General features: G+C 43.5%; 1 protein-coding gene across 1 annotated transcript; it reads right to left on the reverse strand.

Moving 5' to 3' along the window:
• Positions 1–17,269: 17,269 nt before the first annotated feature.
• Positions 17,270–27,141, reverse strand: LOC127301111 (villin-5). The gene is made up of 23 exons (XM_051331328.2): positions 26,980–27,141; positions 25,880–25,992; positions 25,185–25,284; positions 24,451–24,519; positions 24,140–24,382; positions 23,878–24,055; positions 23,656–23,788; positions 23,393–23,555; positions 21,997–22,147; positions 21,805–21,905; positions 21,246–21,401; positions 20,866–20,934; positions 20,712–20,780; positions 20,486–20,623; positions 20,253–20,381; positions 19,794–19,941; positions 19,658–19,668; positions 19,414–19,554; positions 19,199–19,324; positions 18,984–19,049; positions 18,240–18,546; positions 17,908–18,143; positions 17,270–17,815 (listed from the first exon to the last, which is right to left on the reverse strand). Exons 2-23 carry the CDS (start codon positions 25,933–25,935, stop codon positions 17,702–17,704), a joined length of 2,904 nt encoding a protein of 967 aa, XP_051187288.1. The 5' UTR covers positions 25,936–25,992; positions 26,980–27,141; the 3' UTR covers positions 17,270–17,701.
• Positions 27,142–72,089: the final 44,948 nt, after the last annotated feature.

A 72,089-nucleotide genomic window follows, 5' to 3' on the forward strand; every position in this document is an offset into this window, starting at 1 on the left:
CGAAATCGAGCTCGATGTGAGGACCACATGTTTATGGAGTGAAGAGTCGATAAATAAAATACGGACAAGAAGCATCATACTCATTCACACAAGACATTATAGTAAACAACTTCCTCATATAACTCAACTTGAAACAAGTATAAGGTAATCACAAATAAAGGTGCATAAGAAATCATAGTTGGTGATGGCAAACTTCGTTCTTGGTCAGAGAACAATTAACATATTATATTTATCTCATTGAGCAGCGCTCTCATGTTAAAGTTTATATGGCACAACTTGCATACTCAATCTTAATGGTTTCCTCATGATCATTGGTAACTTGCAAAGCTATATTCATTCAGATAAAACTTGTACTAAACAAGGAAGAATAAAAGACATGATAAAGCAAATCACAATATAATGGTTTGATCACAACTACTCAAATGCTTGCTTGAGATGGAGGGAAATAGGTTCTTGACTCAACATAAAGTAAAAGACAGGCCCTTCGCGAGAGGGAAGCGGGGATTAAATCATGTGCTAGAGCTTTTTTAGTTTTGAAATCATATAGAGATAATAAAGGTAACATTTTGAGAGGTGTCTGTTGTTGTCAACGACCGGTAGCGGGTACTCTAACCCCTTACCGGACAACCTTCAAAGAGCGGCTCCCATATTATTTTCATTTTATGTGGCACTCCTTCCAACCTTTCTTTCACAAACCATGGCTAACCGAATCCTCGGGTGCACCAACAATCTCATACCATGAAGGAGTGCCTTTTTATTTTAGTTTTATTATGATGATGACACTCCCCCCAACCTTTGCTTACACAAGCCATGGCTAACCGAATCCTTCGGGTGCCGTCCATCAATCACATACCATGGAGGAGTGTCTATTTAGTTTAATTAATTTGGGACTGGGAATCTCATTGCCAGCTCTTTTTGCAAAATTATTGGATAAGCGGATGAAGCCACTAGTCCATTGGTGAAAGTCGCCCAACAAGATTGAAAGATAAAACACCACATACTTCCTCATGAGCTATAAAACATTGACACAAATAAGAGATACTAAGTTTTGAATTGTTTAAAGGTAGCACATGAAGTATTTACTTGGAATGGCAGAAAATACCATATAGTAGGTAGGTATGGTGGACACAAATGGCATAGGTTTGGGTTAAGGTTTGGATGCACGAGAAGTATTCCCTCTCAGTACAGGTCGTTGGCTAGCAAGGTTAATTAGCAAGCATAAGAGTCGAGGGAAACAAACAAATATACATGTGATAGAAACAATCATGCATCTTCCTTGTAAGCACAAACAATTTTAACTTCAGAATAATAAGCTATGAGCTAACAAGAAAGAAAGACAATGAAACAACTACATGTATTTCTCTTTTCTACTTAAACCTCAAAGTGTTGTTGCTATTGACCAATGCTAAGTTTGCCAAAACCAAATAGATTTATTCAATGCTCCCAAAGTGATAGCAATACTAATAACAAGGTAAATCATATAATAGAGATTGCAAACTAAAATAAGATGTGCAATATGTAAATGATAAGACTTATCATTAATATTCCATAACGATAACTCACACCAAGGGATACATAGATAACCAACTAAAGGAGAGATACTTCCAAACTGCAACCCATCTTATATGATAACTTCCCTACTCATGATATGACACTACTTGACAATAAAAGTAAAAGGTAGTGATGATGTGATACCGCGGCAGTCCCGCAAGCTTGGAACAAACCAAGGGGATGCCAATACCGATGATGAATTACTCCTTTGGCGATGGTGGTGATGAATTCCTGACAAGCTTCTCGATAAGCTCCTGAAGCTCATCAATCTTGTATGTGAGATTGCGAATCATCTCCGAATTGTGCTCGACGCGGTTAAGAAGTCTGTCCGACGGCGAGTCCCAACTCTTGGAGTTATTCCCCCACTCTTCACCCTCAGGCTTCTTCCCTCCTGCAGTGTTAGAGCGATCTATATCCCATTGGCTAGGCAATGCTGCCTTTGGAGTCCCTTCAATTTGATTATTGAAAATTAGATTGTGGAAGGGATGGTGAATGCCTGATAGAGATGTTTTCGGAGCTAGGTAATGACGTGGAACCGCTCCTCCAGTGCGAATTCTTGCGCTCTTGTTTGCACTAAAAGGGTTGTCCACCACCTTGATGCTTGCGATGGTAGCACGCGGGTGTGCGCGCGAATCTTCCTCCACCTCTTCTTCATCCTCTTCCTTGACGTCCTTGTCTTTCTCTTTCCACCCAAGATCTCGATTATCTTCATCCGGAAACTCCTTGCCCTTGTTCTTGGAGACCATGGTGCTTCTAAACTGAAAACAGATCCTGGCAGAAACAGCTCGAAACAAAACACGTCGAGAAAACGATATACGGACCTCCAGGGGTCCGGGGGATTATATAGCAAAAAATTTCACGACTAAAGGAAAGTACCAGATCGAACCAGAGTCGGAAAGGGGCGACGAGGCGGCCAGACCATAGGTCGGCGCGGGCCCAGGTCAGGCCACGCCAGCCTATGGTGGCACGCCCTCGTGCGTCTTTTCCACTCCGTTTCGAACTCGTAATTTTTCATATTTTTCAAAAACAGCAAAAAATATTGTTCGGAAAGTAAATTGCGTACTTTTCATTACCAGTACTGTTACCTATTCAAAGTCGAGTTCTGGCGGACTGTCAATTTGCCCTTTGATGAAAGCCTCCGGTGTTTCCACTTGAATAATATCAACATCAACATTATAAGAATCACCCGAGATATAATGCTTGAGTCTTTGTCCATTCACCACTTGCGTAGCATTGCCTTGGAGAGAGCTAATTTTAATTGCTCCTGAATGATACACCTCCTCAACAACATATGGTCCTTCCCATTTCGAGAGTAATTTCCCTGCAAAGAATCTGAGACGAGACCGATACAATAGGACTTTATCCCCAATATTAAATTCTCTTTTGATAATCCTTCTATCATGCCATTTTTTAACTTTCTCTTTAAAGAGTTTAGCATTTTCATAAGCTTCACTTCTCCATTCATCTAGAGAACTCAATTGCAACAACCTCTTATTACCGGCAAGTTTAGGATCTTTATTTAATTCTCTAACAGCCCAATAAGCTTTGTGCTCTAGTTCTAAAGGTAAATGACAAGCTTTCCCATAAACCATTTTATAAGGTGACATTCCCATGGGATTTTTATAAGCAGTTCTATAAGCCCATAGTGCATCCTTCAATTTACTAGCCCAATTCTTTCTAGTTTTATTAACAGTCTTTTGCAAGATAGATTTAATCTCTCTATTTGATAATTCTACTTGCCCACTAGTTTGAGGATGATAAGCGGAAGCAATTCTATGATTAATACCATACCTAGCAAGAGTTTTTCTAAAACCTCCATGAATAAAATGAGAACCTCCATCAGTCATAATATATCTAGGCACTCCAAATCTAGGAAAAATAATATCTAAAAGCATTCTTAAAGAGGTCTCACCATCAGCACTTTTTGTAGGTATTGCTTCCACCCATTTAGTAACATAATCAACAGCAACAAGTATATGAGTGTTACCTTCTGAAGAGGGAAAAGGTCCCATGAAGTCAAATCCCCAACAATCAAATGGTTCAATAACAAGAGTATAATTCATAGGCATTTCATTACGTCTGGAGATATTACCAACCCTTTGGCATTCATCACAAGATAAAATAAACTTTCTCGCATCCTTGAAGAGAGTTGGCCAATAAAAACCTGATTGTAGAACCTTTTGCGCGGTTCTTTCTCCGGCGTGATGTCCTCCATAAGCACTACCATGACATTTACTCAATATCTCCTGTTGTTCATATTCGGGAACACATCTTCGCATAATACCATCCACTCCTTCTTTATATAAGTGTGGGTCATCCCAGAAATAGTGCCTCAAGTCATAAAAGAATTTCCTCCTTTGTTGAGCTGAAAACGTTGGAGGCAAGTACTTGGAAACAATAAAGTTAGCATAATCAGCATACCAAGGACTGTCTCGCGAGCTCACCTTTATTACAGCCAATTGTTCATTTGGAAAACTATCATTAACAGGAACAGGATCATAAGCAATATTTTCCAATCTAGACAAATTATCAGCAACAGGATTATCAGCACCTTTCCTATCTACAATATGTAAATCAAATTCTTGCAAAAGAAGTACCCATCTAATAAGCCTCGGCTTAGCATCTTTCTTTGTCATAAGGTATCTAATTGCAGCATGACCAGTATGAATCGTAACTTTTGAATCAACAATATAAGATCTAAACTTATCGCAAGCAAAGACTACAGCTAATAATTCCTTTTCAGTTGTAGCATAATTTCTTTGAGCAGCATCAAGAGTTTTACTAGCATAATGAATAACATTCAGTTTTTTATCTACTCGCTGTCCAAGAACAGCGCCTACAGCAAAATCACTAGCATCACACATAATTTCAAAGGGTAAGTTCCAATCAGGAGGTTCAACTATAGGAGCAGTTGTTAAGGCTTTCTTAAGAGTTTCAAAAGCTTCCTTACAATCGTCATCAAAAACAAAAGGTACGTCTTTTTGAAGAAGATTAGTAAGAGGCTTTGAAATCTTGGAGAAATCTTTAATAAATCTCCTATAAAACCCAGCATGACCAAGAACACTACGAATACCTTTAACATCCCTCGGATAGGGCATCTTCTCAATTGCTTCAACTTTAGCTCTATCAACTTCAATACCTCTCTCGGAAATTTTATGTCCCAATACAATTCCTTCATTAACCATAAAGTGGCATTTCTCCCAATTAAGAACAAGGTTAGTTTCTTCACATCTCTGCAAAACTTTATCAAGGTTTCGCAAGCAACTATCAAAAGAATTCCCATAGACGGAAAAATCATCCATGAATACCTCTACAATACTCTCGCAAAAACCATGAAAAATAGCAGACATGCATCTTTGAAAAGTAGCAGGAGCATTACATAAACCAAAAGGCATGCGTCTATAAGCATAAGTTCCATAGGGACATGTAAAAGTGGTTTTCTCTTGATCTTTAGTTTTAACAGCAATTTGTGAAAACCCAGAATAACCATCAAGAAAGCAAAAATGAGTATTTTTAGACAATCTCTCTAGCATTTGATCAATAAATGGTAAAGGGTAATGATCTTTCTTAGTAATTTTATTAACTTTTCGAAAATCAATGCACATTCTATACCCTACAACTACTCTTTGAGGGATGAGCTCATCATTATCATTAGGCACAACAGTCATTCCTCCTTTCTTGGGAACGCAATGCACAGGACTAACCCATCTACTATCAGCAATAGGATATATAATACCAGCTTCAAGAAGTCTTAATACCTCATTCCTTACCACTTCCTTCATCTTCGGAATTAGGCAGCTGATGTTCAACAACAGGCTTTGCATCATCTTCCATATTAATAGCATGTTGGCAAATAGAAGGAGAAATCCCCTTCAAATCATCAAGAGTGTAGCCAATAGCTCCTCGGTGTTTCTTCAATATTTCCAATAACCTTTCTTCCTCAATCTCTGAAAGCTTAGAACTAATAATAACAGGATATATTTTCTTATCATAAATATGAGCATATTTAAGATTATCAGGTAAAGGCTTTAAATCAAAAACAGGATCTTCCTTTGGTGGCGGTGTTGTACCCAAATCTTCCACCGGTAAATCATGCTTGAGAATAGGTTGGCGAAGAAAAATTTCCTCAAGCTCATCTCTTTCTTTCCTAAAAACTTCACTCTCGCTATCCTCCAAATGTTGCTGCAAAGGATTATTAGGAACAAGAACAATAGATGCACACTGCTCCATTTTAAAATCATCACTAGGCAAATCAGCTTTATAAGGAGTTTTGGTAAATTTAGAGAAGTTAAACTCATAAGATTCACCAGCAAATTTAGTCAAAATTTTCTCTTTCTTGCAATCTATAATAGCTCCACAAGTATTTAGAAAAGGTCTACCAAAAATGATAGGACAGTAATCACTAGCAGCAGAACCAAGTACCAAAAAGTCAGCAGGATATTTAATCTTACCACATAGAAATTCTACATCTCGAACAATACCAATTGGAGAAATAGTTTCTCTATTAGCCAGCTGAATAACCACATCAATATCTTCAAGTTCACAAGAATCAATTTAGGTGCATAATCTCCGTGTAAAGCTCATAAGGAATAGCACTAACGCTTGCACCAATATCACATAAACCATAATAGCAATGATCACCAATTCTAACGAGATAGCATAGGAACACTAACTTGTTTGGGTTTATTAGGATGTGAAACAATATTAGAAGCATCTTCACGAGAAAATAATATGACCATCCTCCACATTTTCAGTCACAAGATCTTTAACTATTGCAACAAGAGTTCAACTTTTATTTGTTCTTCGGGTTCTACAGGTTTCTTTTCACTTTTATGAACCGCACTATTTATAACAGAGTACTCCTTCATTTTAGCGAGGAAAGGAGTTTTTTCAATATAAGCTTCAGAATAACATGATCAGCAGTTTCAACTACAACGCATTTATTAATAGATGAATCAATTTTATCTTTATACGGTTCATGATACTTATCAAAATTCTTCTTAGGCAATTCATAATGAGAGGCAAAAGCTTTATAAAGATTTGCAGCAACTTGAGAATCAAGACCATATGTAGCACTCATATTACGAAATTTATCAGTATCCATAAAAGCTTCAATGCATTTATAATCATAAATTATACCTGATTCTCTATCCTTGTCGTTCTCCCAACCTTCAGTATTCTCTTGGATCCGATCAAGAAGGTCCCTTTTAAACTCTTCTTTGTTGCGTGTAAATGATCCAGAACAAGAAGTATCCAGCAAGGTCTTGTCTTGAAAAGAAAGTCTTGCATAGAAATTATCAATAATAACATTACCAGGAAGCTCATGAATGGGGCATTTGAGCATTAAAGACTTCAATCTCCCCAAGCTTGGGCAATACTCTCTCCATCATGAGGCCAAAAATTATATATGCGATTCCGATCCTTGTGAATTTCACTTGGAGGATAGAACTTAGAATAAAACCGGGGCACAATATCATTCCATTCAAGAGAATCCCCATTATCCCGATGCGCCGCCTTACCAGACAGCGATAAAGAGAATAGTTTCTTCCTCACTTCATCCATAGCAATACCTGCACACTTGAATAGACCGCATAACTCATGTAAGAACAATAAATGATCTCCAGGATGGACTGTTCCATCCCCTTCATAGCGGTTATCCATAACACGTTCAATAATTTTCATAGGTATTTTATATGGTATCACTTCCTCACCTGGCGCCTCATCCACTACCGTTGCAGTAGTACTAGATTTCCCAAATAAAAATTGAAGAGAAGATCTCTCCATAATGACTTATAGCAGCGGCGAGAAATAAAATCAGCACAAACAGTAAAGGTTTTCCTTACCAATTCCACTTACCAATAGCGCTTCACTCCCCGGCAACGGCGCCAGAAAATAGTCTTGATGACCCACAAGTATAGGGGGTGTATCGTAGTATTTTCGATAAGTAAGAATGTCGATCCCAACGAGGAGCAGAAGGTGTTGACAAGCAGTTTCGATGAAGGATTCACTGTAAATGCTCACAGACAAGTATTCGGGGGTTTTGATGTAACGGTTGAATAAAGTACGAGTAAGTAAAGTGCGAGAGTAACAATTGCAGCGAGTGGCCCAATCCTTTTTAGCACAAAGGACAAGCCGGTTTGTTTACTTATAATGACCAAACGTTCTCGAGGACACACGGGATTTTAGTCTAGTGCTTTCGCTACATACGGCTAAATAATCTTCATTGTTATGATAAGTGTTGTGTGGGTGAACCTATGCTAATGTACCGCCCTTCCTAGGACTAATACATACTTGTGATTATACCCCTTGCAAGCATCCGCAACTACAAGAAAGTAATTAAGAATAAATCTAACCACAGCCTTAAACTCTGAGATCCTGCTATCCCTCCTGCATCGATATACCAACGGGGGTTTAGGTTTCTGTCACTCCGGCAACCCCCATGGCAGCAACGAGTACAAGATGCATTCCCCTAGGCCCATAAAGGTGAAGTGTCATGTAGTCGACGTTCACATGACACCACTAGAAGAATAACACCACAACTTAAATATCATACCATTGAATATTACTCAACCATAGTTCACTACTAACATTTAGACTTCACCCATGTCCTCAAGAACTAAACGAACTACTCACGAGACATCATATGGAACATGATCAGAGGTGATATGATGATGAATAGCAATCTGAACATAAACTTGGTTCAATGGTTTCACTCAATAGCATCAACAACAAGTAGAGATCGATACCGGGAGAGTTTCCCCTATCAAACAATCAAGATCAAACCCAAATTGCTACGGCGGTGACGGTGTCCAGCGGTGGAGACGGCGGTGATGATGGTGGAGATGATGATGATGGTGATGGAGATGATGTCCAGCTCGATGACGGTGACGATGGCGTCGATTTCCCCCTCCGGGAGGGAATTTCCCCGGCGGATTCCTGCCCGCCGGAGAGCTCTTTTCTCTCTGGTGTTCTCCGCCCCGCAGAGGCGGCTGTAACTCTTTGCGAGGTACCCTCTGTGGCTTAGGTTTTCGGGACGAAGGGTTTCGCGAAGAAAAGGAGGCGAAAGGGGCTGTGGGGCCCCCACACCACATGGTGGCGCGGCCAGGCCATGGGCCGCGCCGCCCTATGGTTTGGGCCCACCTTGGGTCCAGCTGGCTCCTCCTTCTGGCTTCCTTCGTCATCTTGAAAAATAGGATTTTTGGTATAATTTCCTTCCACAGTTGATCTTCCGAAATATTGCGTTCTGACGGTGCTTTTTCCAGCAGAATCCTGGCTCCGGTGCTTGATCCTCCAATAATGATGAAACATGCAAAATAGATGAAATAACATAAGTATTGTGTCCCAATATGAAATATATCAATGAATAACAGCAAATTATGATACAAAATAGTGATGCAAATTGGACGTATCACTCTCACATGTGCAATATAGATGAAAGTGCAAATTTAGCTACTTCTTTTGGTTTCCTCGTTTGTGATACTTGTTGCCTTTCTCAAATGCATCCCAACTATCTTCTATCCCTTGTTGATATTTGTGATGTATTTTAGTTGTTTGTGGTTGAAGTTCATGAATGTACAATAAGATAAAATTGAGCCTTTGGCCATGCTATTAAGCAAAAACTCTTATTGGTATATTGCAGGACTTCGTCTTGGATATCATACTATATTTCTTGCGTATCTATTTTGTGTGTGCATGTTTCTTTGTGGATAAATATCTTTGTGATATTGCCCACTTAGAGAAACTTATACACATAAGAGATGATACATCTCCTTTTGATATCTTATTTATTTATTGTGTGTTGATTGGTCATGCTAAGCAATATAATTCATTGAAGACTATGATGATGTTTTTTTCTCATCCTTGTAATAGTCTTATAATATGCTTTATCATTCCTTTCACATATCCTCTTGGTTGAGCCTTTTTATTATGGTGCCTCTTACTTGTTGCTCAACTATTTGTTTGTTGCAAGTTTTAAGCGTATTTTTCTATCTAGGATCTATTGCAAATGTTTGTGTTTTAAATGGTAATGAGGGAGTGAGGATTCCATGTTATGCACATTGTATTCAAATGCAACATTTTAATTTATGCATGTACCTTGGGGAGCTTCCTCATTTGATTTAGAGCACTATCTTTTGGTGATCATTAGAGTTTGATTCACTTGGTATCTTTTGTTTTTTTTGACTGATATTATGGGAGTGATGATTCCATGTTTGTGCACTTTATACTCCAATGCAAATTGTCTAGTTTTGTGCACAAACCTTGGGGAGCTTCCTCATATTATTTAGAGTAATCTTCTTGATCTTATCATAATATCTATGTTTCTTTTGGTATCTTCTTTGTGGTTCATTTGGTTGCTTGCTTCATTTGTTGAAGCTTCTAGACTTTGTTATCTTTTTGCAATCTTTGATCCTATCTATAATGTGATTCCTTCCGAATATTCGTCATTGGATACGTGCATTTGATTCCACTCAAATTATGAGAAATGCACACGCTATGGAGGAACTCTCACTATATTGGCCTTCTAAATTTTTCACCCATTTCGGCAATTGGTGCCAATGGGGGAGAAGTTTGGAGGGTTTAAGGGAATTTGGTTATGTCTTTGCTTTGTGCTTAAGCATGTGCCTTTATTGCATTGCATCTTGTTGCTTTGCATAGTTGAATAGTTAGAGGAAACTCCACTAGGCTTTGAATGCCAATATATGCAATGAAAGTCAAGATCATTCACACACGCATATATTATGGGGAGTTTGCTCTATATATTCAACTTGTTTGCTACTTCAATTCCTTATATAAACCCTCTCAAAGAGATTGTCATCAATTACCAAAATGGGGGAGATTGAAAGTGCATGGAGCCCCCATGTGTGGTTTTGGTAATTAATGACAATCCCTATGGACTAATGTTTGCATTGAGTTATATTTGTAGGAGTTGTCCATAGGTAATTCTTGAACCATTTGTTGGCTTCAAGGTTGCAATAAGAAGAAATTGATGAAGGATATCAAGTGTCAAGTATGTCTTGAAGATGAAGATGAAGTGAGCCCTCAAGTTACTTCAAGACATCAATATGATGAAGAATGAAGAATGAAGTGCAAGTTCAAGATGAGCCAACTCGAAGAGTTCATAAGCTTGAAGCTTGCCATGGAGAAATGAAGTGCAAGTTCAAGATGAGCCATCTCGAAGAGATCCTTTGCTTGAGTCTTGCCATCCATATGGTGATCATGGATATGTGAAGATGTGCTGAAGAAGAAGCTCTCCCATGGTGGATTATGGGGGAGCAATCCACATGGTGGTCATGGTTATGTGAAGATGCGCCGAAGAAGAAGCTCTCCCATGGTGGATTATGGGGGAGTAATCCACAAGACTTCGTCAAGCAAGCACAAGCAAGAAAGGCGTTCCATCTTGTTGAGGTCAAGATCGTCGTCATCGAGCTCAAGTGAAATGCTCAAGTATAAGGTTTGCTCTTGATAGGGTTTCTTTCTCACCGGTCTCATAGTGTAGTTGGAGATCGGTTTATAGTTTAGTTGCCGTACTATCAAGAGGGCTCTCGAGTGAGTAACTCGATCATATCGTTCGGAGAGAGCTCAAACCTTTGCATCCTTGCATCATCTTTCTTGGTTGTTATTTGGACCTTATCCATGTGATGTTTTAGAGCTTGTGCTTATTCTCATGACAAGCTCTAGTTCATCGAAAATGGATTTCGCATAGATCACTTGTTGCGTTTTCGAGTTTGGTTCATCATCTTTCTTGGTTTTATTTGGATCTTATCCATGTGATGTTTTAGAGCTTGAGCTTATTCTCATGACAAGCTCTAGTTCATTGAGAATGTTTTTGCATGGGCAACTTGTTGCATTTTCGAGATTGGAGGTTTTACCGGTATGTCTTTTTTAGATAGGTCAAACCTTTCATCATTTGTTTCTATCCTCCCTTGTTGTACTAAGATGGTTTCCTGCATGATATTGTAGAGCTTGTTCCTAGCTTTAAAACAAGCCCAAGATCATCAAAATCGGAGTCCGGATGCTAAAGTTATGCCCGTTTTAGTTTTGGTGTTTCTGCAGTTTTCGGGGGGGCGGATAATCCGGCCCGAATGGCCAATTCCGGGCAAATATCCGGCCAAATATCCAGCCCGAGCCAGGGGCGATTTCGGGGGGCGGATTTTCCGGCCTGGGAGGCCCCAAACGGTCATATTTCGTTGGGAGGGGGTATATAAGACCCCCTTCTTCCTCCTTGGGCTGGTTGGTTCACTCTCTCTCTCTCTCTCCCCTCCATTGTTGTCCTTCAAAGCTTGCCCTAGTTATTGATTCCTCCCATGATTCTTGCATATTCTTGAGGGAAAAGAGAGAGGAGATCTAGATCTACATCTTGACCAATCAAATCTCTCTCTTTGTGAGGGGAATCCACTAGATCTAGATCTTGGAGAAATTTGGTGTTCCTCCTCTTATTTTGTTCTTCCTCTCTTATTCCCCCAATAGCTTTTGTAGCTTTGTTGGAATTTGAGAGAGAAGTACTTGAGCATCTTTGTGGTGTTCTTGCCATTGCATTTGGTGCATCGGTTTGAGTTTTCCACGGTGATTCGTGGAAGTGAAAGCAAGAAGGTTGTTACTCTTGGGTTCTTGGAACCCTAGACGGATTCTAGGCCTTTGTGGCATCTTTGTGGTGTTCTTGGGGACTCCAATTAAGTTGTGGAGAATCTTCAAGGACAAGGCCTTTGTGGCATCTTAGTGGTGTTCTTGGGGACTCCAATTAAGTTGTGAAGATTCTTCAAGGGCAAGGCCTTTGTGGCAATTTGTTGGGAGCCTCCAATTAAGTTTTGGAGATAGCTCCAAGCTTTGTGCGGGTTCGGTAACCTCCCTAAGGTTACATAGTGGTTCGAGGACATCCCTCTTGGTGGGAATTCTCGAGGAGAATATGGTGGCCCTAGTGCTTTTGGAGTGACTTGTCCTCCACACCGCTCCAATGGAGAGTAGCACTCGCAAGAGTGTGAACTTCGGGCTACATCGTCGTCTCCCACGTGCCTCGGTTATCTCTATACCCGAGCTCCTTACTTATGCACTTTACTTTGTGATAGCCATTGTGCTTGAAGTTATATATCTTGCTATCACATAAGTTGCTTGTATTGCTTAGCATAAGTTGTTGGTGCACATAGGTGAACCATAGTATATAGGCTTTGGGCTTGACAAAGTAAACGCTAGTTTTATTCCGCATTTGTTAATCCCATCTCGTAAAAGTTTTAAACCGCCTATTCACCCCCCCCCCCCCCCTCTAGGCGACATCCGTGTCCTTTCAACTGTGGCCGGTGAGTGGGTAGCTGGCGCTTCCGGATTCGGACGGACCGCAGTCCAAACTAAGGCACACATCGGCCACGGCCGCCGCTCTCGCGGCCTCGGCTTTGTGCGCCTCAGCGGTGAGGTGGCGCCTTTTGCGGTCGCCCGTCATGATGGCGCAGCGGCATTTCTCCTCATCACACACCTCCTGTGACATGCTTGCCGGCTTCTCCTTCGGCACCACCATCACGGCTTCGTCGGCGCCTTCGCTGCCTTCATCAGATCTCTCTTCTTCGACGGCATGGTGGCAGCGAGGGTTTTGTGCGGCGTGAACTGGATGGGCGCGGGAGATGGAGCGACGGGTGGGAGAAATGAGCAGCGGGAGGGAGGGGAATACCCTTAGAAATTGTAGGATTTGGGTAAAACCCCGTGACGCGAGGCGCCGGCGCGCCCTTTGCGAAGAGGCCGATACGGGGTTGTCGACGCTTCTATTGGGCTCGAACCCGCGCTGGCGCTTTTTGGGGCGCGCCATTGTGAGCCCAAAAACGACGCTGGCCTCAAAATCGCTATCAGGGCCGCATATGAAGATTCTTTAAATCTTTTTTTTGAATGAAAAGGAATGTATTCTCTCCATCTATAATAAAAGACGTCTCAACTTTGTCAAAATTTAGATGTATCTAGAGTCTAGAGTCATTTTAGTATCTAGATATATCCAATTGTGTTCAAAGTTAAGACATTCTTTAATGGACGAAGGCTTTAGTTAAAATAGAATAAGTTTTGACCAAATATATATGGAGTACAATAATAACAACATCAGCATTTACGGCATCAACTTAATGTTATTAAAAGCATCATAAAGTATATTTCATATTATATGTATTTAGAATTAAAAATGTTAATATATCTTTCATATATAGTAGGTTAATTATTATACGGTTTTGCTAAGTTTCAGTCAACAGAGAATTACTTAAGTCTTAGTCACCTACAAAAATGCACTTGAGTTGCACTTTTCTATCAAAAAAGTGCAATTGCACTTTTCTACTAGAAAAGTGCAACTGATTTGAGTTGCACATTTTTTTGAACTGCAGTTGCACTTTTCTGAGTTGACTGAGACTTAAGAAAATCTCACTCAACTGAGACATAGGCACACCCATTATTATAAAGTTTTATTTTAACCAAAGCTAACATGTATTTCCAATTAAGAAATCATTTTAGCAAGCTACTTAGCTAGGATCATATGAATCATGTAGTTCGTCTCACCTCACACAGGGGACCGACCGCTCCCCCGACCTCTCCCCAGACCTAACCCTCCCCCGGGTGGCGGCGCCGCGCCACTCCAGGGAGTCCCTCCGGCCCGGCCCTCTAGCCTCCTCCAACCCCTCCCTCCCCTCGCCACCGCCGCCGGAGGTGTCGCCGGGCAAAGTCCGCGCGGCATGGCGGCGGCGGGGGTTGCAGATGGGCGCGATCATGGGGGGTGGGGCAGCGCTCTTGATCCTTCTTGTGGTGGTGGTGCGCGGTGTCGGCGGCCGGAAGGCGAGGCGGCGGCGGTGGTGGCGTGGCCGGATCTTGGCCTTGGGGCCTGGAGGCGGCCGGCTGCTGCGCATTCTCCTCCGCGCGACGGGATGCTACGTCCGCATCACATGGGAGTCGGGGCGATGGCCCCGGGCATGGCGGCGGCGACCTCCTCCCTGGAGGTGGACGGCCTCGTTGGGATCTGGGGTGGGGGATCTTGGGATCCCACACAGATCTCCGGCGGTGAAGATCTAGTCGACGATGAGTTTCGGGTGACGGGGCAGCCGGTGAAAACCGTGGTTCGCTCTCGGGCTTGGCGGACGATGGCGGCGTCTCTTGGCGTCGTTACCTTGTCGAAGGCATCGTCTTTGCTTGTCTCGTCACTCCACACGGCGAGTTGGAGATGTGCGGTTGCCAGTGAAAATCGTGCTCCAACCCCGATCGTGGTGGGCGATGGCGACGTTACCCGTCGTTACCTTCTTGAAGGCATCGCCGTCGCAACCTGCATCTACTCACTCGTGCTGCTCCGGGGGAAACCCTAGATCTGGGTCTCCCGGATCGAACGATGGCGGCGCTACCTGCGGCGTTCTACCTCTTAGGGCATCGTCTTTGGAGCAGCTGTTGGATGTTGGTGGAGTGGTATTCGTCTACCACATTGTTAGCGCCGAGTCTCGGTGGCATGGTGCTGCAGGGTATCGACGACGGATGCGGGATGATGTATGCGTGCAGAATGGTGGAGCCGTCTGGCGTCATGGTGGCATCGACAACAGGTCTTGCAAGGTTAATGCGAGGATCTCTCTTGAAGATGGAGTCGAGGAAGACGCGGTAGCAACTTCTGTAGCGTGTGCTTGGCGTGCGCTGAGAGTCTGCTCGACTGGATGTGCTTCTCACCTGCTATTGGGCGGTTTGGGAAGAGATTTGGTTTTTTGGATGGTATGAGTTGGTGTATTGTCACACCCTTCATCCCACTCTAGGTTTAGTGAGGTGACTTCGAGGTTGATCTTTTGTATTGTTCTTATAAGGTTTTGTAAATAATCTAATAAAAAAAACGTGTGTCTCCTTTAGATGCAGATCTAAAGCTTGGTAATATAAGCCCCATTTCAAAAAAAAACTTAGCTAAGATGAACCTGAATTGTGCAGGTCTGCGCCAAACCACGTGGCACCAACAGATGCCCAACTTCCAAGAGTGCTTCCGTGATAATCTTCCATGGACCAACCTACAAAAGTAGGGCTCCATTCTAGTCTGCGCCGAAGGCGTTCTTTAGATTCCAAAACACTAAAACAGTTTCGGCAGCCCGATAAGCCATTAGTTTCGTCAACGCCGCCGGTCGCCATCGTGCGGCGCTTTCAGTTCCGGCGGGCAGGAGATGGAAGGCGACGGCCACCGCTTGCTTGTGACGCTCCGGATCATGTTTCTGTTGGCTGCGTGGTGGTAGACTGGTAGTATACAGATCGGCTTCAGCCGTCCTGGCCGTCCATATCGTTCGCGCTGTCAGCACACGCAAATGTCAACAGTCTCAAGCACGTCTTTGCTGGTACAAATTAAGCATATGTACACTAGTCGCCGTCAGCTGCTCAGGATTTCGAAGGGTAAAGTACCAACTAAGCAATTTATTCTGTGGGTACTCTCTCCGTTTTTATAATGTATCGTTAGAAATATCTTTCAAATATGAATCTAATAGTATACTTATGGTGACAAATAGCTCATATTAGTTAAAATCCCAGATTTGACACTTTGGTGTCTCATAAAGGCGGAATGGTTTTCAGTGGGAGGCGACGTTCCCGTCAACAGCGAGACGCATGTGGTGACTTCGTCAATCTCAAGACCCGCTGGATCAATTTTCGACAGTCTCTTGAAGGTGCTCATAGAGGTAGGGTGTGCGTGCGTGTGTTCATAGGGGTGAATGTGTGCGCCATACCTGGCCATGGGCAGCCTGGCCCGAAATTCCTGGGCCAAGCCCAACCATGTCTCCGGGCCGGGCCTGGGCCTGATTTTTTGGCCCGATGCTTGGGCGGGCCGGGCCTGGGCCGTGATTTTATGCCATTTGCTAAAGCGGCCCAACCCGAGGCCTGAGGCCCGATGGGCTTTCTCTATGATGGGTCGGGCTTGGGCCATTTTTTTTGGCCCGGCCCCTAGGCCAAGGTTTTTTGCGTCGGGCTTTTGTCGGCCCGGCCCGAGGCCCGGCCCAGCCCGAGAAATGCACAAGTATAGTGTGTGCGTATGTGTGAGCGTCTTTGATTGCACCGTATATTAAAAAAAAATTCATATTGCGGGTACAAATTAAGCAATTGCTGCCCAGGTGTAATGATTTTTTTAAAAAAAACGGGGGGCTATCCATAGGTCTATATATAGGTATCCATATTTTTGGGTAAGGAGATATCTTTCTCTCTCCTCTACACAAATATGAGACCCAAAGTGCTCCACAATACCTACAAGTTCATTTTGACTGCTTATTTTCTTATCCATCGCAAACTAGTGTTAAGTTTGGACATCATTTATTTCCTGTCCCATGAAACGTGTTGAAAGCTTGTCTAAATTTGAATGTATCTAGACACTAAGACACTAAATAATGTATAGATACATCTAAATTTAGACAAACTTCCAACATATTTCATGGGACTAAGGGAATATGATGGATGGTGAACAATTGTTTTAGATGAGCCACCCTCATGAAATTGCATGTTGCTTCGTTTTTCAAGAAAGATGATGAGTAGGATGAAGATGAGGACCTTGTCGTTTCACACCGATGGAGATTGTACCTTATCTACTACCTTTGCCTTCCTTTAAAAATGCTGATAAAAATAAACACCGGTTATAGATTTATACTCCTCATACCACGTTCAATTAGGAAAAACTCAGAAATTGGCACACACACCATCACTGTACACAATTACGTTTTTTTGAGAGAATTGTGATTCAAACAATTCTCAGATAAAAGGTCGCATATCCACACAAAATATAAAATACCATTGATAATATATGTAACCAGATGGATTTTTACAGTGCCGGCACTCTGCTATACACACATATTCCCATTCCTCGGGCTTAAACGCATCTCAAAAGGCAAAAAGAAACAACTCACCAAGGCAAAGTTAATATAAAAACGCAAGCCTCACAACTAAAACATGTGCGACCATCAAATTGAAAGGAATAGTAAGAGCACACCTATGAATTGAATGAATAAGGGGAACCTATAACAAAAAGGAAAGAAAAAGACTCAAACCAAGAAAACCAGGAGAGCTGGTCCAGGCGACATCAAAATTGTGTGCTGCATGGCATAATGGTCGCATTCTGCGCAATGACCCAAGAGCTAGTTACCATCAAATATCACTTTGGCTCAAGGGATCTTGAACGATGAATTTGAAGCTCAAGATGGAGCTAAAAAAGATGAAGCGCTATCTTCATTCTGTTCTGCTTCCACTTCGGAAGCTTGCTAAATGCTTCCTTTGCCATTCCAAACTTCTCTTTGAACTCAGCCGAAGACAAATAGGTCTGCATTCAGATGATTTATTCAGAGAATTACATTTCGGGGTTTTGCAGTTAAGTAACAGAAAGTACTGAAAATATCCTATGTTAATATTCACCTCACGCCTGGTAACATCAATTTCAGTGACAGGCTCAGCAGCTGTAGTTTTCAGGAGATCGTATGGGTATATCGGGAGCCCCTCATCGTCTTCAGGCTCATTTTCTTTTACATCTTCTGCAATAGTGAGAGATTCAAGCCTACCAGCCATGCTACCAATGTTTTCTTTTGCATCCTCCTCTTGTTTTGGCTTATTTGCATCCTCCTCTTGTTTTGGCTTCTCCGGCACAGGTCCATCTAAGTTGTGCAGAATTTTGCAAAGATATAAGCTATAATAGTTTATCTTTTCTATATCTAATCACATGCCTGAATTCTTGTACTTGCAATACATACCTTCTACTGATTTGGGAGCTTGAGTAGGGCGATTGGAGGAACCGGTGAGATCCGCAATCACAGATGACTTGGAAGATGTATTTGACAGATCTGGTGTGGCAGATTTAGGGTAAAGTTTTTTAACTACAGGTGGAGGGGTGGAAAGATTTCTGCTGTTTGCACTTTCAAAGGTAGAAGCCAATGCAGTGAATGCTGGAGATCTTCCTCTAACACGGGCACGGTCAGGGCTAAAGGACATGCTTCTAGAGCGCTGAGGTTCTTGTCCAGTACTTCTTCCTGAATGTACCGGTGTTCGTCGTTTTGGTTTCTGATAATGCATCCAAATCAGCAGGAGATTTACTCAAAGATAAGTCAGATAACTGTAGATAATTACAGTCAGACCAAGGACACAGATATAACTAGACCAGACACAAAGACTACACCGTTGAATGATATAGGCATAAATAAAAATATTCACAACTTCACAAGCATGGCAGAAGAAGTGATGGGTGACTCGGTATTTAAGTTCAAATGTGTTTGTTGGGTTCATTAGCATGAGAAGCAGCAATAAAACATGAGCAGGTTATACATGTGGGTATAGATATATGTACAAATGCATGCATATCATACATTGGAGAGGTATTGCAATTAATCAGCACAGGAAACAAGAAAAAAAAAACTACTAGAGAAAAAATTATAAGAAATGTAGTGCACAATTTCTAAATGGTAGAATATCATAAGATAAATAGAGCTTGGACATCTTACATCCAAAGCTGGAGTGCCTCCGCCCTTCACAATGGATAGCTTCCTCTCGTACGAATTGCCATGCATCTACATTAGGGGGGGGAGCAAATATGACACATTATAAACCAAACAAGGAATGGAATCTCGTGTTCTTACTATACAGAACGTAAACTGCTATAAATAGACATTCACAAACAAACAGCTCAATATGTTCATCCAATGGATACTCTACTTACCAGTGATTTCGATGAATCCCATTTGAAGAACCTAGTGAAAAAAGGAGGCTCGCTTCCTTCCATCACTATAAAAATCGGTGTCTCATGAGAGCGATTTTCCATCAGGAAATCGAGCTCAAGAAATTTCTGATGCAGTAGTGAGAATGGTAGTGAGAGATGAAAAAGAGAACATACGGCTTCTAGACTGCTTCTGCATAGAAAAAATAAATCCTTACCTTCCCAACATCCAGAGCTTGCAATCTTACTTTAACGTCTACCTGCTGGCCAACCCAAACAAATATGTCTGTGTGACAGTCCAGAATGAAAAGATCTTCTGTCATCAGATCATCTTGAGTGAAGTGGTATATTTCTATTATCTGCTCAAATAGGTCACCAGCTTGATGTTAGAATTAAAAACAGATAACATGGTCAGAGCAGAAAGCACAGTGCTCAAAATGGATCACGATTTTATTTTCTTACCTTCAAATCACCTTGATGACCCCAGCAGGTAACGTAAGCACAGTAGTAGAGCAGAAAGTGGTCAGACGATATTTAAAATGTAAGGTGGAACTAAGTAGATTCTGTAATTTTAATGAAATGTATAGTTTGTAATTACCTTTGGACAGGATACAAGAGAAGAGATGGGGATCACTTTCATTTCCCCTTCCTATTTTCTGGCTTGAGTATTCAACTTTGCCTCCAAGTAAGCTCCAAAATTGATCTGTTTCTGACCCTTCCTTTTGTGACCTAGATTGCAGATTTGGCTGTATAATGAAGAAAGAGAGTGCCAGAAGAGATATTATGTCAAAAGTAGATCCGGTAAGCTACAAGGTACAACAGTAGCCAGTAGAACAAGATGTTTGAAATTATGACTTGCGACTCAAAATTAACAAAGAACCATGTTCCTGACTAGCAGGTTCAAATGTTGTAACATGCATTTTGTGTAGCACTGTAGTAATCCCCGTATGGACTATTTACTGAAGAGTCAAGACTCCACAGTTACACAAACCATCAATATAAGTTGAACACGAACTCTAAAACTACATTTGCCTCGTCAAGGTAGATTGTTCCATACCTTGATCACGTCTAATTGCCTCTCAACTAACTCTTGATCTAGTGCAGTAGTAAGGTTTCCAGTCCAAGTGAACACACTGTTTCCATCATGTAGAATGTAAGAATAGGATGAATTCAAAGATGAAGCCACCTAATGGAAGAAAATAGAGATCAAGTTAGCTGGCAAGGAACATCATATGTTATGAAATCTCTGCTCTAACATAGATTCATGAACATAAATGTGACTAAACTTACAGAGTCAACTTGAACTGCTTGCATATTTTCTGGCCCTGAACCTTGAATACGGAAAAGCGCAAGTCCATCTTCAGAATAAGTGTCATCATTCACACCATTCTCGGCAATGAATTTCTTGTATCCAGAGCTAAGACCACCCTGCAGTGAAACTAAGAAAGTAAGTACTGATGTGTTCAGCCGAACGTAATGATTCAAATTAACTTAAGGTCACATGGAAGAAGATAACCTTATACACTTGGAAACTTTGAAATATGACAAAGAACTGAATCGGTTCTCTCCCCTCATACAGGCATGTCTGCAAGTACCAATGATAAATCAAAGAAAGCACAATGGGCCATGTCTGGTTTCTTAAGCTAACATATACAAAATCAATGTGTTACCTGGGTGGCCTGAAATTTTGCAGACTCAACCATCTTCCTCGTAAGTGTAATTGCGGTTAACCTGTCCTCCTAGACACAAAAATGAGACTTTTTAATGCTTAAATTTTTAACATTTAGTTTAACATAAACTCTAATAAGCGTGAGGATATACAAAACACCACGTCTTTCTCCAAACAAGATAGATCATTGCAGTTGCTAGTTTACCAATCAAGAAAAGGAAAACATAAGTCGCTTGAGAAGTTGAGATCCCTAAAATTCCTAGTTCTTTGTATGCACTTCGTAAAAAGAAATTGCAAACTGGAATGTCAAAACTATCTACAGAAACATAGGTGATTGAATGTAACTTCATAGCCACCGTTGATTATGTGCATAAGTATTACCTCTATACTCTTCTTCCCAAACCAAGTTCCAACAAGACATTCATCCTTATCATCTCCAGGATACATATATTGAAAGATGTAGCAGTCGCCAGAGTAAAACTTTGATTGAGCAGAGGATGACAATAGAGTCTTGTCCTTATCATTTACACGCCAGACCTGATATCAGATACAGAAGGAGATACAACAGCACTAATCAGTGCACAGCCGCTGAGCATACAAAGGACCACATGCATTAATCCCGTGCATATTTTGGAAGACAAGAACAACATGCATTAATCCTGTGCATATTTTGGGCTTGCTCGGAAGAAAATTTCAATGTAGCTGGATGGGCATGTGGGAGTGTGTGTACCTACTGAGTTGCAGTAATGATTTCTCACATGTGCAAAGGCTTAGAGGGTATAGATTTATAAGAATTCAAAATTAGGAAGACCAAACATGAAAGCGTTTGGAGGGCTAAAATATTCAAAATGTATCAAAAATCTCAAGAGTGGCCACGCACACAAGAGGATGGCACAAGAACTAGTGCTCATAATTATGAGCCAAATGGTGCAGAATATACCTGCAAACTGCCCGTGCAATCAATATAGGGTTGTGGTTCTTCTTTTGCAGGAGCAGCTTTCATCAAGCCCTTAACATTTAAGCCCTGGCGCTTGAGGAGAGCTTCAAGGAAAAAAATGGTAAAGTTAAGTTGAAAAAGCTCTCATCAAAGGTAAAAAGAAACATTGAAACCTGTAAATTTAAAAACAATAACCTGCAACTTTGCCTCGTCCATCCTCCGATGACAATTTCAAGTCAGGTGTTTGTGGCCACTCCTTAAATTTTGACTTGAACATAATAGTCTCAAATCCCTCAATCACTTTGATGACATGTGTTTTTGTTCGGTTAGCATCAGAGAGCAATTTCTGCATAGGCAAATAACTAATAAGCATCAGAGCAATATACAGTTCAAGAAAAAAATTCAGATAAAAAAATTATAAATATTTCTCTAGAAATTTCATGCCTTTCCTAGGGGAACTCCAAAATAATTAGGAATACTTGATAATCTGTAAGGAACTGAAGGAACCAACATGCTGTATGCAAAACGAACAACCTTGTCTAAGGGCCTTTTTGTTTGGGCTGGTTGTGGCTGGCTGTGGTGCTGTGCAGGAAAAGCTACTTTTCTGAGTTGAACTGTTTGGCAAACTAGTTGGCTGTTGGCTATAAACTGAAAAAATATCTAAAATACCCCTTATTGCCCCCAAGAATATGTATTTTTGCTGATTTATGTAAATAACATGGATGAGCAAATATATCATTGTCAAAATTAATGTATACCTTTGTAATTATATAATATAAATAATTCATCAAATATAACTTTATTCAAAATAAAAATATAGTTTTGCAATTACTTTGAGGGCAATTTATTTGCACTAGCAGAAGCGGATGGTAATTAAGTTAATGGGTTGTTCTAAAAACAGTGAGTTAAATAATCAGAATGCGTGTTTTCACATCTTTTCCAGTACCACGTACAAGTTTTCGACTGTCATGCATGTGTTGTGGTGACGCTACATTTCACGTTTTCTAAATCCATCAATCATTTTCTATGTCTGTCCGTACAGCCAACAGGCGCGCAACAACATCATCCATCTGCAGCAGTACTACACGCAGCAGCAGACCATACACGACGGCAGTCCAGGAACGAGCGGAGCAGGTTGACTCGGTGGCAATTCGCAGTAAATAAAGAAAACTATGAGGGCATGGACCTGTACCGGTTCGGTTTTGAGTGTCAAAGCTGTGGGAAGCCCCAGGAAGCACCTCCCGAGGTGCTTTCTCTCACGCGTGCAATTCGGAGACCGGCTTTGGAAAAGCCTAACGCGAAGCTAGCCTGTTTGTTTCATTTGAGCTGCTTATTTCTGTGGAAAGCCAAGAAAAGCCCAAACAAAATGGCCCTAAGAGTGCCAGACCGTTCCTCTTGAGCTTTGAAGCTTCTATGCATTATTTTTACTTTTACACTTCTATAGATGTCGGAGTGAGTGCTCGGGGGGGTTTATAAATTTCCTAGCTTTTTCAAGCATTAAATATAGAAAGTTTGCGACCCTTGAAATTAAACGACTGCTGCAGCTATATGAATTCAGCCAGTAGAAGCCCACATGAAATAAGAATTCTACCTCGGCAGCTTCGTTTGCACCCTTTCGTTCCTGCAGAGATGTAGTTCTGCCCGTCCAAAGAAACAATTCAGCACCACAGTCTAACAAGTAACACTTGTTTGTCTCAAGTAGTTCATGTGCCAAGGATTCATAATTGATAGAATCAAGCTTTCCTTGGTTGAAGCTGAAAAGGTAAATACTTTATAAATTACTAACAGATGACTTATTCACGTTGACAAATAGACAGTAGGTTTTGTGTGTACTGAAAAATCCCAGTTAATTACCAAAGCAGCTTCAAAGTTGTTTCCTCGTCTTTCTCATTACTGTCCACAGGTGCCCTCCTGGGTAGAGGGGCAAAGCCACCAAAAAAACCCCAAAATTCACCAGCTTCAGCATCAGCCATCATCCGACCATCCTCTATGATACAAGTACAGAGTAGTTATATCAAGGAATTATGGTGTACAATAACACGAAATGACACAGGACCCTTAGGTAAAATTGCTTACCAACAGCGGCAACTTCACACTTGCCCTCGTGGAATGTATCTTTGATATACTGTACAACTTCAAGAGCTTTTGCTCGCTCTTGGATGGATGAGTTTGAGCCATTGAATTGGAAAATTTTAGACTTCGTGTCCAGAATAAATATGTCATCATGGTGAAGGGACGATCGAGCAAAAGGAACCTGTTTGAGAATAGCAAATCTAATCAAAACATGAATAGCTAACCATTTTCTTAATAAAGAAAACAATTAACATAGATAACAAACCTCTTTAACATGAACAACACGCTTCCCGCTGCAGACATACAAACGGGTTGCATGCTCCTGCTCGTTGACCTCAACATGCTTGAAACCAGATGCCACTCCTCCTGGTTGTGGCATGATGCATGGTCTAAAATACGAGAGGAACTTCTCGGTTTCATTGCCTTGTACCTCTCGGTATTGAACAGCACGTCCTCCAAGGGCAGCATCAAGCTCTATCGTTAAAATTGCTGCAGTTCCAGCTTCATCCTACAACGGACGGAATTGGATTTAACATTCTTTTTAAGAAGTGTATAACCAAATGATGAGAAATTTACCTGACTAGTATCTCTACCAACCCAGTAATGAATGTCATGTCGAAGAGAACCATTTTTTAAGGCAGTTGTCTGTAGGAAAGGAAAAGGAACACAACAAAAAATCGTAGCGTGAGTTTAAGGTTTTGACCATTATGCAGTTAATTCCAAGAATACGGGAAAAAAATCTCATTTTAGAAGCATGTGATGCACTACAATTAGATCTTCAGACAATCAATGACAAATGAAAATATAGGAAAAACTGTTTTAGCACATGTTTAGCAGAACTTCACACCAAAATTCTCATTTCATATACATATATGAATCTGACAACTACCTTTTCTCTGAGAGATAAAGTGCAAGGAATTTTAGGAAGTCAAGTGCAGAACATACTGTAAGGCTGTAAGCTATAGTATGCTAATATGAGATTAAGGACTGTGATATCAGAGTACACATTGGTGTCATCGCAGCTCTTTAAGTTTCCTAAAATAATAGGAACGCAGTACATAAGTTTTTTTGGGGGGGGAAACTGGAAGCCTTATACTACCCCCAACCTCTGCATCAAGATGCATACAGCGGACCGCATCAAGTACGGAATGAGCAGGTAGATAGTATATTGTAGTGCCTTAGTTGCTACGAAAAATATATATTTGAATGCGGATTTTACTATTAAAGAAATGTGGTATACTAATACAGTAAATAATAACAAATAGTAAGAGGGTGAGGGCATGCATCTACAAAGTCGGGTGCTTTCATACCTTCAAGATGATGTACGAATCACCCATGAAAAATTTCCCATGTGAAGATGAGGGAATAGGAACTGGCTTGAAATCCTCAATACGCCATACTTCCAAACCTCTGCAAGGTGTTAAAGATAACATAGGTTGTACGTTGTAGCAGGAGCAATACCATCATGGAATGGATATTTCATAGAGATCACGATTTAAATCACCATGGCAGTAATTATCTCATCCTTAGTCCTTACCCATTGTTTGCTCGCTCTTTACTCCAGTTTTATCTAAAGTGCTATTTACTTTAGTTGCCATTAATATATGTATTCATGTTTTCCAGGCCACGAGCATTGGCTTGTACTCCACAGTAGATGCCTGCGGTTACCATATTCACATCTCAGGATGATTGGTACATGTGCACTTGCAAACGCATAATCATCTAAAGCACCTAATTGTTTAGTTTTACTCAGACTCACAGGCAATCACATTTAAACCAATTAGGTTTTGAAGACCAATTATTTGATATGGCACAGTTGGCACTCTACTGTGGACCAAATGTAAACCCAAAATTTGGCATTTTACCAATCATAGTGGAAGTTTTCCTATCGGACACAATGGTCTTAAATCATAAATTTGTGCTTAAATTAGGACGTTTAAGACAAAATGCCGTAAGGAAAAGAATTAAAACATAATATTAAAAAGTAAAACATAAGAAAGGATACTCTTTTTGCCCAGCACCACGAAAAGCTGGGTCCAAATCCTTCATTGAAACCGACATCTTCAATGTAAAATAAACCTTTGTCTAATTCTTTTTGAAAGATGGACTAAAAATATGCTGCAAAAAGGATAAACAGATAGGTAGTTATTAGGAAGGGAACAAATCTTCTATTCCTTTCTTACGAAAAATAAACTTGGCAGTTTGGTCAATGAATAAGACAATGTTTGGTGCTTCTTTCTTCTTATCAGATTTTTTTTACAGAGTTCATTGATCCTATGGTAGAATTACTACCGACACAAATGACAGAATATAGGTATTCTATGATCCTTAATGGTGTGACGCATCACATATGACACACAAATCATAATATTAGTAAGATGCACTACATATTTCCATGTCATAAAATGTGCGCCAGGAGACCAATATATATGGTCAATACGTACTAAGAAATTTATAGAAACACTGGTTGACCATAGAACAGATTTGCAAGAACAAAATACATCGAGCCATTTGGTCTTCCAGGACTCCAGGACTCGAATGCCGAGAAGAATTGTGAAATCAGCACGGATTCAAATATGCTCCAACCTATTCTATCCACAGAATGGTGAAAGTGAATGCTGGTACAAATCATCATAATAAGCTGTTACTCCACTACAAGCTAAATAAGTACGCAAACCAAACTGGCATCAGGGCACAAATCTGGATCAAGCGATGGGCTGTTTGCAGGACAAAAGCAGGGTGCACAGCACATTGAAGCATTCGTCAGCTTCCTTATAGGACACTACTAGTATTAATCAAACCACGAAGCTTAACCATCACGGATTCCCCCAAACACGAGCCAAATTACGGGAAATGCCAAGCTACGGGCGCAACTCTGAGCCCAGAGCCCCAGACCACCTAGGTACAACCAGGCGGCCGCATCCCTCTGCTCATCCTCGGGGCAAGTTGCCATCCTTAGCGACACCAGAATCAGGAAGAAGGCCGTGGAAGCTTACCGGCTCCACTTCCTGGCTAGTCAGCCAAGAAATTCACGGCAAGAAGAAAAAAGCATACGCTGCAACACACACAGAGAGAGTTAAAAATCAAGGGCTCCACGAGGAAAACCTGGGAGGCGCCCGGGGAGGGAGCAGCGGAGATCGAACCGGAGAATTCTTGGGGAGGAGATCGATCTGCAGCGAGAGAGGGCGGGGAGGCGAGATGGTGGAGTAGAGGGGGGAGGGAGACGAAAAAAGGAGGTCTCTTGCAGGAAGGCTTGACAGAAAGGAAAAGCGGCCAGAAGTGAGGGCACTTTGTTTTTCTGTTGTTTGCGATTGAGCCCCCTGAGTTCTTGCTATCTACATTTTCCTTTGTAGAGTCTGACACACTCTACTTGGGATTTCTTTACTGTATGTTTTGTGAGGATTTTATTTAACTTTTGAACCAGATATCTTGAAAAAAAATAGAACTCACAGATGTGGCATGTAGTTTCCCTGAAAATATTTTAGAGCAAATACTTCAGCAAGAAAGTAAGACCAGAATGATTTTCTTAAATTTATCTTTCTTTATTTATGACCCAACAACAATGCAATCCTTCGCTTCACATTATTACTGATACTCCGCCCGTCCATAAAAACTGTCAGGATTTTACTAAGAGAGTGGTATAAATTTGAGCTACGAGCCTGGCACTTATTATGGATCGAAGGGAGTATGTTTTTCATCTTCATATAATAGTATTTATATTTTTTCCACCCAAATCAAATGATCGAATGGCATTCCAGGGTTCACGGTTCATTTTGTCCGACATAACTTTTCCGACCTACTTCTAACACAATTTGGGAAACATGTTTTTAACCAGTATAAGGTGTGGTTGTGGAAATATACCATAGATTAGGGAAACCATTGTTCACGAAGAAGTATGTCTGATGAACGAAAAAAATGTGTGGAAGAGATAAATTAGCTCAGTTTTATCATAAGAAGCATAATCTGAAAGAAAGATATAATGGATTGTTGCATTTTTTCAATCTAAAATAAACTACTCCATTTGAAATGCCAAAACATCTTTTATTAATTATAGTAAAGAACCACGGTAGTTACTTAAGGTATACATTTCATTGTTGGAAACATGGGTGGACCCAATGTCCCTAAAGCCCGAGCGGTCGAGCTTAGGTTACGTCATTTGCTGAAGTGGTTTTGTCTTAGAATTCTGGGTCCATCACCAGTTGAAAACATAGAGTTGTGAGGTGGTCCTAGGGTTCCTCTCCTGCCAAAACGAAGATCTACCTTATGCATGTCCTTCTGAATTTCGCTGGAGTGTTGAGTTTCGGAAGGCTTCGCCGGCGAATGTACAGTGCACCGTATGCCTGGAGTTTGCTGGATCGGTAGGTATTCGATCGTGCTCATTCATGCTTTTATCCCGACCATTTTGTTCTGAAGGGAGCGGCGCGAAGGTCTATTTTGTGTTGCTATCATATGACATTCTGGTATCATGGTGAAATCAGAGGCGGAGAATATCATGAAGGCCGGATTGAAGGACTAGAAGTGGAGGTTCGAATCTCTGTGATGTGGAGGGATTTGCTTGGTACTCTCGGTTTCGCAGCGGCAATATGCAAGTGGGGGCAGCAACACAAGTGAAGTGCAGAGTCTTACCTTTTAGGGCGAAAATCCAAGGTCTAACCTTAATTGGTTGTGTCTAGCAATGACTTATTTTGTGAACGAGGATTATCTTCAGAGTGAAAACCTAAAATCTTTTGATCGAATGACGACGGCGCTTGTGCACTGTTCCATTCTTGGAGGCGTTGTTTTTGGAGAGTTTGGACTTCAAGTGTTGTCTTGGCGATGGATGTACTGTTGCTGCTATGGTTGAAATACGGCAGCGGAACTTTTCTTTTCTTAATTTTTTTGGTTGTGTGCATCTGTACTACCATTAGGGTATTATGTTGTTGCAGAGGCTGAGTGTAATTGGTATCTATCGATATTAATATATTCCCTTTATCAAAAAATCGACAAGATGGCTATACTGGAAATGCATCGTGCCTTAACGTGTACATTAGAATGTTTTTCTGTTGTTACCTATGCAACTATTATTAGGAGAACTAGCTGATATATTTTTGGATACTTTTGCTATGAACAAATATAATTCAATATAAGCCGAAATTGTAATTGCTTGCTGCCTATGCTGGCTGATAAGTCAAATACCTTGGAATAAACTTCTCAACCGGTGGTCCATCCAGTTGAAGAAAAGCCAGGGGCTTTAGTTGCATTTTCCATGGAGCTGAGGTGGCATGTAGAAAGCAAAGCTGGAATGCTGTCAGCCAGCGAGGGTGGCAAATGATGGAGTGAGGCGTGCGTCCCACCACTAAACAACAACGCCAACACAGAGACTCTGCCTTTCTTTTTTGGATTCGCTTTTATTTTAAAGGGTTTTTAGTAGCAGAATTTGTTGTAAACTAAACTAGGATCACATTCTCCATTATTTTGGGGGTTAGTACTAGCCTTGCTGCTATACACGTCAGCGTAGAAATTTAAAATGAATCAGTAAATTCCAGGATAAAGCATCTCAGAAAAAAAAATTCAAAAGAAAACCATGATTTCAGCCCACAGGATCCTCAAAACAAATATGTACATGTAAGTATGAAACGTAATTAACTAAACAGATGCGGTCTGCACTGCAGTACGATCTTGGAGATTTTCTTCATGGTTTGGAACTGGAGAATATTTGGGGCAGTGTCTTTGTCTCCTCATTAATAGTTTTGACCTTAGGGAAGATGTACTATGAGAGAATACCCGCAAAAAAAAAGTTTGAGATCGCTTAGGTCACTGCCGATTTGTCATAAAGGATGCAGCTAGCTGATAAGTACTCCATGACACCAGTAATACGTCTCACGGGAAGCAAGGTTGGTCAGCGTTGATCAGCTGATCATTTGCACATTGAGCGATGTTTATGCACGCAAGTTGCTTCAAGGGACCATAGAACGACATGATAGAGCATTGTGGAGCATAGGAAGCTACTTTCGGTTGGCATATTCTTCTCCTTCTTTCTTTCTTTCTGGGCCCTTTTCTCAACAGTTATTGATCGTTTCGGGAAAGGAAGGGTTTAATTTACATAAAAACTTGCTTCTGTTCCATAACAATACTTAAAAAGCAGGGTCGTACTTTTCACCAATTCTGCAAATCTGATTAAGATTACGTCTACGTTCTACTAGTTTCTACGTGGGTCTAGCCGGAGCATGGCCAAGGAGGCAGCAGCAGCACAAAAAGGCTATGGTCTTAAATCGCTCACCTCCAGCGCATGCCACTATGCCACTATCTTTAGTGTAGCCTCGTTTTCTTCGTTGTCTTCTCTCTTCACGTCGTTTCTTTCAAACTAGCTAAGTTATGTCAGGTTGTTAGTCGGATGGCCTCGTGTCGCTAACATCTCGGTACAACAATCTCACATGCCTGACTTAGGTGAGATGATGCACGTCTTCTTCCGTGCCTTCTTGCTTCTCATGTCTTCTTTCATCTATTTGTGTCATCTCGAAGCTCGCCCTGTTTGGAAGCAACAACTATCATTAAGCGTCGCATGCCGTGGAGGTTTTGGTCGGCGAGGAGCTCCATCAAGTCGTCAAGCTGCTCAACCTGATCATCGATTGCTCCATTCAGCTTACCTTGTGAAAGGACGAGTGTCGCCTAGAGGGCAGGGGGTCTGAAAGTTCAGAGATGGTAAACCTACAGGGGGGTGAATATGTTCCTACAAATTTTAATTCTTTCTTTGCAATATTAAGGTGAGCCCAATGTAAACTAGGTGAGGCACCCTATATGATGATGCAAGTAACTCGAGCACGAAGGCTCTCACAGGAAAATATAACACAAGTAAAGAGTTCGGTTAGGGATAACCGATAGCACGCGGAGACGAGGGTTTATTCCCGTGTTCCCTTCCTTTGCAAGAAGGTACATCACGTTTGGAGGGGTGGAGGTCCCACGAAGGATTCCCCAACGCCATGAAGGCTCACCCTATTCTCCGGAGCCTATCCCACGAACGAATAGCTCACTCACTTGTGGTAGACTTTGAGTTAGCCTCCAAACCTTCACAAACTTGTTAGAAGCAAATCCACAGCTCGGATGCTTCCGGACTTCTTTTGCCCACCTAGGGTTTCCAAAGAACCCTAGAGAGCAAGTATCTCGATGAATACAAGGGTGAACAAGATTTGGCTCGGTGGAACTGTAGATCAGGGTTTCCTGCCCTCCTCTATCTTTTCCCCGGAGGGATTCGAGTTTGGGTGGAGGAGGAGAGAGATCTGAGGCTTTTGGTGTTTCTAGCAATGGAGTATGAGAGAGAGAGCTCAAGAACAATTTGTAATGTAGTGCCTAACTGTTCAGAGATAGGAGAAGGGGTATTTATAGTGTCACTTGAAATATGGCCGTTGCAACTTGTCCACCTCAGCAATTCTTCGAGGAGCCCGGTCAACCGGGCCTGGGACCGGGCCATCCGGCGCAGGGGCCGGTCCAACCGGGCCACAGGCCGGACCGCCCGGTCCAAACCGGGCCTAGCGTCGGTCGTGACCGGGGCGGGATTTGTTGCGTAGTACATGGCTCCGGTAGCCACCGGAGCAGAAGCCGGTCCGCGCCGGGACAGCCGGTCCACAGCCCGGTCCGACCGAGCGTGAGACCGGACGAGGCCGGTCCAAACCGGGCGAAGGGGAAAACTCCCCTAGATGGTGCCCGGTGTGCACCGGTCCAGGGGCCGGTCGGCGCCGGGCCTACCGGTGCCACGGCCGGTCTGACCGGACCTGTGACCGGGAAGATGTTGAACAGACCTTCTCCATTTTTGTCGAAGTGGGGGGTCTCCCTTTACCTTCTTGTTCCATTGATACACCATTATGCCTATTTGGCTAATACCTGGGAATAATCTCATGGACATGTATTAGTCAAAATACTCTAGCAACGGTGTCATTGTTTCCAAAATAATGGATAAGGGTAACATACCCTTACAATCTCCCCTTTTTGGTATACGATTATAAACCGAGCTAGAGTCATATATAGATATTATGATAAGCTTAAACCTTGATTCCATATAAGATATTAAGACAGCTCCCCCATAATATGTGCACTTGGAGAGATTGCGTTTGAATGCAAAGTGCACCATTTGTTGATCATGAGAAGCTTCCCCAATATCTTTAGGAAACAAGCATGGTATGGACAGGTATATATCAAGATATAAGAATATAGCATAATCATCCTAACATAGAGATTAAGCATACAATAACTTGTCCATGCACGAATTATTCAAAGTAGCAAATGGTTTCGGAAATGAAAAGCAAGCAAATAGCACAAGCCAAGTAAGAAGCAAATAAAGTATCAAACATATCAAGCAAGGCTTGTGCAACACCCAAGGAACCTCGTGCTCCTAGACTCTACTCTCTTCTCCCCCTTTGGCATCGAAACATCAAAAAAGCAAAGAAAAGAGTAGGGATGATAGCGATCCCATCAATAGAACTCTGTCCCAATGGGTGGAGAGTCCTCATCACCATCCTCATCATCATCATAATCTTCTTCATATTCTTCATCATCATTGCCAGTTCCAAAAGCCTCAGGAGCATGAGCAGATCTAGTTGTAGGAGGGGGAAGACCACCATGAGCAAATAGTGAGAGATCAAAGTTCTGGAGCATATCATCATCAATGGGAGGCATCTCCCAAGTTCGTGCAACCACAGGCTCCATCTCAGGTCCAGGTGGAGGGACAGGGTGGTTTCTTGCATCCATGAACTCATTTTGGCGCCTCCTAGTCTCTTCGTTCAAGGCAAGGCTTTGATGAGCAACATCATTGGTATTCCTGCACATCTGCCACAGGCTAGTTAAGAAGCGAGAGGCAACCCACTTGGGGCGCATAGAATAGCTGGAGCTAGCTGCAGGGTCATGCCTTTCCTTGGGCCGGCGCTCAGAAGGAATCATAGCTCGGACTTCCGGTATATCTCCTTGCTGAGGAATCTTGTACGGTTCCATCTTGATCAGTTGATCTTTCTTATTGTTGGGAGATGGCACATCTTTATTGATGAGATGTTGAATATAATGAGCATAGTTTGGAGTCATTCGGTCACGAACAGAGTGCCTCAGTTCACAGTAGAGGAGGTCACAGCCATCAATTGTCCTCATGTTTTCAGGACGGCAGTAGTACATGAGATTAAGATGGTAGGCTCGGCATTCACTTGTATCTCCTGACTTGCTGATGAGATTCTCACGGAAGAGCTTGGCAAGAACATAATAAGAGTAGTACACCCCGGAGATAGTGGGAGGAGCAGTTGTAGTTTCAGGAGGATAGCAGAAAGCAATGTCCCCATGAGTGAATTTATCCTGAGAGTGAATCTTAAAACCATGAGCACGCCACCACTAAATCTCATGGCTTCACAGAAGGCAAGGTAGTTGCAAGAGTACTTCTCCTGTCCAGTCATCCAAGTCATAGTGCGAGCGGGATCATCATGAAAGAACATGGTGCAGTGGATTTGACGGACAAGGATTGGGCAATAGTGCTCAACTCCCTTCGTATTACTAGGTTTCAGGCACACAAGATCAAACAACCCCATCTTCTGCAAGGTATCAACCACAAAGCGGTACTTGGTGGCTTGGTGCATGGTAAGTACTTCCTTGTTGATGGCCTTGGGCTGCACAATGACACCAATCTTCATACACTCTGCGGAGTTGTAGAAATCCTCCCATAGGCTCAACTGAGTGTTGGTCTAGAATTCCCTATCTCCACCAAGGTAAGTTCTTTCTTCGAACCGATAAGGATTCTTCTCTCTGAGTCTTCTCCAATCAGCAAGATGCACTGTGCCCATGTTGAATGTTGGCACTTTCTCAATAAGATCATCATCTGGAACTGCATGCCTGTCTTTCTTTCTCTTGCCTATTGACTTGCTTCGACCCCTAGCTGAACTACCTGGACCACTACCCTGAGTTGCTCTGCTAGGCATACGAGTGCTTGTACGGCACCCTGGAGGCCTCTCATGCTTGCCTCTCTTAGCAACAGCACCACGTGTGTTATCACTTGAATCGCCTGTGAATGCGCAAATAGAGTGAGGATAGCAGTGGGATAAGTGTACATGTCATAAGAAATAAGGAGGCCACAAATTATAGCATATATACAATTGTTTCGATGAAGTTGTGCGAAAAACTGGGCGAGCCGGCGCACTGGCCGGTCAAACCGGGCGTGAGACCGGACTGGACAGTCTGTCAGCCGGTTGACCGGACGACACGCCGGGCCGGCCGGTGTGAGGGCTGTTTGACCGGGCCATAGGCCGGGTACTGTCGAAATATGAGATGTTGCCCAGATTTTCAACCACAAAATCATGCAAAAGCTCATATACTTGTACATATATTATAACAATGTAGAGTGAAACATGTGCATAGTGGTGAGTGACACTCTAATGGCATGAGGACTTAGACAAACCCTAACCCTAACCCTAAAATCTCAAATCCCTCAACAAATGTGCAACGTAGGAGGGAATCAAGATGTAGGAAGGAGAGGAGGGGGATTACCTGAAGACATTGCCCTTCCTTGCTCAAGAGAGCAAGAAGAACACCAAGAAGAGGTTTGAGGTAAAAAAGCCCAAGATATCCAAATAGGGCTTGAGAGGGACCAAATCTCTTGGTGAAGATCTTCCAAGGAGCCTGATCTATGGTGGAGTGGAGTTTGAGGAGGTTCTAGTGGTGGGAAAGCCCTAGGGAGTGGTGGAGAGGTAGGGCGGTGCCAATGGAGGTTGTGGGAGCAGGGGAAATGAGGAAGAAGATCCCCAGAGGGTAACCCCCAGCCCCACTTAAAACAGGTCGTCGACCGGCGCACCGCCCGGCTGACCGGGTTGGAGACCGGGAGGGCCGGCGCTAGGGCTGGTCCAACCGGACCAGGGACCGGGCAGCATTTTTTGCCTCGTTTTGCCCTATGCTTTGTGCAATTGTGTGTGTGTGATCAGAAGATGACATGTACATATAGATAGATACATGTATGATGAGAGGAGCACAGCCATGGGGTAGAAAACGCAAGATTTTCCAGGCATACCCATTGGAGTGAAATTCAAACAAGATGTAAATAGCAACAATGGGCATGATTCGAAATATATCAAGAATAATAAATCATTTTTGGAATAGTTTTGCAATAAGAACATTTAGTCTCATATAATGAAACCATTTTGCAATTGAGACTAATGAGGGCGGGGGATTACTCCCCCTATGTTAAAGCACAAATGGCATGAGACCTCGAAGAGACATGCTTGGGTCCATATAATGACATTGGGTCTATTTATGTTGCACACATAGGTATGCATCATGCCAAGACACGGTAAGATGACTATGCCCATATGTGCTGCACAACTAAGCTAAATAGCAAGTTAAATGCAAGGATATAGTATAAGAAGTTGTTCAATCTAAGTTTTTAGGATCAAGAATACCAAGTTCTCCTCTCAAGTTCACAAACTGGGCTTCATCCAAAGGCTTAGCAAAAATATCCGCCAATTGGTATGTTGTTCCCACATGAGTGAGATCAATGTCCCCATTGGCAACATGGTCACGTAGGAAGTGATGGCGAATGTCAACGTGTTTGGTGCGGCAATGTTGAAATGGGTTATTGGCGATCTTTATTGCACTTTCGTTGTCACATAGAAGAGGCACCATACCAAGAGACACACCATAGTCTTTCAAGGTTTGCTTCATCCATAACAACTGAGTGCAACAAGATGCCGCGGATATGTATTCAGCTTCGGCGGTGGATATGGCAGTGGAGTTTTGTTTCTTGGATGACCAACTCACCAATGACTGGCTAATGAATTGGCAAGCCTCGTAGGTAGACTTCTGGTCCTTATCACTAGCCCATTAGGAATCCGAATAGCCTAAGAGTTCAAATGTTGACCCCTTTGGAAACCACAGCCCGAGAGTAGGAGTAAGAACAAGTTGTCTTAGAATCCGTTTGACCGCCACCAAGTGGCTCTCCTTAGGAGCAGATTCAAAACGAGCACACATCCCTACACTTAACATGATATCCGGCCTAGAAGGGCAAAGGTAGAGCAAGGATCCTATCATGGAATGGTATCCACATCCTTCTCACCATCACATGAGCTAAGCTACCCCTTCACGGGCATGGGTGTCTTCATTGGGCTTGCATTGGTCACGTTGAACTTCTTGAGCATGTCCTTCGCATACTTTTCTTGAGAGATGAAGGTGCCTTTTGCAAGTTGCCTCACTTGGAAGCCTAAGAAAAAACTTCAACTCCCATCATGGACATCTCAAATTTCCTAGTCATCAATAGCTCAAAAGCTTTGTTATGATTGGGGTTAGTTCCACCAAAGATAATAGGGATTTCTATTTTCGTGCCCCCGGTTCGTTAGTTGTACTCAGTTTTCCCCAGTCCCTTAGTTTTTCCTCAGTTTTCCCCTCCTCTAGTTTGAAACACGCACAAGTGCTGGAACGGCCGGTAGCCGTCAGGTCAGAGGCCTTGACCGTTAGTCTGACCGGGTGGGGCCGCACAGGGGCAGCTCCTCCCTGACCGTCTCGTGCCGACGGGTAGGGTCGGAGACACGTCGGAGCAGCCATCCATCTATCGGCGACGTGTGGGCCGTTTTATTTCATGATTTTATACGCGGTGCTGCCAATGACAAATGGGGCCGCTCTATGGGCTGCCGCAGCCAATGACCGATGGGGTCGTCTATTTTTCGAGAAAAGACATATATTGCCGCTCTGTGGGCTGCCGCAGCCAATGACCGGTGGGGTCGTCTATTTATTTAGAGAAACTCATATATTGCCGCTCTGTGGGGCCTCCGCATGCCCAATGACCGGTGGGGTCGTCTATTTTTCAGGAAAAGACATATATTGCCGCTCTGTGGGGCTACCGCAGCCAATGACCAGTGGGGTCGTCTATTTATTTAGAGAAAATCATATATTGCCGCTCTGTGAGGCCTCCGCAGCCAATGACCAGTGGGGTCGTCTATTTTTCAGGAAAAGACACATATTGTCGCTCTGTGTGGCTGCCGCAGCCAATGACCAGTGGGATCGTCTACTTATTTAGAGAGAAAAAATCATATATTGCCGCTACGTGGGGCTGCGCAGCCAATGACCGATGGGTCGTCTATTTTTCACGAAAACTCACCTATTGCCGCTCTGATATATGTCTTTAGAGAATATCATAGAGAGAAGCAACAAGTTCGCTAATTAATTATGCTTAAGCTAGACCGGAGACCCGCTGGCAGCTCGTTCCCCACCGTCGGACGGAGCAGCCATCGCCGGCGCCTCGTCGCGCCGCCGGCTACATCCCCAGCGGCGTCGGACGAACTGCGGCGCTGCACGTCAACCACGACTCCAGCACTTGTTTCGTCCGCACGCATTGTACCCACCGCAGGAAAGTCCGCCGCAAGCGGATCCGCCGCCCACGACGACCGGGATTTGTTCCGCGCACCAATTGGTATAGCTTGGTAAGACCTCCGCTTCTGCCTCCCCCGCCCCCTAATCGATTCGGTTCCCGTAATTTATTGGAGTTTGCAGGTACGAAATAGTCCTCAATGTTTGGTCGTAGCGGGTACACCGGCGAGGGTGGGGATTCGATCATGTCGTGGCCACGTTCTACTTCTCCTACCTCATCGGAAGTGCAGGTATCTAGCTTCAGCTCTCTGTACTACCGTTGAATTTGAAGTTCCGCCATGGCCTGTTGGGGTAATTTCAGTTGTTCTTTTTTCCATTATTGTTACAGTAAGCCAGGCAAGCCGATGATCCATGGTACATTGCATACCAAGATGAATCAACCCAGTGGTGTAGCCAGAGGATGGATTTGGAGGAGAAGGTGGCCAATTTAGGTGATGAATTGGCCCGTAAAAACCTGATGATATTCGAGCTGAAGCGTATTGTGGAGGAAGAAAAGAAGAATTCAGAGCTTATTCGCAAGGAGAAGTTGAGAGTTGAGACAGATCTTGCCGTATTTGATCAAGTGGTAGAAAATCTAGAACATGAACTTAAAGTGATGGGAGAGGAGAAAAGTAGATTCATCGTGCGGTTTATTAGGTGTCATCCCTGTCCTAGCAGTTATGTGGTTCTGGTAGACGATTTAGTATAGAATTGTTATTCAGTAGATGTCTCTAACCACTGTATTTTGTTGTGGCTCTAAGCACTGTATTTTGGTGTACAATTTCCTACTTGTGCTAAGTAATGTGCACGATAATTTTAGAATGCATGAACATTTTATAAAAGTGAAGGGATCCCAAAAGTGAAAGCATGTACCAGCCTCCGGATCAAATACATATCAATATCTTCCCAATCAAGTTGGGATAGAATTCAAATCATACATACGGATGTACATGGACACATCAAGAACGTGGAGAAGCTTTTTTTTGAGACGGAGGTAGTAGTTCGAACAATTTTATCCCATTTGGAAATTGAAAAATACAAATTTATCATAATTTATCCCAATTTGCGGCGTCGAACACGGTCATCTGCGCCATCAAACGTTGAAGCGATGTTATCGGCGATGGCTTCAATGTTCGTGGCATCGATGACCAGTGTCGGAACCGCCGCTGTCTTGGTGTACTTCATCAGCGACGGATCTGCGGAGGGCTGGATCGGCAGCTTTGCAGCGCGGTTGTAGACGATGGCTTCAATCGTCTTGGCATCGATTCGCACTCTCGGCACCGGAAGTGAGACATCAACAGGCTCCGACATTGAAGGCTGGGTCTGCGCCGTCGAAGCGATGTTGTAGGCGATGGCTTCAATGTTCGTGGCATCGATGACCACTGTCGGCACGGCCGCCGTCTTGGTGTTCTTCATCATTCAACAGATCTGAGAATAGAATCCTCACCGGTTAGAGACAGAGAGACAGAGAGAGACATTTCAACTATTTCTGACGGTTAGATCCTCACCGGCACTCTTAGATCCACGGCGCACGCACGGTTAGATCCGCGCCGCCGCACACCGCCGCACGCACGGTTAGATCCGTGCCGCCGCACGCCGCCGCACGCACGGTTAGATCCGCGCCGCCGCACGCCGCCGCACGCACGGTTAGATCCGCACCGCCGCACGCCGCCGCACGCACGGTTAGATCCGCGCCGCCGCACGCACGGTTAGATCCGCGCCGCCGCGACCGCCGTAGTAAGAGAGGAAATACGAGAGAGGAGGATGCGGCGGAATATCTGTTGCCAGGGTTGGTAGGTATGTGCTCTGCTCTTGTCTCCGTATGCGTCCATCGTGGTAGAGAGAGAGATACGAGGCCGTCCGATCATAAATGATCGAACGGTGCAAGCGTTCGTTGAGCTTTCAACTAACCAAGATCCGTGTGACATACATCTCGACCAATCAGAGATCAGCCAGTGAGTACAAGTTAGGAAAACTGAGTAGAACTAAGAGGGGGAAAAGTGAGGAAATGTTTATCGGAAGGGCAAAACTGAGTATGACTGAGTAAAACAAGTGGGCCCGGAGGGGGAAACTGAGTAACACTAAGTAAAACAGGGGCACCCAAATAATAAACGGACTAAGGGAAATTGAAGCTTTTGGCATAAAAATTGTAAAATTGTGTTATTTGAACAATATATTACATTTTCGCCGACTAGATATTGTTTGCAACTCAAAGATACACAAGTGTGACGAATTTGGACTCATTTGGACAAAGTTTGTAAGCATAGTGGGTATTTGGGAGGTGTATTGAGCAGAAAGCCCTGCATCTTCATATCTAGTAGCTCATGGACTAGGAAGTGGTTTTGAAGCTTTTGGCATAAAAACTTCATATCTCTATATTTCCTTTTCCATTATTATTTCTCTAGGTTGTAGGTAACATAACAAGGCTCCATGGGAAGGTTCCACCATGTTTTGAATTATTTTGAATTGAACCCTAAAACCCTAATACCCTAAAACCCTAAAACCCTAAAACCCTAAAATGATAAATGTGGCTTAAATGTGGCATACAAATTGTTCATACAAATTCAAATTGTTCAACACAAAGGGATCCCCAATACAAAGGGAACCACAATACAAATTGTTCATACAAATTCAAATTGTTCAACACAAAGGCATCCCCAATACAAATTGTTCAACACAAAGGGATCCCCAATACAAAGGGAACCACAATACAAATTGTTCATACAAATTCAAATTAGTTGTTCAGAATAAAATCTTTCTCTTGCTCCTGGTGTGACTCCGGGCCACCACCTTACTCCGGGTAACCCTACCAGGGATATTACCGGTGTCTACCTTCCTTTTGCCCTCTTTCTTGTTCTTCTTCTTCTGCAAAGCTTGTGCTTTTTCTTCTGCCATGTACTCTTCGAAGTTAGCTTCTATCATGGCCTTACTACTTTCGAGGCATTCTCGACTATCTTTATTCCCTCTCCTCTAGACTCATCGGTTGAAGCCATTCTACATCCATCTGTTCCCTCTGCTCTCGATCCATCGGTTCAATCTCCTCATGTTCAATTCTTTGCTTCAATCTCCTCTGCATTTGCTGCTTCAATCTCCTCATGTTGAGCTTCGCTTCAATCTCCTCTGCATTTGCTGCTTCAATCTCCTCATGTTGAGCTGCTGCTTCAATCTCCTCATGTTGAGCTTGCTTCAATCTCCTCTGCATTCTTTGCTTCAATCTCCTCATGTTGAACTCTTTGCTTCAATCTCCTCTGCATTTCTTGCTTCAATCTCAAGTTGAATTGCTGCTTCATTCTCCTCTGCATTTTCTGCTCCACTTTGATCTTCCATTCCAAAAGCTGGGTCAACTCCATTTTTACAAAGCCTAGCAATGTGTCCAGGGATTCCACAATGTTTGCACTTACGTTTTCGAATCGGTGCACCACCCTCTGCACTAGCTCGATCCTATTCTTCCTCGGCCTACCTGCCGGTCTAGTCAATCTTGAGAGTACGGTTTGAAGCCTGGATCGACTTTCATCCATTGGTCTTTTCCCAACAAGGTAGGAACATTCATAGCATATGCAGCCCTAAATTTGGCAACAGAGAAATACTCGACACATACTTGATCAACTTCACCATCTTCACCCCCTATAACACTCATGAAAAACACTGCGTGGATGCCGGGTAGCCCACGGATCTGCCCTCCCCTACAATGGCATGTCCTATCAATCAAACTCACTTTGGATACCTCCTTGCTGTTTTCTTTGTCGGTGTAGGTTACCTCAGCCTCCATTCCTTTTACGACGCATTGCATCCTCAATTGTTTTGCCCTGGCATGCAAAGACTTAATCAAAGATGGGAGCATGAGATGGCCAACATAATTTGTGGATGCAATTCTTTGTGCAGATCGATCTTTATCATGCTCATCTGCCTACTCTTATCAAATATTTGCCACCACAGAAGCCCTTTCAATGACTTGACCTTTGAATTGAAACTCTCCGCAAGGTTACTGGTTACCTAGTCTCCCTTGCAACTTTCAGTGACTTGGCTTCTTGACCACACCCTACCATGATGTTCATCCAAGTACTCCTTCACCCCCGGTTTTTGTTTATACAACACATCCAAATGAAACAGATGCTTCCTAGAGCTGCATGTGTATGAAGCTGGCCATAGGTTGTCAGTAAAACTTTACCCTTGAATTTCTTTGTAAAATTCTGTACCAAGTGTCGCATACATTCCCTATGCTCCACTCCGGGGAATCTTGCTTCTACCGCAGTCTCCAAACCTTTGCAAGCGTCTGTGTGGATAACAAGTCCTGGTGGATGACCTATAAGGTCGCGCAAATTCTGCGAAACCAAGTCCAACTTTCACGTGACTCAACCTCCAAAACCCCATAAGCAACGAGGGAACATCCAATTATGTCCATCAAGCTGCGATGCAACAACTAGCTGTCCTTTAAACCTGCCATGAAGAGCTGATGCATCCACGGCCAAATAAGGCCTGCAACCATCCAAAAAGCCTTTCCAAAGACGCTTTGAAACAAACAAAAGCCCTTCTAAAACATTCCTTGTGCATTACCTTCCCGCTTTTCAATTTGTAGGGAAGCTGTATGCTTGTCTATCGCTACAACACTTTGCTGGACTAGCCATCTCCACTTCAGCTTTGAAAGTGTAAAGCAACTGAAAGCTTTCATTCCATGGACCATTGATCTTGTCAAGAGCCATTTCCTTTGCATAGAACATCCTCATGTAAGGTACTTCCATTTTATACTTCTCAACCACCTTTTTTACGAGTCTTTGTTGGACCAAGTGAAGGATTTTCTCTCAGCCAATCTAGGATTACATCTGCCAACCACCTAGTCTTCGCTAGCTTTGTTTTCAGCTCTGGCTCTCCCCCTAGAGGTGGACACCTATGGATCTCCTTATTCTTCTTTATCAGAAACATAATGATAAGGGATGTCAGTAATAGATAACAAATTTTACACCGTGATCTAAATACACAAGCTGGTTGGCGTAGTACACAACCAAGTCGCTTCTGCGCATTGTGGATGCATGCAGCCTAAACTTACACCTTAGGTATGGGCATTTAATTGTGAACCTACCTGGCTCACTTTTAATAACCTCAAAATTATTCTTAGTGAGAATGTGATATGTAGTAATTGCATTACGGCAGTCCATCATCGTTTGAAACACGGTGCCTTCTACAAGCTGGGGATTCTCCCTGTTCCACTCAATTGTTGGCAAGTCTTCACCTTCGTAATCGGCTAAAACGAGGCTGTCATCATTCTCATTCTTCTCTTCATCATCAGTGTTATCAAATCTGGCACCAAAAGCCATATCTTCCATGTATTGATCCTCCATTGCCTGCTTACTGCATCGATCTACCAATTCAGGAAACATCAACTCATCCTCATCATCTTGAGGAGGCTGATCTTCAATGTCTGCATCGTCCTCCACATCGACCGTACGAACGATCTGGCTACCACTAGCACTGGGGACAGATGGTGCTGATGTGGACCTACAAGGAGCGCCACGGCACACACTATTAGCAGAGGCAGCAGCAGTAGAGAGACATGATGCCCGACCACCTGATGATGCCCCAGCACCAGATGATGCCTGGCCCCTGTCCACATGGATACGAATTTTACCGAACCGGCAAGAAGCATTCAAAGCAAAAAGAAATCCCAGATCGTCTTCGGAAATTAGTGGAACAAATCTTCCCTCCGAGCTGTTGAAATATTCGAAATGAACTGCATCGAGAGAGCTCCAGGTGTAGTTATCGTAGATGTTAGCTTTGAAATCCGTTAACGAGATGGTGGTTGCAACCACCGCAGGGAAGTTAAACCCAGTCTTACAGCGTTTAGAATCACGCGTAAAGCTAGAATCCAGCCTAACCACCAGCCGAAAAGTGATGCGTGCAGTTGACACGTCCGTTGGGAACCCCAAGAGGAAGGTGTGATGCGCACAGCGGCAAGTTTCCCTCAGTAAGAAACCAAGGTTTAATCGAACCAGTAGGAGTCAAGAAGCACGTTGAAGGTTGATGGCGGCGGGATGTAGTGCGGCGCAACACCAGAGATTCCGGCACCAACGTGGAACCTGCACAACACAACCAAAGTACTTTGCCCCAACGAAACAGTGAGGTTGTCAATCTCACCGGCTTGCTGTAACAAAGGATTAACCGTATTGTGTAGAAGATGATTGTTTGCAGAAAACAGTAGAACAAGTATTGCAGTAGATTGTATTTCAGTATAGAGAATTGGACCGGGGTCCACAGTTCACTAGAGGTGTCTCTCCCATAAGACAAACAGCATGTTGGGTGAACAAATTACAGTTGGGCAATTGAGAAATAAAGAGGGCATGACCATGCACATACATATTATGATGAGTATAGTGAGATTTAATTGGGCATTACGACAAAGTACATAGACCGCCATCCAGCATGCATCTATGCATAAAAAGTCCACCTTCAGGTTATCATCCGAACCCCCTCCAGTATTAAGTTGCTAACAACAGACAGTTGCATTAAGTATTGCGCGTAATGTAACTAGTAACTACATCCCTGAACATAGCACTAATGTTTTATCCCTAGTGGCAACAGCACATCCACAACCTTAGAACTTTCTGTCACTGTCCCAGAGATCAATGGAGGCATGAACCCACTATCGAGCATAAATACTCCCTCTTGGAGTTACAAGCATCTACTTGGCCAGAGCATCTACTAGTAACGGAGAGCATGCAAGATCATAAACAACACATAGACATAACTTTGATAATCAACATAACAAGTATTCTCTATTCATCGGATCCCAACAAACGCAACATATAGAATTACAGATAGATGATCTTGATCATGTTAGGCAGCTCACAAGATCCGACAATGAAGCACAATGGGGAGAAGACAACCATCTAGCTACTGCTATGGACCCATAGTCCAGGGGTAGACTACTCACACATCACTCCGGAGGCGACCATGGCGGCGTAGAGTCCTCCGGGAGATGATTCCCCTCTCCGGCAGGGTGCCGGAGGCGATCTCCTGGATCCCCCGAGATGGGATCGGCGGCGGTGGCGTCTCTGGAAGGTTTTCTGTATCGTGGCTCCCGGTACTGGGGGTTTTGCAACGGAGGCTTTAAGTAGGCGGAAGGGCAGGTCAGGAGGCGGCACGAGGGCCCCACACCATAGGGCCGCGCGGCCAAGGGGGGGCCGCGCCGCCCTAGGGTCTGGGCACCTCGTGGCCCCACTTCGTCTCCTCTTCGGACTTCTGGAAGCTTCGTGGCAAAATAGGACCCTGGGCGTTGATTTCGTCCAATTCCGAGAATATTTCGTTACTAGGATTTCTGAAACCAAAAACAGACTTGACAGAATCGGCACTTCGGCATCTTGTTAATAGGTTAGTTCCAGAAAATGCACGAAAATGACATAAAGTGTGCATAAAACATGTAGATAACATCAATAATGTGGCATGGAACATAAGAAATTATCGATACGTCGGAGACGTATCAAAAAGCCAGCGCTGGATCCATCCTATTCGAAAAGCAACGCAGTTAGTTGAGCAACAACGATTGGCGCTCAAAAACTGCCTACTGTTAATTCACATGGGATAGGCAGACGATGCTTACCCAGATGGAATCCATGCGTTAGATCCCTCCGATTCCCAATCTTCTCCACGGCTGGCGGGAATAGTCTGCACACCAGACGGAATTACAAAGAGGACAGGGGTAGATCCAGATCTGGTGGAGGCGGAGCCCGGGGGTGGTGGTGGGGGCGGGGCCGGCTCGGCGGCGGACGACGCCATAAGGTAGGTGGGCAGGATGGCGTGGCGGCGGAGGGGCGGTGTGTGAGCTCCTCCAGTCTCGGACGGAGGGGAAAGCTTTGGGTCAGCTCTTCCAGTCAATAGTCAACACATTTCGAAAGCAACGGTCAAGTCAAAACCACCGCGGCTCCCTAGCCGTCACCGGTAACGGAAGGCCTCTGAACAGACGGCAACCCTCCCGTCCGAGCCTCTGAAAGGGGTTTCAAACTAGAGGGAGGGGAAAACTGAGGAAAAGTTAAGAGGCTGGGGAAAACTGAGTACAACTAACGAACCAGGGGCACGAAACTAGAAATCCCAAGATAATATCATCAACATACAATTGACATATAAATAGGCCACCCCCTTTAACCCATTTGGGGAAAAGGGTGGAATCAACCGTACCCATGCAAAACCCATCATGAAGTAAGAAATCCCTAAGGAACTCATACCAAGCACATGGAGCTTGCTTTAGTCCGTAGAGTGCCTTATGGAGTAAATACACATGGTTGGGACGGCATGGGTCTCCGAAACCCGGGGGTTGAGCCACATATGCAATTTCTTTTAGGGGACCATTCAAAAATGCACTTTCACATCCATTTGATATAGTTTGAAATTGTGGAATGATGCAAATGCAAGCAAAAGATGAATAGCTTCAAGACGGGCTACCAGCGCAATGGTATCCTCAAAATCCATACCTTCTATTTGGGCAAACCCTTGCGCCACTAACCTTGCTTTGTTTCTTATGACAATGCCATTCTCATCTTGCTTGTTCTTGAATACCCATTTGGTCCCAATGACATTGATGCGATAATCCTTGGGTCTCTCAACTAGCGACCATACTTCATTGCGGGTGAAACATTCCAATTCTTCTTGCATGGCAATTACCCAATTTGGATCAACCAAGGCTTCATGTACCTTGAGTGGCTCAAAACTATACACAAACGCATGGTGTTGACAATAAGTGATAAGTAATGCATGGTGTCTATGAGTTACCACTCCTCTTGAGATTCTACCAAGGACTTGATCTACTTTCATGTCACTTGCCCTTGTAGTAGCCTTGATCTTTTGAATGGTTCCTTCATGATCAATGAATTCATCTCTTGCTAGTACTTGATCATGAGGGACAATTTGAGCTTGATCATGAGTTGAGGATGTTTCTTGATCAACATCATGGTCTTGCTTAGTGGGTTGAGGGCTTTCTTCTTGTTCTTTGGAATGTGACTCATCTTGAGTAGAGGATAAATCTTGAGTCGTACTTGATGGTTCAGCTTGGGTTGAGCTAGGCTCCACTTGGGCTGAGCTTGATACTTCTATTCCATCACTTTGATTGTCAGTATGAACTTTTGTGGGCTGGATGTGTCCAATTCCCATAAGCTTGATGGCATTAGAAGGATCATCATCACCTGCAGCACATGGAACATCTTTCTCCACTTGGGAGCAATTATCCTCCAAGAACACCACGTCACAAGATACTTCAATAGCCCCAGTGGACTTGTTGTAGTATCTATAGGCGTGGGAGTTCTACGCATAACCAACAAATGTACCCTCTATAGTTCTAGTTTCAGATTTACCGAGCTTCCCTTTATTATTTTTAACAAGACATTTGCATCCAAAGACAGGAATGTGCATGACATTAGGCTTGTTACCTGCGAGAAGCTCGTATATTATGCAGGGGGCGGAGGAAAAGCCAGTTGGAATAGTGAATAGCTATAGAGATGGCTTCTCCGCAAAAGTTGTGGGGTGAATTGAATTCACTCAACATAGTTCTTGCCATCTCAATAATAGTCCGGTTCTTCCTTTCAACAACACCATTTTGTTGAGGGGTGTATGGAGCTGAAAACTCATGCTTGATGCCCTCATCATCAACAAACTCTTGCATAGTGTAGTTCTTGAACTCGGTGCCATTGTCGGTCCTTATTGCCTTGATCTCAGATTCATACATACGGTGAGCCTTCTTGGCGAAGGTGATGAACTCTCTATAGGTCTCATCCTTAGAATTAAGGAGAAATACCCAAGAGTATCTTGAGTAATCATCAACAATGACCAGTCCGTACTTGCTCCCACCAAGAGTATCATAATGTGATGGCCCAAAGAGATCCAAGTGAAGGAGCTCCAAAGGCCTAGACGTGGTGACGATACTCTTGATAGGATGACTCTTCTTGAGTTTCTTTCCAGCTATACATGCACTGCATACACGAGCTTTCTCAAAAGAATTGTCGGTTAGTCCAATAATGTGCTCACCCTTTAGGAGTTGTTTAAGATTTCTCATATTGACATGACCAAGGCGGCGATGCCACAGCCAACCTTCATCATGTTTGGCCGCCATTAGACATGTGGAGAGAGATGGGCTCTCTTTCGAGAGGTCAACCACGTAAAGGTTGTTCTCCACATATCCAACAAGGACCAATTTGAGGTTATCACTCCTAAAGACTTTCACAAAATAATTAGTAAAATATGAATTATAGCTGACATCTGCAAGGTGATATATAGAAAGCAAGTTATAGTCAAGGGATTCAACAGGCATGACCGTGTCAAGGCACAAGTCCTTAGAGATTGCCACCTTGCCATACCCAAGTACCTTTACCTTTGAATTGTCACCAAAGGTGATGCTTGAATTTTTATTAACATCTTACATGAACTGGTCAAGCACACATCTTCCTCCCGTCATATGATTGGTGCATCCACTATCAAACACCCATTTTGGACCACCGGAGGAATACCCCTACAAAATCAAGTAGAGGTTTTATGAACCCATCGATTAATGGGTTCCTTTGTAATGGCAACAAGACATTTTGGTACCCAAATTGAGTACCCTCTATAAGCATAGCCATTACGAGGGCCAACATATTTAGCATAAACATCACCATAATAATCAACAAATAAATCATAGTGATTTTTACGTCCTGTGCGGTCACCACTAGTGGCTTTGCCCTAGCTTTGAGGCTTTGTCAATATTATTGACCTTCTCTTTCTTCTCTTAAGCGGGTTTCTCCTTCTTGTAGTTGTTCTTCTTGTAGGGCTTGGGAGCATACCCAAGTCCATACTTTTGATTGTTTGACCTTTGCTTACTCAAAAGGTCATCCAATCCCATCTTATTCTTGGCGGTGGTGAACTTGGCTAGTTCCTTTGTCAACCTAGCATTTTCCTCAAGAATAGTTGCTTGCTCACAAGCCGATTCATTAGGATGATAGTTGAGACCATATTTGGTCACCAAGGATTCAAGATATGTATTGGTCTCAACGTGCAAAGATAGTTCCTCTTGCAAACGAACATGTTTCTCAAAAAGTTTGGCATGCTCACAAGTAAAAGAGGTGGAGGAACTAGCAACATTTTCAACAATAATGGGATCATTCATTGATCCAAGAGCCTTCTTGTAGGTTTCTTGGAGTAGGTCATGGTTCTCTACAAGTTTCTTGGGCTCATCCTTAACAAGCTTGTTGGCTTTTTCAAGGTGGTTAAGATACCTAGTGAGAGAAGTATGAGCAACTTCAAGCTCCTTCTTTGAAGCATCGAGCTCTTGGGCCAATAATTGAGCCCTTTCAATAGTTTCTAGGTCCTTAACTTTATCTAATTCAAAAGTTTCCATTTGATGCTTAAGGCCTTGAGATATGCACCTTTCGTTTTTCAACTCTTGTCTTAGGAGGTTGAATCTCCGTTTCTCATCTTTCATGAGAGATTCTAATTCCTCAATGGACTCGTACCTTTCATTAAGAGAGTCCATCAAGAAATCAAACTTGACAAGAGCATCACCACGAAGGGTGCATCTAACTTTGAAAAGACCCTTGAGAATAGCCTCTTCATCTTGATCAATAATTTCATCATCAAGAACACTAGATAGAGAAGGTGGGGATTTCATTACCTTTGTTTCCATTGCCATTAGACAAGAGCCAACGGCCGTAGAGGAGGGAGAGTCATTGAAGTCACCATCATGAATTGTTCTTGCCATGAAGGAATAACCAATATCATTCGGAGTTGAGGACTCCGTGGAGTAATCCTTGGAGTAGTCATGTGTGAAGAGTGACCCGGGTTTGGAGAAAGCCAAACCAGCCACTCCAACCTCCCTCCTCATCTTCTTCCTCTTCATCGGAAATGTACTCAGCCCCAACAAAGGCTCTTCCCTTGTTCTTCCTGTATCGTTCATTGATTGGGTTTGGCTTCAATCTTGGCTTGACCCCTTTGATGAACTTTGGCTTGTCTACCCTTTTCTCATAAGGGCACTCATTTGCAAAGTGACTATCTTCATCACAATTGTAGCACATTCTCTTCTTCTTCTCATTGAAGGACATAGGGAACTTGTTCTTGTACTTCTTAGCAAAGAAAGCAAAGTCTGTCCCGATGTCACTAGTTGAAGTCATCTCTTCATCTTCTTCGATCTCATAGGCTTCTTCTCTTTCTCGGTCAGCTCTGGCCTTCAAAGCAAGGTTGTGTGAGGATCCATCGACACGGTTCATCGCCATGAGACTTTCTCCTGTCTTGGCCATGTTGTCATTGGCTGCCACATAGGAGACTAGATCATCTGCGTTCAGATCAGCTTGCTTGGTAAGGATTTGCAAGTTGAGTGCAAGGTTGGTGTCCTTTTGTTTGACAGCAATCATGGCAATGACCTTGGACTTTATGAATTCTTCATTCATTTCAAAACCATCATTGTATTTTTCACATCCAAGGCCCATGACATTCACTCTAAGAGCACCAAGACTTCCATAGGCATCGCCCAAGGATTCTCCTTCTCTAATCATGAACATAGTTGCTTCTGTCTTTGCTGACTCATAGAGAGCTGCTTGGATCAGATTGGTTCCTCTTGGAGTATGATACGTCTCAAACGTATCTATAATTTCTTATGTTCCATGCTACTTTTATGATGATACTCATATGTTTTATACACACTTTATGTCATTATTATGCATTTTTCGGCACTAACCTATTGACAAGATGCCGAAGAGCCAGTTGCTGTTTTCTGCTGTTTTTGGTTTCAGAAATCCTACAAAGGAAATATTCTCGGAATTGGACGAAATCAACGCCCAGGGTCATATTTTTCCACGAAGCTTCCAGAAGACCGAAGAGGATACGAAGTGGGGCCACGAGGTGGCGACACACTAAGGCGGCGCGGCCAAGGAGGGGCCCGCGCCGCCCTAGTGTGTGGGCCCCTCGTGACGCCTCCAACCCTACCCTTCCGCCTACTTAAAGCCTTCATCGCGAAAACCCCAGTACCGAGAGCCACGATACGGAAAACCTTCCAGAGACGTCGCCGCCGCCAATCCCATCTCGGGGGATTCAAGAGATCGCCTCCGGCACCCTGCTGGAGAGGGGAATCATCTCCCGGAGGACTCTTCATCACCATGATCGCCTCCGGATTGATGTGTGAGTAGTTCACCCCTGGACTACGGGTCCATAGCAGTAGCTAGATGGTTGTCTTCTCCTCATGTGCTATCATTGTTCGATCTTGTGAGCTGCCTATCATGATCAAGATCATCTATTTGTAATGCTACATGTTGTGTTTGTTGGGATCCGATGAATATGGAATACTATGTTATGTTGATTATCAATCTATCATATATGTGTTGTTTATGATCTTGCATGCTCTCCGTTGCTAGTAGAGGCTCTGGCCAAGTTGATACTTGTAACTCCAAGAGGGAGTATTTATGCTCGATAGTGGGTTCATGCCTCCATTTAATCTGGGACAGTGACAGAAAGTTCTAAGGTTGTGGCTGTGCTGTTGCCACTAGGGATAAAACATCAGTGCTTTGTCTAAGGATATTTGTGTTGATTACATTACGTACCATACTTAATGCAATTATCTGTTGTTTGCAACTTAATACTGGAAGGGGTGCGGATGCTAACCTGAAGGTGGACTTTTTAGGCATAGATGCATGCTGGATAGCGGTCTATGTACTTTGTCGTAATGCCCGATTGAATTTCACACTACTCATCATGATATGTATGTGCATTGTTATGCCCTCTTTATTTGTCAATTGCCCAACTGTAATTTGTTCACCCAATGATACGTCTCCAACGTATCTATAATTTCTGATGTTCCATGCTTGTTTTATGACAATACCTACATGTTTTGTTCACACTTTATGATGATTTTATGCGTTTTCCGTAACTAACCTATTGATGAGATGCCGAAGTGCCAGTTCCTGTTTTCTGCTGTTTTTGGTTTCAGAAATCCTAGTAAGGAAATATTCTCGGAATTGGACGAAATCAACGCCCAGTATCTTATAATTCCACGAAGCTTCCAGAACACCCGAGAGGGACCAGAGGAGGGCCACAGGGGGCCCACACGTGTGGGCGGCGCGGCCAAGGAGCCAGGCGCGCCGCCCTACTGTGTGGTGGCCCCGTCAGCCTTTCGACTCCGCCTCTCCGCCTATAAGAAGCCCCCTAACCTAAATCTTCGAGACGAATAAGCCACGGTACGAGAAACCTTCCAGAACCGCCGCCATCGCGAAGCCAAGATCTGGGGGACAGGAGTCTCTGTTCCGGCACGCCGCCGGGACGGGGAAGTGCCCCCGGAAGGCATCTCCATCGACACCACCGCCATCTTCATCACCGCTGCTGCTCTCCATGATGAGGAGGGAGTAGTTCTCCCTCGAGGCTAAGGGCTGTACCGGTAGCTATGTGGTTAATCTCTCTCCTATGTACTTCAATACAATGATCTCATGAGCTGCCTTACATGATTGAGATTCATATGAGTTTTGTATCACTATTCATCTATGTGCTACTCTAGTGATGTTATTAAAGTAGTTTATTCCTCCTCCATGATGTAATGTTGACAGTGTGTGCATCATGAAGTACTTGGTATACGCTATGATTGTGATCTCTTGTAGATTATGAAGTTAATTATTACTATGATGGTATTGATGTGATCTATTCCTCCTTTCATAGTGTGATGGTAACAGTGTGCATGCTATGTTAGTACTTGGTATAGTTGTGTTGATCTATCATGCACTCTAAGGTTATTTAAATATGAATATCGAATGTTGTGGAGCTTGTTAACTCCGGCATTGAGGTGCTCTTGTAGCCCTACGCAATTAGTGGTGTTCATAATCCAACAAGAGAGTGTAGAGTGGTTTTATTATGTGATCAATGTTGAGAGTGTCCACTAGTGAAAGTATGATCCCTAGGCCTTGTTCCCAAATACTGCAATCATCATTTGTTTACTATTCTACTGCATCTGTACTTCCTGCAATATTACCACCATCAACCACACGCCAGTTGTAGAAGCAAGCTATTTTCTGGTGCCGTTACTACTGCTCATATATATTCATACCACCTGTATTTCACTATCTCTTCGCCGAACTAGTGCACCTATACATCTGACAAGTGTATTAGGTGTGTTGGGGACACAAGAGACTTCTTGTATTGTGGTCGCGGGGTTGCTTGAGAGGGATATCTTTGACCTGTTCCTCCCTGAATTCGATAAACCTTGGGTGATCCACTTAAGGGAAAACTTGCTACTGTTCTACAAACCTCTGCTCTTGGAGGCCCAACACTGTCTACAGGAAAATGAGTGTGCGTAGACATCAAGCTATTTTCTGGCGCCGTTGCCGGGGAGGAAAGGTAAAAGGTACTCACACTCCGGATCTCGACTACTAAGCTATTTTCCGGCGCCGTTGTAAGTGCTCGAAGCTATTTCCTTTAGATCCTGCAATTGCATCTTTTTGTTTCTTGTTTATCACTAGTTTGGCATAATGGAAAGCAACATGGAGCTTTTTAATCTTTTTCCTGAGTTAAGACATGGATGGTTTGATGCGAAAATTAAAAAACCCATGGAACGTATTAGTATGAACACTTTGAACACCATTGTTGCTAATGATATGGAAAATTCTAAGCTTGGGGAAGCTGGTTTTGATGAACATAATATTTTTAGTCCCCCAAGCATTGAGGAGAAAATTTTCTTTGATGATACCTTGCCTCCTATTTATGATGATTATAATGATAGTGGTCTTTTGGTGCCGCCTGTTATGGAGGATAAATTTGATTATGATTACAATATGCCTCCTATATTTGATGATGAGAATAATAATGATAGCTACTTTGTTGAATTTGCTCCCACTACAACTACTAAAATTGATTATGCTTATGTGGAGAGTAATAATTTTATGCATATAGCTCATGATAAGAATGTTTCATTTGATAGTTATATTTTTGAATTTGCTCATGATGCTACTGGATATTATTATGAGAGAGGAAAATATGGTTGTAGAAATTTTCATGTTACTAAAACACCTCTCTATGTGCTGAAATTTTTGAAGCTACACTTGTTCTATCTTCCTATGCTTGTTACTTTGCTCCTCATGAACTTGTTTATTTACAAGATTCCTTTTCACAGGAAGCATGTTAGACTTAAATGTGTTTTGAATTTGCTTCTTGATGCTCTCTTTTGCTTCAACTACTATTTCTTGCGAGTGCATCATTAAAACTGCTGAGCCCATCTTAATGGCTATAAAGAAAGCACTTCTTGGGAGATAACCCATGTGTTTATTTTACTACAGCAATTTTGTTTTATATTTGTGTCTTGGAAGTTGATACTACTGTAGCAACCTCTCCATATCTTTATTTTATTGCATTGTTGTGCCAAGTGAAGTCTTTGATAGAAAGGTTGATACTAGATTTGGATTACTGCGCAGAAACAGATTTCTGTCCGTCACGAATTTGGGCAGGGTTCTCTGTAGGTAACCCAGAAAAATCTGCCAATTTTTGTGTGTGATCCTCAGATATGTACGCAAGTTTCATTCAATTTGAGCATTTTCATCTGAGCAAGTTTGGTGCCTCTAAAAAATTCATCTTTACGGACTGTTCTGTTTTGACAGATTCTACCTTTTATTTCGCATTGCTTCTTTTGCTATGTTGGATGGATTTCTTTGCTCCATTAACTTCCAGTAGCTTTGAGCAATGTCCAGAAGTGTTAAGAATGATTGTGTCACCTCTGAACATGTGAATTTTTATCATGCACTAACCCTCTAATGAGTTTGTTTCGAGTTTGGTGTGGAGGAAGTTTTCAAGGGTCAAGAGAGGAGGATTATATATGATTAAGAAGAGTGAAAAGTCTAAGCTTGGGGATGCCCCAGTGGTTCATCCCTGCATATTTCAAGAAGACTCAAGCATCTAAGCTTGGGGATGCCCAAGGCATCCCCTTCTTCATCAACAATTTATCAGGTTTCTTCTCTTGAAACTATATTTTTATTCGGTCACATCTTATGTACTTTACTTGGAGCGTCTGTGTGTTTTATTTTCGTTTTGTTATTTTCATTCTCTGAATAAATGCTTTTGTGGGAGAGAGACACGCTCCACTGGTTCATATGGACAAATATGTCCTTAGCTTTACTCATAATGTTCATGGCGAAGGTTGAACTGCTTCGTTAAATTGTTATATGGTTGGAAACAGAAAATGCTACATGTGGTAAATGGTATGATGTCTTGAATAATTTGATACTTGGCAATTGTTGTGCTCATATGGATCATGTTTAAGCTCTTGCATCATATACTTTGCACCTATTAGTGAAGAAATACATAGAGCTTGCTAAAATTTCGTTTGCATGATTGGTCTCTCTAAGGTCTAGATATTTTCTAGTAAGGGTCGAACAACAAGGAAGACGGTGTAGAGTCTTATAATGCTTGCAATATGTCTTTTATGTGAGTTTTGATGTACCGGTTCATACTTGTGTTTGTTTCAAATAGCCTTGCTAGCCTAAGCCTTGTATTGAGAGGGAATACTTCTCGTGCATCCAAATCCTTGAGCCAAACACTATGCCATTTGTGTCCACCATACCTACCTACTACATGGTATTTCTCCGCCATTCCAAAGTAAATTGCTTGAGTGCTACCTTTAAATTTCCATTCTTCGCCTTTGCAATATATAGCTCATGGGACAAATAGCCTAAAAACTATTGTGGTATTGAATATGTACTTATGCATCTTATCTCTTATAAGTTGCTTGTTGAGCGATAACCATGTTCCTGGGGACGCCATCAACTACCTTTGTTGAATATCATGTGAGTTGCTATGCATGTTCGTCTTGTCTGAAGAAAGGGCGATTTACCATGAGTTGAATGGTTTGAGTATGCATATTGTTAGAGAAGAACATTGGGCCGCTAACTAAAGCCATGATCCATGGTGGAAGTTTCAGTTTTGGACAACAATCCTCAATCTCTTATGAGAATATTATTCGTTGCTGAATGCTTATGCATTGAAGAGGAGTCCATTATCTGTTGTCTATGTTGTCCCGGTATGGATGTCTAAGTTGAGAATAATCAAAAGCGAGAAATCCAATGCGAGCTTTCTCCTTAGACCTTTGTACAGGCGGCATAGAGGTACCCCTTTGTGATACTTGGTTAAAACATATGTATTGCAATGATAATCCAGGTAATCCGAGCTAATTAGGACAAGGTGCGGGCACTATTGGTAATCTATGCATGAGGCTTGCAACTTGTAGGATATAATTTACATAATACATATGCTTTATTACTACCATTGACAAAATTGTTTCTTGTTTTCAAAACAAAAGCTCTAGCACAAATATAGCAATCGATGCTTCCCTCTACGAAGGGCCATTCTTTTACTTTAATGTTGAGTCAGTTTACCTACTTCCTTCCATCTTAGAAGCAAACACTTGTGTCAACTGTGCATTGATTCTTACATACTTGCTTATTGCACTTATTATTTTACTTTATGTTGACAATTATCCATGAGATATGCATGTTGAAAGTTGAAAGCAACCGCTGAAACTTAATCTTCCTTTGTGTTGCTTCAATGCCTTTATTTAGAATCTATTGCTTATGAGTTAACTCTTATGCAAGACTTATTGATGCTTGTCTTGAAAGTACTATTCATGAAAAGTCTTTGCTATATGATTCAGTTGTTTAATCATTGTCTTTACCATTGCTTTGAATCACTGCATTCATCTCATATGCTTTACAATAGTATGATCAAGATTATGTTGGTAGCATGTCACTTCAGAAATTATTCTTTTATCGTTTACCTACTCGAGGACGAGTAGGAACTAAGCTTGGGGATGCTGATACGTCTCCAATGTATCTATAATTTCTGATGTTCCATGCTTGTTTTATGACAATACCTACATGTTTTGTTCACACTTTATGATGATTTTATGCGTTTTCCGGAACTAACCTATTGACGAGATGCCGAAGTGCCAGTTCCTGTTTTCTGCTATTTTTGGTTTCAGAAATCCTAGTAAGGAAATATTCTCGGAATTGGACGAAATCAACGCCCAGTATCTTATAATTCCACGAAGCTTCCAGAACACTCGAGAGGGACCAGAGGAGGGCCACAGGGGGCCCACACGTGTGGGCGGCGCGGCCAAGGAGCCAGGCGCGCCGCCCTACTGTGTGGTGGCCCCGTCAGCCTTCCGACTCCGCCTCTTCGCCTATAAGAAGCCCCCTGACCTAAATCTTCGAGACGAATAAGCCACGGTACGAGAAACCTTCCAGAGCCGCCGCCATCGCGAAGCCAAGATCTGGGGGACAGGAGTCTCTGTTCCGGCACGCCACCGGGACGGGGAAGTGCCCACGGAAGGCATCTCCATCGACACCACCGCCATCTTCATCACCGCTGCTTCTCTCCATGATGAGGAGGGAGTAGTTCTCCCTCGAGGCTAAGGGCTGTACCGGTAGCTATGTGGTTAATCTCTCTCCTATGTACTTCAATACAATGATCTCATGAGCTGCCTTACATGATTGAGATTCATATGAGTTTTGTATCACTATTCATCTATGTGCTACTCTAGTGATGTTATTAAAGTAGTTTATTCCTCCTCCATGATGTAATGTTGACAGTGTGTGCATCATGAAGTACTTGGTATACGCTATGATTGTGATCTCTTGTAGATTATGAAGTTAATTATTACTATGATGGTATTGATGTGATCTATTCCTCCTTTCATAGTGTGATGGTAACAGTGTGCATGCTATGTTAGTACTTGGTATAGTTGTGTTGATCTATCATGCACTCTAAGGTTATTTAAATATGAATATCGAATGTTGTGGAGCTTGTTAACTCCGGCATTGAGGTGCTCTTGTAGCCCTACGCAATTAGTGGTGTTCATCATCCAACAAGAGTGTGTAGAGTGGTTTTATTATGTGATCAATGTTGAGAGTGTCCACTAGTGAAAGTATGATCCCTAGGCCTTGTTCCCAAATACTGCAATCATCGTTTGTTTACTGTTCTACTGCATGTGTACTTCCTGCAATATTACCACCATCAACCACACGCCAGTGGTAGCAGCAAGCTATTTTCTGGTGCCGTTACTACTGCTCATATATATTCATACCACCTGTATTTCACTATCTCTTCACCGAACTAGTGCACCTATACATCTGACAAGTGTATTAGGTGTGTTGGGGACACAAGAGACTTCTTGTATTGTGGTCGCGGGGTTGCTTGAGAGGGATATCTTTGACCTCTTCCTCCCTGAGTTCGATAATCCTTGGGTGATCCACTTAAGGGAAAACTTGATGCTGTTCTACAAACCTCTGCTCTTGGAGGCCCAACACTGTCTACAGGAAAAGGAGTGTGCGTAGACATCACCCAACATGCTTTATCTTATTGGAGAGACACCACTAGTGAACTGTGGACCCCGGTCCATTCTTATACATCAAATACAATCTACTGCAAACATTGTTTTTTACTGTTCTTCGCATACAAACATCATTTTCCACACCATACATTTAATCCTTTGTTACAGCAAGCCGGTGAGATTGACAACCTCACTGTTAAGTTGGGGCAAAGTATTTGGATTGTGTTGTGCAGGTTCCACGTTGGCGCCGGAATCCCTGGTGTTGCGCCGCACTACACTCCGTCACCAACAACCTTCACGTGTTGCTTGACTCCTACTGGTTCGATAAACCTTGGTTTCTTACTGAGGGAAAACTTGCTACTGTACGACTCACACCTTCCTCTTGGGGTTCCCAACGGGCGTGTGCTTTACGCATCAACAGAGTACTACAATCCGATCCCAAAGCTCTTTAGCGGAGTCAATGTCATTGACTTGATCAAGGAGCTTGCGGTTGATGCCACTTCTAATCTTTCCCATGTAGAGGCATTGAGTTGGCAGTTGTAGAACTCAGTGGAGATTAGCCTAATGGGATCTTGTGGTTTCCAGTAGTCATTCATGATGATCTCCCACAACTCCACACTGCAACTGCGAATATGAGACTCCATAGAGGATTTCCAAAAAGAAAAGTGAGTTCCATCAAAATGGGGAACATTCCGACTATGGTTTATATGAGGCATGGGTGAAGTTTTTTTGGGATAGTCATGATTGACTTCATGGTAACCTTCCGGAGGGACCGAAGCCCCACTAGAAGTCCCACTAGTCAGGTTCTTAAGCATGGCACTCATTTGTGCAATTTGGCTATGCACTTCATCCTTTTTCTTCTTTTCTCAGCCTCATATGCTAAGAATCTGGATTTCATCTCCTTAATAGAAAGGTTAGAATCTTCATCCAGACCCTCGAATAGTTTATCCATCTCACTCTTAAGGCTCTGAAGCCCTTAAAAAGAGTCCAGGCTCTGATACCAATTGAAAGTTCAGAGATGGTAAACCTAGAGGGGGTGAATATGTTTATACAAATTTTAATTCTTTATTTGCGGTATTAGGCTTTGCGGAATATAAAGGTGAGCCTAATGCAAACTAGGTTAGGCATCCTATATGATGATACAAGTAACTCGAGCACGAAGGCTCTCACAGGCAAATATAACACAAGTAAAGAGTTCGGTTAGGGATAACCGATAGCACGCGGAGACGAGAGTTTATTCCCGTGTTCCCTTCCTTTGCAAGAAGGTACGTCACGTTTGGAGGCGTGGAGGTCCCATGAAGGACTCCCAACGCCACGAAGGCTCACCCTATTCTCCGGAGCCTATCCCACGAAGGAATAGCTCACTCTTGTGGTAGACTTTGAGGTAGCCTCCAAACCTTCACAATCTTGTCAGGAGCAAATCCACAGCCCGGATGCTTCCGGACTTCTTTTGCCCACCTAGGGTATCCAAGGAACCCTAGAGAGCAAGTATCTCGATGAATACAAGGGGGAACAAGATTTGGCTTGGTGGAACTATAGATCAGGGCCTTCTCTATCTTTTCCCCGGAGGGATTCGAGTTTGGGTGGAGGAGGGAGATCTGAGGCTTTTGGTGTTTCTAGCAATGGAGTATAAGAGAGAGAGCTCAAGAACAGTTTGTAATGTAGTACCTAACTGTTCAGATGCAGGAGAAGGGGTATTTATAGTGTCACTTGAAATCTGGCGGTTGCAACTTGTCCACCTCTGCAATTCTTCGAGCAGCCCGGTCAACCGGGCCTGGGACCGGGCCATCCGGCACAGGGGCCGGTCCAACTGAGCCACAGGCCAGACCGCCCAGTACAAACCAGGCCTGGCGTCGGGCCGTGATCGAGGCGGGATTTGTCGCGCAGTACATGGCTCTGGTAGCCACCGGAGCAGAAGCCGGTCCGCGTCGGGATAGCCGGTCCATAGCCCAGTCCGACCGGGCATGAGACCGGACGAGGCCGGTCCAAACCGGGCGGCCAGCCAGGCCAACACCGGGCGAAGGGGAAAACTCCCCTAGATGGTGCCTGGTGTGCACCGGTCCAGGGGCCGGTCGGTGCTGGGCTTGCCGGTGCCACGGCTGGTCTGACCGGACCTGTGACCGGGCAGATGCTGAACAGACCTTCTCCATTTTTGTTGAAGTGGGGGGTCTCCCTTTACCTTCTTGTTACATTGATACACCATTATGCCTTTTTGGCTAATACGTGGGAATAATCTCATAGACATGTATTAGACCAAATACTCTAGCAATGTTACCAAAATAATGGATAATGGTAAAATACCCTTACAGGGTGAATATGCATTTTAAAAATTATTAGTTACACAGAATTCGCCTCTGAATTGAATTGGCAATGGAATACCAAATCAACAATTTCAATGGAATACATTTTGGTTGTTTGGATGTGCGTGGTATTCACCTTTAGAATCAAGGTTACAATGGAATTCTAAATCCTGTTTGGATGTATATTGTGTGGAATTGAAAGTTTTTTTTGACTTTGAACAATATAAACTGTGTAATATGACTGAAAATATACATGTATATATCAGAATGTTTCAATATTCTTTTTCAGCTATTAACATGTAAGCATTCACATGATGAACAACATATTTTCAAAATTAAAAAACACATCAATATGAAAATTTCATCAAGAGCCCGGCCGACCTTCCCTAGTGGCAGAACCAGAAGAGAGGGAAGGGCGTCGCCCTCCCCTACAGCTGTTGTTCGCCCACCTTCCGCCGCCGTTCGACTGCATCCCGCCGTAGTTCTAGGGTTAGGGTTCAGCCATGGCGGCCAGGGGCGGCCAGGGGGAAGGGGTGAAGGGCGGGACAGGGAAGAGGGAGGACAGGGGCAGAGGACGGCGGACATAAGGGGAGGCATGGCAAAAAGGGAGGGTGGGGAGGACGTATCTGCGCCGCCGTCGGGAAGCCTTTCTCCATCGCGCGAGGAAGAGAGGAGCGCGGGCGTGAAGTCGCGAGCTTACTGCTTCGCTTAATTCCTTCTGTTTCCGAGCTCGGGATCTCGGAATGTTTGGCCGTCCGGTTTGGTCGTGCACGACCCACACGTGGAATTGGAGGAAGGTTTCCAGGCCCAGATTCTGTGCACATCCAAACGTTGGAATTAGGGCCCCAATTCTAGATTCTGTAATTCCAAGCCCAATTCTATGCAACCAAACAAGACATTACGGATTTGGCTTATAATAATGCGGAAGTAAACTAGGCGTTTATTTTTACAAGCACAAAACCTAAATATGCTACGCTCAACTACGTGCAACAATAACAACTTAGATAAGCAAGATAGGCACAAGATATAAGTAACACAAGTGATAGAAATGTATATGTACTTCAAGCACGATGGTTATCACAAGGAAAGTAAAACTCTGGTATAGAGATAACCGAGGCACACGGATATGAAGATGTATTCTCGTGTTCCCCCACACAAGGTGAGGTACGTCATGTTGGAGAGATGCGGGCTACCACGAAGGTCTCCCAAACGCCACGAAGGCTTCCCTTCTTCTCCAAGCCAATACCATGAAGGACAAAGGTCTTTCCCTTATGGCTAGTTTTTTCTCTAGTCCGAAATGGCAAGCTCCACCAACACTTCACAAGCTCCACGAAGGAGACGCCCGGGCCTCTTCACAATCTTCCACGAAGAAGTCACCAGAGTACCAACCGCCAAGCCAGCTAGGAGGTCACCCCTCCAAGAGTAACAAGCTCACAGTCTCTCACTTGAACTAATCATATTGGAGAGCTCAACACTATGCAAGGATGCAAAGCAAGAACACTAAGAAAAGTGCTCAAATTCTTCTCTCTCAAATCGCACCAAAGCAACAAATGCTATGGAGGATCTAGAGAGGAAGAACAAGGGTGGAAATCAACAAATGACTCCAAGATTCCAAGAGTTCCTCTCACTTAGAGGAGGAATTGATTTGTGGAGGTTGTACAAATCGATCTCCTCTTTAAAATCCCCCAAGAATATGCAAGAATCATGAGAGGAATGTGAGGGGAAGCAAGCTCAAGAAGGTCAAGAATGGTGGTCAAAACGTGCTAAAGAAACCATAGAACAATGGAGAAGAAGGACCTTTTATAGCCCCTCAAAATATGAACGTTTGGGGCAAAAATCGAGCCACCCGGCACTGAGCCTGGCAGGACGGCTAGGCTACTGACCTACCCGGCAGCAGCACCTGCCCTGCCAACCCAGACGCCGAAAATGCGACAACTTTTGCATCCGGACTCCGATTTCGATGATCTTGGGCTCCTTGGAATAACAAAAACAAGATCTACAACATTATGTATAGAAACATCATAGTAAAACCATTGAATAATAACAAAAAATATAGAAAGGTTTGTCCTATCTATAAAAAACAAACCGGTAAAAAACTCCAAACATGAAAACGCAGTAGAAGATGCATGTGAATTCCGTTTTCAATGAACTTGGAGTTATTGTAAATCTAGAATCAAGCTCAAGGACCTCAAATAAAGAAACACTAGGAAGCAACAAGAATAGGGATGCAAAGTATGCAAAGTATTGAGCTCCCTAAGATGATGTGATCAAGTTACTCAACCGAAAGCCCCTCTTCATAGTGTAGCTATCTATCCTATAACCCGGTCTCTCAACAACCACGTTGAGACCGCTAAAAGGAAAACCTACCAAGGACATACCTTTGCTTCGCGCATCCTGCTTGATCTTGATGATGCCGCTTCATGCTTCATTCAAGCCGAAATGTCCACTTGATCATTGTTGCTTCGTGAAGACACATGATTGCTTCCCCATACACCACTATGGAAAGATACATTAAGGAACATCTTCACAATTCCATTATGACCAAATGGACGACAAGCTTCAAGCATGATATTCTCTATATACACATCTTGAACTTGCCCTTATCAACCTTGATGACATCCATACTTGATGCCATCCTCACATGGGCTATATGAGATCATACTTCTTGATGCATGCCCATGGCAATATACCTAACCCACATAGACAACACAAATGCACATATATAGTGGGTTAGCTCATGAAGCATAATTCACAAGGCTTACTGCCCACAAGATCACATGATCCAAAATGGTACAATCTTTACGCTTCATGTGTTCATGTGTTGACCAACTTGAATTCAATCTTCACTCTTAGTCTTGGTCAACCTTGTATCTCTTCATGCTCTAGCATAATATCTTGATGATTCATTGCTTAGCACATAAGCTAGAGGATGGCTAACTTGAGTTCCACACAAGAACTCCATTCATTTCTTGTTCTTGATCATATCATATTCTTCTCTTCAAATTGATGACCTTGATGCCAATACCAAAGGTATTACATTATATTCATGGCATCCATACTTGAATCCAACACATGGATTTCAAGAAATACCTATGTAATATTCCTTCATATAAACACAATGAAAATATTAGTCCATAGAGGATTGTCATTAATTATCGAAAACACACTTAGGGGCAATGTACCCTTACAATCTCCCCCATTTTGATAATTGATGACAATCTCAACAAGAGAGTTTATATAAAGAATATTACAAACACGTATGCAACTTATCCGAGAATAAGTTGTATACAAGAAAGTGCTCATTTCCCCCCTTTCCCCCTCTCGTGAGTGAACAGAACCTTGAGAGCCTTTTCCTTTCCGTCGGCTCCCCTCTCCCTCTCCTCCGGCGGCCTTGCCGGCCGGAGTGACTGGGAGAGGGGAGGAACTTATCCGAGAATAAGTTGTATACAAGAAAGTGCTCATTCCCCCCTTTCCCCTCACGCGAGTGAAAATTACCTTGAGAGCCTTTTCCTTTCCACAGGCTCCCCTCTCCCTCTCCTCCGGCGGCCTCGCCGGCCGGAGTGACTGGGAGAGGGGAGGCCGGCCCCCCTTTGTATATAGTAGCCTAGATGTAGTTTATGTTCCCTTTGTGGTGTCTGGCGATATGCCGGTGGATGGAGAGCTCCTGGCGTTTCCAGGAGGTGCTGGGTGGACGGTGATGGAGATCTTGATGGTGGCAGCGGCATGGTGCTGGTGGCCACTTCTCAACCTTCTCCTTCCCCCTGTCCAAGAATAAGCTTGAAGAAGCAGTCAGGGCCCTGGATCTTGGATTTGGGGCCATGGCTGCTGCTATCTGCAGATCTAAGGCGGCGGCCCATGGTTGGTGCCTCCTGCTCGGTGATCGCCGTGGTGGCGAGAACGGCTGCAAGGCCCTTCCATGGATCTGCCTGCTCCTGGATCTGTGCCAGGGGAGTTTTGAAGTAGCTCCTGGGAGTCTTTCCACGACGGTCCTTGGTAGGCTACCGTCTGAATTGGTCGTAGGGCGGCCACTCCCTCCTCCTTCGTCGGTGATGGTGTACTCCGGCCGGCGACTGCAGGTCTACATCAAACTCCAGGCCATGACGCCACTGCGGAGGCCCTTCTACTCCAGCACAGAGCCAAGTGGTTTCGTCCCCGGCGGTGAGGCGCTAGTCTGTGCTGAGAGGTGTGCTAGCGGCGGAGAAGGAGCGGGACCTGATTCGTTTTTTGTTCCTCTTCTAGGGTCCTTTGTGCTTTTCTAGAGGACTGGGTTGTAATTTTCTTTTACTTTGCAGTCCTTCCTGTAATTGTCACGCCACCGCTTAATACAAGCTTCTAGGTCTGTCAACACCCGGATTTTTAAGTCCGAATGCCTATTATGTCATACATCGCAATCCCAGGAATATTGTTGTTGCGAGGCATAATAGTTAAGTATCACAGTCATCATTTATTACAAACCATAATGTCTTACAAATTGGAATCACATGATCCATATTACACGAATAGTTGATCTATTGATCAACGAACAAACACAAGTTCATAGCGGAAGCGTAAGATACAAGGACTCTCTAGTCCACAGGCCAACGCTTGACGTCGGAAGACTCCTAGTTGTCGTAGGCGTCCTGCTGGTCATCTCCTTGTTCATCTTCATACTCTGGCCATTTGAATAGCCAAGGACAAAGCCGTGAGTACTTCAAGTACTCGCAAACTAATACTAGTGTAAGTGCTAGACATTTCTAGTAAGGTTTGCTAAGCTCTAGTTTATTTGCATAAAGCCAATTTTAGTTCACAAGTATTTGAGAAAAACTTATTCATGTGCTAACTAACTCAAGTGGGAACATTAGTGTCATTCCCACCATTCAAGTGGTGATTTAAATTCAATTCACCACTTCACAATTCATTTCACCATCATTTTCAAGAATTTGACATCGGAAACTATATGGCCTTTCCAACCGTTCGTAACCGTGGACGCGGCTATTCGAATAGATTGACACTCTGCAGAGGTTGCACACTTGTGCCACAACATTTGATTTCATCCGTCGGGATTACCCCGAATCATCGTAACACAATACGTGGATCATCAACCATAACCTTTCACTTACAAATCCTAGTATGAGCACCTCTCCCCATGAGCTTGGCCTCCCAGTGAAGACCAACTGTCAACCTGGGAACTGCACAGGGCTTGGCCGTACAATTCACCTCAATTCACATCATTTCTCAACAACGGAGGCAGCCTCAAGCGTAACCCCTATGATGTGTGTTCAGAGGGAACCCATACTAAGATGCATAAACTTCCAGTTAAGCCCTACCCATAATCAGGTATTGTGGGGGTACTCAATATTGGAAAGGTATCGCATTCAAACCAATATCATGTTTATCAAAAATCACCATCTTCTCTTGTTCATATTCACCTTCAAAAATCATTCAATGGAATGCTTCACCATCCCAAGGTTTCAATTTCAATTCAATTCACATTGTTCCCATCTAGAGTAGTCAAGTTTTAATTCATTAGCACTAGCTCTAAATCATGAGGGGTGCTACCTTGCTTTGCTTGATTGAGACTACTTCACTACTCTAGTATACTTCTTTTACTTGACCAAAGTTAACTATAACCGTAACTCTTAGAAAAACAACAAGTAAAACTTGTAAGGTAAAAACTTGGGATAGGCTTATGGTAAGAAAAGGTAAGACTCATGGTGCCTTGCCCCAAAGGGCTTTGCACTTTGCAAGAATATTAGCTTGCCTTGGTAGTTCTCAAAGTTCTCCCTCCTCCTCTTCTTGGTAGCAACCTTCTTCTTTCGGGTATTCCACGGTGCTAGCGTCTAAATTTGAATATGAGTATAATTACTCAACTAATCCAATGGCTATTCCATACATCACATATATTCACACAAACTATTCTAAGCACACAATTAATACAATTTGGGTGCATTGGTGGTGTTGCTTGGGGAGAAATAATTTCCTCTTATTTAATATGTAAATGATAGTTTCCATAGGGTTCTTGAGAAATAATTTCCTCTCATTGAAATCTTCTTAAGATTTAATTTCTCAAATAATCATACATGAATTTATATTGACCTAAGTCAACATTCATTATCATCACTTGAGAAAATAATTTAAATGAGGTAGACCACCTCATATCATTTAATAATTCTACAAATGATTTAAATCTCCAAGTATTTCATATAAGAGTGTTTGACCAGGGGTTCAAACATCTCATGAATTCATTTGGGACAAGATTTAAATGAATTAGAATACTTCATATGGTTTGCATAATAGTTTTGGACAATATCACTTAAATAAACTAGCCATATTGTCCATTAATTAAACTAGGGCATGATCATGCAAAGTGACCACACCATTTTCTTGCGGAAACAATTAGTGTAAGTCAAAAGTGAGCTATTGGAGTTGGAATTAACTTAATATCTATTTTGGTTGATTTTTAATAATTACTTGAATAGGGAAAAGTCCCTGCCTTCTTCTTTTTACCAGATTAATTCTACAATTAATCTTGAGGTGGGATTAGTGGCATATTGTAGATCTTTTTAGTAGCTTTCCAACAATATGAAATTTGTTAAATTTGGCCAAGCCAAACAGATTCTATTGAATTTCAAAGTTGGAGCCAGTATTGATTTGAAATGGATTTGAATTAAACCTTATTTGAATAAAAGGGCCGGCGGGAAATGAAGCTGGGCCGAATTGATTTAAAACGGCCCACGCCCAGCCCACTACGGTCCACAGACGCGTGGGCTTGCTGACAGCATGGGGTCCACTCGTCAGCGACTTAATAAACCCGAAACGGTATGTTTTAACAGGGGACGTTGGATTAGAAGAGCATCGGACGGCTCACGTGCATCGTCGTCTCCGATGAGATGCCGTGGCTTCTCCGGCGAGCCTAGGGGGTCAGAGGGCTAACCAGAGCTCCAGCAAGGGTTGGCAGTGTGCGTGAGGTAGATGTGGACGACGGCGAAGCAGCTGGTAGCAGTGGCGGAGCTCGAGGTGGCCTGGATCGACGGAGATTCCTCCAGGGCTTCCGCGGCTCCGAGCTTGCGATTGCGGCGACTCCGGCGGCGATTGGCTTGGCTAAGGGCGCGAGGAGAAGTGGTGAAGGGTGGGGAGTGAGATGGTGTGCTCAATGGCGTCCAGGGAACGCGGTATTTATAGAATCGAGCGAGGGCTGCGGGGCAGGGTGGTGGTCGACATGGGCGCGAAGATTCCGGCGAGGTGTTGGGCTAGGCAAGGGTTCAGGGACGTTCTCCTCGTCCAGGCGAAGCTGTAGGTAGCAACGGCACGGTCGGGCGGCATCTGTGGGCGACGCATTGCTTCCGTGTCGTCGGGCGGTGTCTACGGGATTTTCTTCTCCGTCTCCGGCGGCGGAGGTCCAGGGTCGGGTCGAGCGCGTGTCTGGTGGGTCTGAGGTGTCACGGCGATGCTCAACGCGGGGCCAGAGCGAGTGTGAGGCGGCGGGGTGGCGTGTGTCCAGTGTGCGTCCGCGACATGCATGGTCGCGACGCGAGCAGCATGCTGGCGCGTTCTGCGCACGCGTTCTCCGGCGAGGCTACGTCGTCTACGGCGATGCTGTCGGTGCTAGGAGATGTAGGAGAGCATGGTGGCAAGGTTTCGCACGGTGGCCAGTGGTGGCGGTGAAGGAGAAGAGGGGGAGCTCGACATGGCCGACATGGTGGCGTCATGGCCATGTGGTGGTCTACCTAGGGTTGCTCTTAGGGTTACTACGTGTCATTAAGTGTTAGAGGGGGCAGGGGAACCAGATAGGGTAGTTTGGGGTAGATTAGAGTTGGGTAGATCACTATTTGAAATAGTGTCAAATAGTTCCATATTTGGAAATTTGCAAATTTGTCCAAGTTTGATTGAATTCAAATGGTTTCCCAATTTGAAATGTGTGTGTTTGGTTGAGTTGTATTTGACCAGAGATGATGAGAGGTGGTGGTGGAATTGTTAAATTCAAAGAATTGCAAATTTGGCTAATTGTGAGATTGTTCCACTTAATAAAAAGTGTCAACTTTGGATGAGCATAGCATTTGATCTAGAAAGAATTTGGCATGGTGGTCTTTACAAAAAGTGTTCACCTTGATGTTGTCTTGGATGAGGTGCAAAGAGTTAGAAAAGTTTAGTTTGGGAAATTTGAATTGCAGGGGCTCAAAGTAGTGATCAGACTATAATTGGCAGATTTGACCATTATCATATGTGAGCCAAATTTGAGTTTGAAATCCATTTGATTTGTGTTTCTTTGATTCCAAAAGTTGTAATAAGTGTTTAGTAACATTATTAAACTAATGGTGAAGACCAAATTGGTCTAGGGTCAAAATTTATAAAAATGGCATAAGCCATATGTGAGGGTTTTAGGGTTTTTCTTTTATTTGATTTCTTTCTCTTTTTGATTTATTTGGTTGGTGATATTCTCATGATCACATTAGGGTTTTAGAGTGTAGCACATACACATAATAACAATCATCATGGCATATCACTCAAATGCACAAGTCCTATGCATGGCACTATATGCAATTTAAAAAGTTTTTGTTGGTTTGAAATTTTGCTCTCTGGAATTCTTCTAACTTTCTTTTTATTGAAATTTGGGATGTTACAAACCCTTCCCCCTTACAAAAGATCTTGTCCCGAGATCGAAAAGAAAGTTAGGCACTAAAGAGATCTGGGTACTCCTTCTTCATGAAGTCTTCGCGTTCCCAGGTGGCTTCGTCCTCAGTATGATTGCCCCATTGTATCTTCAGAAACTTGATGCTTCGGGTGCGGTTGGTTCGGTAAGCTTCCTCCAGGATGCGAATCGGCACTTCGCGGTATGTCAGGTCCTTGTTGATATCCACCGATCGGTGATCGATGTTCTTGAACACTTCGGTCTTCTCAGGGATTTCAAGGCACTTCCGGAGGAGTGAGATGTGAAACGCGTCGTGCACAGCCGACATTTCTTCGGGCAACTCTATTTGATAAGATACTTCGCCTCGGCGACTCAGAACTTTGAAGGGTCCGACATATCGGGGTGCGAGCTTTCCTTTCAGCTGGAATCTCTGCATTCCTTTCAAGGGGGAAACCTTGAGATAGACGAAGTCTCCGATCTCGAAGGTCATCTCCCGACGTCTCTTGTCAGCGTAGCTCTTCTGTCTTGATTGCGCCGTCTTGAGGTACTCTCGAATCTTGTGCACTTTCTCTTCGGCTTCACGAAGAACATCTGGGCCAAAAACTTGGCTTTCTCCGACTTCCGACCAGTTCAAGGGGGTACGGAATTTCCTTCCGTACAAGGCTTCAAATGGGGCCATCTGTAGGCTGGCTTGATAGCTGTTGTTGTAAGAGAATTCTGCGTAAGGTAAGTAGTCTTCCCACTTGGATCCATATTCCAGTACACATGCTCTCAGCATGTCCTCCAGTATCTGGTTGACTCTCTCAGTCTGTCCGTCGGTCTGAGGGTGATAGGCGGTGTTGAAATTCAGACGGGTTCCTAGTCCTTCATGCACTTTCTGCCAGAATCTTGAGGTGAACTGTGATCCTCTATCTGACACTATCGACTTCAGGGTTCCGTGCAGGGCGACTATTCTGGAGATGTACAGTTCAGCTAACTTTGGGCCTTGGTATGTGGTCTTGACGGAGATGAAATGGGCGACTTTGGTCAATCTATCGACAACTACCCATATTGAATCATTGCCTTTGCTGGATTTGGGCAGCCCGGTGATAAAGTCCATTCCTACGGAGTCCCACTTCCATTCTGGAATCTGTAGGGGTTGCAACAGTCCGGCGGGTCGTTGATGTTCTGCCTTGACTCTCTGACAGATGTCACACTTGGCGATGTAGCTGCCGATTTCTCTCTTCATTCCATGCCACCAAAATTGCTCCTTCAGGTCTTGATACATCTTGGTACCTCCGGGGTGGATTGAGTAAAGGGTGTCATGGGCTTGTTGCAGGATGACTTGTTTCAAGTCTGAGTCCGATGGTACGCAGAGACGTTCTTTGTACCAAAGAACTCCGGCTTCATCAACAGTGAATCCGGGGGCTTTTCCTGCGGCTATTTGTTTCTTGATTCCGTCGATGCTAGCGTTTCCCTTCTGGGCTTCCTTGATCTGGCTAACCAAGGTGGGTTGCAGTTCTATGCTGGCTAGGAATCCCTCACTAACAAGTTCAAGTCTGAACTGTTCAAATTCTTGATACAGGCTGGCTGCTCGGTTGCGATCATGGAGTTCAACTGACACGGCAGCCGACTCAAAGCATCTGCTACCACATTGGCCTTGCCGGGGTGGTAGTGAATCTCCATGTCATAATCCTTGATCAATTTGATCCATCGGTGTTGTCTCATGTTCAGCTCCTTCTGGGTGAAGATATATTTCAGGCTCTTGTGGTCGGAATAGATCTCGCATCGATTACCCATGAGGTAATGACGCCAAACTTTCAAGGCTAGGACCACGGCTGCAAGCTCGAGGTCATGGGTTGGGTAGTTCTGTTCATGTTGTTTCAGTTGTCTTGAAAGGTAGGATACAACTTTGCCTTCTTGCATAAGTACACATCCAAGACCAGTCTTGGAGGCGTCGCAATATACGTCAAAGGGCTTAGCGATGTCTAGCATGATCAGGATTGGGGCTGTTGTCAGTCTACTCTTGAGCTGTTGAAAGCTCTCTTCACATTTGTCAGTCCATTCAAACTTCCTGTCCTTCTTTAGCTGTTGGGTCATTGGTCGAGCGATGCTTGAAAAGCCTTCTACAAATCTGCGGTAATATCCGGCTAATCCAAGAAAAGCGCGGACCTCGGTTTGGGTGGTTGGGGCTTGCCATTCCATAACAGTTTTGATCTTGGCAGGATCTACGGCAATTCCTCCTGCAGACAAGATATGTCCCAGGAATCCTACTTCCTCCAACCAAAACTCACACTTGCTGAACTTGGCATACAACTGGTGGTGTCTAAGGGTTTCTAGGACAGTCTCCAAATGCTGTTCATGTTCCTCTTCGGACTTGGAGTATACAAGAATGTCATCGATGAAGACAACGACAAACTTGTCCAAAAAGTTCATGAAGATCTTATTCATGAGATTCATGAAATAAGCGGGGGCATTGGTTAATCCAAACGACATGACGTTGTACTCATACAACCCATATCTGGTGGTGAAGGCAGTCTTTGGAATGTCGGTGGCTCGGATCTTCAGCTGATGATATCCAGTTCTAAGGTCTATCTTGGAGAAAACTTTGGCTCCGGTTAGTTGATCAAACAAGTCTTCTATCTTGGGTAGGGGGTATTTGTTTTTGATGGTGACATCGTTAAGCTTACGATAGTCCGTACATAAACGATTTGCACCATCCTTCTTGTCCACAAATAAAACTGGGGATCTCCAGGGGGATGAACTAGGTCTAATCAGACCTTTGGCTAACATATCATCTATTTGTTTCTTCAGCTCCACAAGCTCTGTTGTGTTCATGCTGTAGGCTCTCTGGGCTATAGGTCCAGTTCCGGGGATTAACTCAATGATGAACTCGATATCCCGATCCGGGGGCATACCGGGTAGATCATCCGGAAACACATCAGGGTAGCGACAAATGACCCTGATTTGATCCAGAGTTGGCTTGGATACACTTTGATTGCAGGTGAATTTTCTGGGTAGTCTTTCAGAGACATGTTCTACTATGATACCGGTGCTGCTAGTCATGGTGATGGCTTTCTTGGCACAGTCTATCAATCCACTGTGTTTTGACATCCAGTCCATTCCTAGTACGACTTCCAAACCTTTGGTTCCCAGAATGATTAGATTGGCACAGAAATCTACATCATGGATTTTGATGGGTACATTTTTGCAAAATTTTCTGGCTTTGGTGGTTGATCCGGGAATTTGAACTATCATAACATGCTTCAAACTGATGGGTTGAATTTTACTTGTTGATGCAAAGTCTTCAGTGACAAAAGAATGAGATGCTCCAGAATCAAACAACACTCTGGCAGGGATGTGGTTGACAGAAAACATACCCAGTACAACATCTAGTGCTTCCTGGGCTTCTTCGGCGTTCATGTGGTAGAGACGGCCGTTGCGGTTATTGGGGTTGTTGGGGGCGAACTTCTTGCCGGTGGAGACACGGCGTTGCTGCTGAGCAGGTGCAACGGTGTTGCCTGCGAGCTTGGCGAGCCTCTTGGGACACTCGTTGGAGTAGTGCCCCACTACACCACACTCATAACAAGTGATGGTGGCCCTTGTCCTTGGTCGCAACGGGGATGGCGTTGCTTCCGGTTCTGGGAGCGGTGTTGGTGTTGCTGTTGTTGTTGTTGGGGGCTCTGGGCGGAGCGCG

This window comes from Lolium perenne, chromosome 7, assembly GCF_019359855.2.
Source record: "Lolium perenne isolate Kyuss_39 chromosome 7, Kyuss_2.0, whole genome shotgun sequence".
NCBI classification, from domain to species: Eukaryota; Viridiplantae; Streptophyta; class Magnoliopsida; order Poales; family Poaceae; genus Lolium; species Lolium perenne.

What these genes read in the sequence shown, in the direction of transcription:
- LOC127301111 (XM_051331328.2), bottom strand. Translation starts at nt 25,935, where the DNA reads ATGTCGGTTTCAATGAAGGATTTGGACCCAGCTTTTCGTGGTGCTGGG. An exon ending in CGTGGTGCTGGGCAAAAAGA is followed by an intron (nt 25,285 to 25,879) that starts GTATCCTTTCTT and finishes AACACCTTGCAG; the next exon opens with AGGTTTGGAAGTATGGCGTA. An exon ending in TTGATGTTACCAGGCGTGAG is followed by an intron (nt 17,816 to 17,907) that starts GTGAATATTAAC and finishes ATCTGAATGCAG; the next exon opens with ACCTATTTGTCTTCGGCTGA.